At 41.3% G+C, this 72,089-nt stretch overlaps 1 long non-coding RNA gene and 1 pseudogene across 1 annotated transcript; one reads left to right on the top strand and one right to left on the bottom strand.

Annotated features, from left to right (window-relative positions):
• Positions 1-18,876: 18,876 nt before the first annotated feature.
• LOC128587508 (uridine phosphorylase 2-like) lies at positions 18,877-53,668 on the bottom strand (annotated as a pseudogene).
• LOC128587510 (uncharacterized) lies at positions 49,346-61,952 on the top strand. Its single transcript, XR_008380605.1, has 3 exons — positions 49,346-50,173; positions 52,709-52,746; positions 61,888-61,952. It is a non-coding gene; the product is annotated as an uncharacterized LOC128587510 (long non-coding RNA).
• The last annotated feature ends 10,137 nt before the right edge of the window (positions 61,953-72,089 follow it).

Below are 72,089 nucleotides of genomic sequence, written 5' to 3'. Positions count from 1 at the left end.
AAGGTAGAGTGACATTTAGTTTGAAGTTTATGTTGTATGAACTTTATATCTTGTCCTAGAGTTAACATTACTTCTTCCAGGATGTTGAGTTTAGCTTCAAGTTTATTATCTATACTAGCCTGAGTCATTAAAGTTAGAGTAATGTTGTTACTTAAAGAGTTAACAAAGTGAGCTGTATGAACTTCTTGAACTAGGGTGGTAGTAGCCACTGCAAAAGTAGTAACTATAGAAATTAAAGCTAAAATACCTAAAATTAATGCTGCTACAAATTTTTTAGGTCGAATTAATTGATTAACAGTATGTAAAACTTGTAAGGCAGAATTATCATACCAAGGATCATCTTGTAAGTCTACAGGTAGAAGTACATAAGAAGGTCTTTTTACAATTAAGACAGAGTTAAATAATTTTTCATTGAACAAATCAGTAGAAGTAAGACAATTAGTCACTTTATAAACAGTACAGGATATATGGTATGAATTGGCTATTGGTGTAATAGTTAAGTATTTATTAGGAGCTAAAAGCAAAGCATATGGATATCCAACATAAACTCTTACTGATATTGTTGCAGGATTAGACATACCAGGTTTTGTTTCTAAAATTAAGTTGGATGCAGTAACAAGTCTAAACAGATTAGAATGTAATTGAGTATTATTCTTTTCTTGGGCAAGCCATATAGGTTTAACAAGGCCAGGAGTAAACCATCGTTGAGTAGGTTGAGGGGGACCAGACCACGGAATGGCACTGTCAGTTTCACGAGTTAAATCATGTTTAGTACAGGAAGTACGGGAATAATCCCAAATAATTATTTGTGAGTTATAAGGAATATGTTTACTGATTGCATTTGGAAATCCACAGGAAAGTTAAGTAGGTGTGTTAGTCAAGGAGGATTTCCAAAGTTGGTTTTTATTCTTATATTTTTTATTACAATCAGGAATGGGTAAATGGTTTTGAGATAAACAAGTTTCATTATAATTAAGAGGACCAATAGTTTATAATTTATACTTCTAAATATCACGTTTGTGAGGCTGATTAGAATTAGGAGCATTAGTAAAGAATGTTCTATAACTGGTAGGTAAGCAAAAGGGAGGCGTTTTGCCTTTCAGGGTAAAACAGATAGGTAAAGAATCAGCTTTTCTAGTAAAATTAATCAAAGCCGTAGCATGATGTTTAGATTTTGAGTCAGTCAAACCTTTCAGACGGAGGGAGTCATTAGAAAGAATTTTTATGGGGTTTGGATTTAACCAACCAACTGGATGGAGTAGTGGAGGGTTAGGAACATAAGACCAATATGCAGTACTCTCCACTACAGGAGTGGATATAAGTGATAGGAATGTAACAAAGTACATTGTAGGAGTTAAAGGGTTGTTTTGTGATAAGATAAGGTGTTTAGCTTGTTTCACCAGGGTGCGGATCTGTGTCCATGTGATCTTGGAAGGTCTCGGCGAGACCTTTGCTGTCGTCTTCATTCGTGATGATAGGGTCTTCATCCGTCGCAGGCGTTGTCGTCTGCGTCTGGTCTTCCGGGGGAGCCGGTTTGATGAGTCGATCTGGGATTCAGATGGGGGATTCGGCATCCTGTGGAAACACACAAGCATAGCCTCGTCCTGAGGTTAGTAATATATCAGGGCCTTTCCATTGGCCCGATAGTAAGTCTTTCCAGAGTATTTTTGGAAGGGCGGCAGCTGACTTCGGCTGCCAATGGGATAAGGCAGGGGTTAGATTATTAGAGTTCACATTGAGATGGTTTAAGATAAATAAAGCATGTGTTAAAATATGATGAGGAGAAAAATATTTATGAGCCTTTTGTAGGCGTTTAATCTGTAATTTTAATATTTGATTAGTTCTTTCTACAATCCCCTGACCTTGAGGATTATAAGGAATCCCCGTAGAATGAGAAATTTTCCACTGTAAACAAAATTGTTTAAATGCTCGAGAGGTATAAGCTGGAGCATTGTCTGTTTTTAATTGAAGAGGGACACCTAGCTGCTGAAAGCAGTAAAACAGGTGTTGTACAATATTCTTATAAGCTTCACCAGTTCTGGCTGAGGCACAGACATAATGAGAGAAAGTATCAACAGTAACATGTACATATTGTAATTTTCCAAAACTGGGTACATGTGTGACATCCATTTGCCACAATACATTGGGGCGAAGACTCCGAGGATTAACACCATATTTAAAGGATGATGAGTAACAGGACAGGCTTTGCATTTTAAAACTATTTGTCTTGCCTGTTCTCTAGTAATTTGGAACATTTTTTTTAATGCATTAGCATTTTGGTGATGTAAAGCATGGCTCTCTTCAGCCGCAGTCACTGATGCCACCACGGTTCGTGTTAATAAATCTGCAGTGGCATTTTTTTGGGCCAAAGGGCCAGGTAAGTTAGTGTGTCCTCTTATGTGACCAATATAAAATTGATCATTTCTTTGTTGAATTAAAGTTTGTAGTTTCTTTAATAAAGGTAAAATAGTTGAGGTTCTTGTTAAAAGAGCAGTTTCAAGGGCTGGAAAAAGGGAAGCAATATACTTAGAGTCTGTGTACAAGTTAAACCTTTGTTTAAAATTATTAAAAGCTGAAATTAAAGCCCACAATTCCGTCTGTTGAGCAGAGGCTTGTGTTATTTCCTTAACAAGAGGAGACAGACCTGGACTGAAAACCACAGTTTTTCCTGTAGAGGAACCATCTGTGAATAAAGTTATTGCATCAGATAGCGGCTGTCTGGAACACATAAGAGGAAATACAAATGGAACTGTTTTTGTAAATTCAATTAAAGGATGTTTGGGATAATGATATAAAATTTGACCTGTATAGCCTTGTAAGGCTAATATCTAATCATCATTATTTTGAAATAGTTGTTCTACTTGAGTTTTATTATAAGCAGTTATAATGATATGAGGATCTTTACCAAATAATTCTCGTGATCTTTTTTTTTCTTTGTCTATTAGTAATGATACCAGGTATGGATAATCGGCAACAATTTTTGCTTGAACATGTGGTAAATGAATCCATTCTAAAATACCGTCCTGCCACAAGCAGGCTGTAGGAGTATATTCAGTAGAGAAAATAAGTAGAGACCATGGGTTTTGATAATTAATTTGTTTAACCCTGGCCTGGGTTAAAGCCTGTTTAACAACTTTTAAAGCCTGTAAAGCCTCTTGAGTTAAATGTCTTGGGGAACGCGGATTTGAGTCCCCCTGCAAGATAGCAAACAAAGGGCTAAGAGTTCCTGTAGTAATTTTTAAGAAAGGTCGAATCCAATTTATTTCTCCTAGTAATTTTTGATAATCATTGAGAGTTTGTAACTTATCTCTGCGAATTTGTACTTTTTGTGGTGTGATGTAGTCAGAATGAATCCACTGCCCCAGGTAACTAAGTGGCTTATCTCTTTGAATTTTTTTAGGGGCAATGACTAAACCGAACTTAGTTAATTGCTCTATAGCCTTTTCTAAAATAAACTGCACCTGTGACAGCTGAGGATGAGCTAGTAAAATATCATCCATATAGTGAATAATGTAAGCACTAGGAAATTGTTCCCGTAGTGCTGCCAATGCAGCTGCCATAAATTTCTGACATAAGGTAGGGCTGTTTTTCATGCCCTGTGGTAAAGTTTTCCATTGATATCGTTTAAATGGTTCCCGTAAATTTAGAGAAGGAACACTGAAAGCAAAGCGAGGGCAATCATCAGGATGTAAATTAATAGTAAAAAAGCAATCTTGTAGGTCAATAATTATAAGTGACCATTGTTTAGGTATTGTTATAGGAGATGGGAGCCCAGGTTGAAGGGCGCCCATGTCTTCCATAATGGCATTTACTGCTTTTAAATCCTGTAGAAGTCTCCATTTGCCAGATTTTTTTTTAATGACAAACACAGGAGTATTCCATGGACTAGTGGATTCTTCTAAATGTCCTTTATCTAATTGTTCTTGTACTAAAATCTGTAATGCCTGTAACTTTTCTGTCGTCAGGGGCCACTGACTAACCCACACAGGAGTATCTGTTAACCATTTTATTTTACAGGCATAGTTTTCTGCAGTGGCCCCTATGAAAAACACTGATCATTTAATTGATCACCTGTAACTAGTTTCATGTCCATAACATGTAAAAGGTCTCGTCCCCATAAAGTATAGGGTAGAGAAGGTAATACATAAGGTTGAATGTAAATTTTCTTGTCTTTATATTCACATAATAAAAAGGATGTGCTACGCATAACACCAGAAACTGAACCCAAACCAACTAAGGAAGATCCGGTCCGATGAACCGGCCAAGACTTTGGCCAGTCAGAAGCTGCAATGCAGGTTACATCAGCTCCTGTGTCCATTAATCCTTTAATAGGCCTGCCTTCAACTTTTATCTTTAACATTGGCCGATCATACAAGTCATGAATAAGAGCTACACAGTCTTGATCAGTAGACCTAAACTGACCTTCTCCCCTTGCATCATGTAGATGATAAGTAGGAAGTGGTATATATGGTAGTAATAACAACTGAGCAATTCTCTGTCCTTTATGAATTTGTGTAGTTTCTACTAGAGACTTCATCATGACTTTAATTGTGTTCTCAGTATCTGAATCAATTACTCCTGGAATAACTTCAAAATGTTTGGTGTAATTAGAACTACGGCCTAATATAACACCAACTGTGCCCGGTAATAACTTTCCTTTAACACCGGTAGGAATAAGAGTAACACCATCATACTTAGATACAATTACATCTTCAGAGCTGGCAAGATTTAAGCCTGCACTGCCAGGAGTTCCTCGTGGGAGATCATGAATTGTCCATTCAGGTGGTAAACAATTTGTTGTAGATGTAGGTTTTAAAACAGGTTGTACCGTAGTAGGCACTGCTACTTCTCCCTTGGGATCGGGGCTGGGAGAATGCCCCTTATCTAGTTTTTTGGTTTGTTGCCTTCATTGAAATTAGCGCCCTTGTCTGACAAGGGGGTTCCATCCTTATGAAACTTAGATTTACACTCATTTCTCCAGTGTCTGCCCTTCTTACAGCGAGGGCATGGTCCCGGGGGAAGCCCACGGGTTTTGTTGCTATTATTAGCATTAGTAGACTTTTTACAATCCTTTTGTATGTGACCCGGTTTCCCGCAATTATAGCAGGTGGGTATTTTATGTGGCGGGTTACAACTAAAACATGTATTACTGGGGTCTCTATCAAAAGCATTTTTAACATATGAACTGAACTTCTGACCCCGCATTGCTGCAGCAAACGCCATTCCCTGTACGATTGCTGGTGAGGCATCCATGCATGCTTTAATATAATCTTGTAATGTACCTGTTTTCCTGAGTGGACGTATTAAGTCCTGACACAGCGTATTTGCATTTTCCCAAGCCAGCTGCTTGAGTAATAATGCTGTGCCCTCAGATGGTGGGAGCATTCTATTAATAGCTTCTTCCAGGCGAGAAATAAAGTCAGGATACGATTCCTCCATACCCTGTTTTATGCCTGCTAAAGTGGTGCCCTTGGTTCCTGGAGGAGGCAGTTTGCGCCAAGCAGAAACTGCATTATGGCTGACTAATTCTAAAAATTGTCGGGGTAATTTAATTTGATTTTCTGTAGTGGCAAACTCATCCGTTCCTAAAAGCATGGATAGCGTGGGCTGTGCCTTTTTACCCACATGTTGGTTAATGCTTTCTCTGCATCTATCCTCATACTCTGTTCTCCATAAAATATAATCACCTGGAGAAAGTGTGGCCTTGGCTGTTTTTTGCCAGTCGTACGGAGTGAGCCACAAGCTGCCAATTGATTCTACAATTTGTAAAGTATAGGGGGCAGAGGCTCCCGATGTACGAACAGCCTGCTGTAATTCTTTAAGTGTCTTTAACGACAGAGGTTCCCAGGTTGGCGGTGCCCGTTCTTCAGTAGGAAAGCGTACTGGGAAAGCGAAAGTAAAATCTCCCTGTTGACGGGCTTCTCGCACCGCCGCCTGAAAGCCTGCAGGCGGCGGGGGGGGGGCAAGGAGGCACACGAGGAAGCGGAGCCCGTAAAGCCGGTCTGGGCGTAGTCATGGGGATACGGACTGCCGGATAGGCTCGGCGATGATTAATAAAATCATCCCGTCCGTTCCTTTCATTTGCTCTAGTAAATTCATCCACCACATCCCACTCGTCACTGTCAGAAGAATTATCAACTGGCGGGAGTGGTGGAAGAGTGTCCTTAAGTGGTGGTGCTGAGGGAATTACGCCCTCAGCATTCAATGCCGGCTCAGGATCTTTAAGAGCCTCTGGGGAAACTTCATAATAAATAGGTGCCACCTTAGTTTCAGGGCTTTCAGCCTCCGAATCAGTTTCTCTTATGAATGCTTCTAAAAAAGTGTTGTCAGCTAAAAGTTCTCTAACCTGTAACCATAAAGGAAAAGCCTGTGGGGGCAGAACCTGCTCCCCATGCTCCTGCATGTAACTTCGCATTTCGCGCCCCACTCTCTTCCAGTCAGAGAGAGAGAGAGAGCCTTCCTCCAGAAACCAAGGACTAACCAGCTTTATGAAATGCATGAGCTCCTCCAACCGCTTGAGAGACACATGAAAACCATTTTTCTCTAACAGACGCTGTATCATGACACTGAGCATGTGTTCCTCTTTTACCAATGCATGCCCCATGTCTGCCTGCGGATTACTCACACTTAACCGGTCAGCCTTTACCGGCGGGACTGCAGCTCCCTGGTGAGAGTCGCCTTCAATCTGAAAAGAGAGAAAGAAAGAAAAAGAAAGATCACCTGTCCTTCAAGTCCCTGTTCGAGGGCGCCAGCTGTCGCGGACCGCCAGTCGTTGGGCCTCAGTCTGAGGGTGTTCAGGACGAACGTTACAGGTTGATTGAAAGGTCGACGCAGGATGAATTGACAGACTACTACACACCACGGGTGATGAAGAAAGTAGCTGCACTTTATTGATTTTTAAGTCTGGTATTTATACATTTTCTTTCCAGGGTTAAAACAATGTAATCATTATTTTGCTTATGCTTGTAAATTATCTTTGTGTCTCCAATTATCTTTGTGTCTCCATATGTGGTTTATCATGCATTATATGTTTTCAAGGTTTTGCTCTTTGGAGGGAGGTGGTTTATTTTTTCAAGGTTTTTGTTCTAGGGAAGTGGTTTCATTAGTAACACCTGGTTGCTTCCCCTTATCTAGGAATGTCAAGGCTTGTAACTTCTCTTAGTTCTGTAATTGTTCTCAGTTTCTTATGATCTCTTTTAAAAACAGCTGAACATATTCTTTTATGTATAATGCTTGACTACTTCTATATATTTTTACTCTAATTAGTAACTATATTTTGATTCATAGTTAATTGTTTATTAAACATTAAACTACTCTTTTGATTTGTGTTACATATGAAAATTAGTGAAGTAAGATGTTTTTCTAAGTAAAGTTTTATTGCAGATGGTGATAATGCATGTTGTGTTAGAGAAAAGTTTTTCTGTGAGAGGCACCGTGGATGGTGGGTGTGCATATCGTGATGGAACATTTTGTTTGCCGTTTTCTGCATTCTCTCAATACATTGTCTCAATTCACTGACATTCATGGTGGGAGCGTGCTCCCTTGGAGACATTAAGTCTCCTTTGGTTATATGAGATTATGGACAAGTAAGTCATTGTGTTTATCCTCAGTTCCTTAAAACAATCAGGCATTTAAACTTGACAAACAGGTTTTAGACAGGTTTTAGGCTTTTATGCCGCACCTCATGAGTTCCTACGTTCACTAAAAGGCATGCTAGGCAACTTATGCGCTGCTGTTGCAAGCCAGGGGGACTGGGGGTAACGCTCCGGGGAGCACAGACCGCCTAACCACGTACTTTACAACGCGGACAGAGCCATCCCACCACGGCCAGATGCCGGGGGTGCGGCAAGGGTGATTTTCAGGCGTATGGCAACCCGAACAGATTTAGAAAAAAAAAAGTTTTTAGCGTTTCTCATTTTGCTAAAATAACAGACTCAAACAAACATATTACCAACTGAAACATTAATATCTTAATCCAAAGCATCTGAATGTGGGAGTTTCCACTGCTTTCAGGTATACCAAAAGGAACAATGGGTGTTATGTATGTGGGTGCTGGAAGAACCCCTGCACTCTGTAATACTGTGCTCTAAAAGTAACAGAAATCAAACAAGCAAGCAAACAAGAAAGGTAGCTTGCTAGGATTAGAGGCAGATCATAGTAAACAGGCAGCTTTGTAATCGGCATACCGACGTTCACAGTGATTATTACCTAGGGAGAGAACCTGGACCACTGGTCTGTGTGGATACAAAATGCACAGACACAGAGAGGAAATGCTGTAAGGCCTCGCTGAGAGCCGGGAATGGGTGCTGAGAAAATGCCTTTGAAGTGGACCTCTGAGGCAGTGGGGCTGTTTTTATGGTGAGCTCGGGCCACAGCTGCCTGTCTCAGGGTACTTCCTTATCTACAGCAGGGTTACAGGCCAGGGTTTCCTCCTTGGTGCCCTTTGTAAGAAGTTGGATTCCTCTTTCCACCTACCCATCCTTTTACAGAACATGAGCCATTTCCCGTGTTATGCATTTTGGAGGGAGCCCCCATTCATCTTCCCCACTGGGCTCCCAGGCTATGGCTTGCTGACCCCTGATCTAGAATAGCACCCGTTTCTGGGGTCTGCCTCTGTGTTTTTGGCCTTTTCGTTATGTATCCTATTTCTTAATTCTTCCCACTAACTTTTTAAGTCAGATCTGAGTGTTTGGGGGGGGGTGACAGAGGGATTTTCGTAATAGCTAGCTCACTATCCTATTAGAAATTAAGTACGGTATATCTTTTTCTATCTATTTTATTATTCCAGATTATATGAGGATACAAATGTTTAGGTTACATTGTTTTCAATTCTAAGGTGAAGTTCACATTGTAGTTGAGCCCTTTTCTATCTCTGTTTTTCGAGAGTCTCATTATGTCACCCTCAGTAGAGTGCTGTAGCATCATAGCTCACAGCATCCTCAAACTCTTGGGCTTAAGTGATTCTCTTGCCTCAGCCTCCCAAGTAGCTGGGACTACAGGTGCCCACCACAGCTCCTGGCTATTTTGTTGTTGTTGTTATTGTTGTCATTGTTGTTTAGCAGGCCCGGGCTGGGTTCAAACTCACCAGCCCCAGTGCATATGGCTGGTGCCCTAACCACTGAGCCACAGACACTGAGCCACCTTTTCTATCTCTTTAATAACAACTTTCTATGTCATTATGTTTTAGAAGTTCTCCCATAATAGAATCTAGCTGTAGAGAGTCTTTTAAACGACTGGCCTCAGTTTACATTTACTGCGATTGCCGGTACATTTAAACTTAACTTCTGTTAACTTAAGTTCTGGTTCCTGCTTACCAGGGCAAGTCTGTTCTTTTCCTTTTTCCTCTTTCTTCCTTCTATTACATCAATCAAGATCTCCCGTATTTTCTTTCTCCTCCTTCTATTTGGCAATTCAGCATTCCATTTTGATTCTTTTGATGGTAGACTTCAATGCACACAAATAATAAAGTCTAACGTCATTCTAAACCTCTATACCCCTTCTGAGTGATGGTGGGCCTCAGGACCTTTGAATCTGGTTACACTTCTGTTCTCCATTATAATAGTATCTCATACTTGTTTTAATCCCCCAGATTGATTTCTTAGGTATTGTTTACCAATTCCTTTGCTCACCATTGATTCTCACATGAGTCCTTTTCCACACACCCCTTCACCTCCGCTCCTGGCCAAAGTACATCCTTCAGTTAGTTTTTCTTTCAGCAGTAATCTAAGTATAGGAAATGCTCTAATTGTTAAAATTTTTTAAGTTTTGTCCTCACAATCGATATTGTACCTGTTCATAGAATTCTAAGTTGACAAATTTTTCCTCAGAATTCTGCAGATATTATCTCTTAGATAATCTAGAATCTTCTAGAGTCCATGGTTACTGTTCAGATGTGTATTATCTATCTAATTGTCCCTTCGTAGGGAATATCTCTTTCCTTTTTTGCTCAATTTTAACCTTTTAATATTTTCTCTTAGTTTTCTTTTCTTGTCTTTCTTTTCCTTTTTCCTTTCTTTCTTTCTTTTTTTTTTTGAAATAGAGTCTCACTCAGTCACCCTGTGTAGGGTGCTGTGGCATCATCGTACTGAACAGCAACCTCTAATGCTTGGACTTAAGTGATCCTCCTGCTTCAGCCTCCTGGGTTATTGGGACTGTAGGCGTGTGCCCGGCAGACAGAGTCTCGCTCCTGCTCAGGCTGGTCTCAAACTCCTGAGCTGAAGCAACCCGCCTGCCTCAGCTTCCCAGAGTGCTAGGATTTCTCTTAGTTTTCTTAAATAGCCTTACACATATTACAATGTTTCTATTTGTGATATCTCTTTATTTGTGCTGTGTTGAATATGGATATTTTGAACTGGTCTTTTACCAGTTCTGGAAATTTCTTAGCCATCACACTTTGAATATTACCTCTTTATTGTTTTCTCTATTCTTTCCTCCTGGAACTTCTTTTAGAAATACAGTGGACCTTCTCATTCTGTTCTCTTTATTTCTTATATTTGCTTTTATGTTTGCCATCTCTTTCCATGAAGCATTCTCAGATATTTTTCAGTCCCAGGCACTATTAGACACTACTTCTTTCTTCAGCTGTGCCTAAATCTGCTATTTAATTCACCTGCTGAGTTTTCTTTATAATTATAATTTTTTCATTTTTGTAATTTTCCTTTTGGGTATAAAATTAGGATCTTGGTTTGGTATAGTGCTTAAGACTCTGTTCTCTGGATAGAGAATGCCCTGGTGGAAATGTCAGCTCTGTCACTTATCACATCTGTGACTGAAGGCGAGTTACTTGACCTTTCTATGCTCCAGTTTCATCACCTATAAGATAGAAAAATAATAATACCTCATCATACAATAATAATATTGTAGTGTTGCTGTGAGGGTTGAATGAACATGAGCAAAATATTTAGAAGGGGGCCTAGCACAGGCCAGCGCTGTACTATTATTATTATCCTCCACATCAGTATTCACAGCAGCCTTGTTTTTCCTCACTTCTTGTTCTTGTGCTTTAATTACTTCCATTATTGCTTTAATGGCCTTAAAGTTTTTCTTTGGCAGTCATTGTGTAAATCTCATTCTAGTAACCTATGTTCTTGGGTCTAATTCTCCTGTATCTTGTGTCTGCTAACTTTGCCTCACACAAAAAGTTTTCTTTGCTTACTGAATGGTTTCCTATCCCGAGCTCTTCTTCAGCGAGGCTGGTTATTTTGTGAGAATCCCCTGCCACCTGTTCCCCTACACTATTTTGCCAGAAGTCCCAGGGCATCTCTGACCCATAGCCAAACATTCTGTATATATTTAGAAATGGTGTGTGTGGGGGGCTGTACTGAACTATGTTGTAAATTCATACTCCAAGCCTGACTTGGGCATGGAGCTTGGATTTCATGGGGGAATTGTTTGTTTTTTTCCACTGATAGTCAGGCAGAGAAAACCAGGTTCACTAAACTCTCCTGTGTGAGTGGGCAGGTGTTTCTATTGGGTCTTAGTTCCAACACCCACCTCACCCAACATGAAGCCTGTGTCTACGTGAGGTTTAAACCTGAGCATCTAGGTTTGATATCAGCGATCAGGTCAAGTCAAAACTCTGGCATTAAATTTCCTCTTTTTTTTTTCTAGCATGTTTTGATTCTTTTCCCAAAATATTTCTTTTTCTTTTTCTTTTTTTATTGTTAAATCATAGCTGTGTACATTAGTGCAATCAAGGGGTACAATGTGCTGGTTTCATATACAATCTGAAATATTCTCATCGAACTGTTCAACGTAGCCTTCATGGCATTTTCTTAGTCACTGTATGTAGACATTTGTATTCTGCATTTAGTAGGTTTCGCCTGTACCCATTCTAAGATTCACTGTAGGTGTGGCCCCACTCATTACCCTCCCTCCACCATAACCTCCACACCCCTTTCCCCTTCCTTGGCCCTTTCCCCATAGTCTTGTGCTCTTCCCAAAATATTTCATGCAGCTTTTATAGATGTTTACAGTCTTTGGGGTATGACAGCTCCCCATCTTGCAGAGCCCTCAGTGCACATTTCCTTCTTGTAACATCTGTCTGCGCCTGTCTTCCTTCCTCCCCTCCCTGCACGCTCACCATTTCCTTTCACTTGTTTCTAATTATCTTCCTTGACCTCATTCCAGTTTCTTTCCTCCTCTGGGCCCACATTTTGACCCTACAGAGTCCCATAGGTACTGTGATGATCGGAAAGGTAAATCCCCTTTACCTTTGCTCTTCTGTTATTAGAGACACCAAAGGATTTGTACCAAGGGTAATGCTGAAACAGAAAAATTTCATTTTCGCCCACAGACTTTGATCCTGTAGAAATATTCCCTGGCGTCTTCCGTTTTCTTTCCAGTATTTTAAATTTAATCATTCTTTCTGATAGCTATTGATGTGTTAGTTATATCTTCTCCCTGCATTCATGAGTCTGATGAAATGTGCTTTGAAAAATAACTTTGGCCAGCTTCACCACCCGTGCGAGAGTGCCTGCAATGGCTGGTACAAAGATCCAGACTCCTGTGCAGATGAGTCTGTACTGGACATGAGACCATCAGGCTGCACGCTCTCCCCACTGGTGGCCATTACCAGGCCAACTCCGTGGCTCCAATTCCTCACTCACCAAGCAAACTTTCCACAGTCATTTGCCTCCTCCTGTCGATCAGAGAAGCCCATGTAGAAATGCCTTCCCGTAGGCATGAGCGCAGGTCATTAGGAAAGTTTTGAGAAACACAAAAACCAAGAATCCCACATGGAGGGATTTTATTTGTATAAATAAAGCCTTCCCTACAACACTGGTAAGCCAAGCAAGTTCAAATTGCACAGATGAATCAGAAAGGATGCTGTCTGCTGTGTCTCCTGGGAGTGAAATATGGACCATACCATAGCCGGAGAACTTTTGTAGTGACTCATCTATCAGGCCACATGGCATGAACTTTCTCTCCAAACATTAGTGAACTAGAATTTGATATTAGAAAAACCACAAAACAGATCGCTTTGAACCTTAAATTTTTTACTGTAGAAAAATATACATAGCATTTGCCTTTTTAATCCTTTTTTTGCAGGTACAATTCAGTAGTATTAAGCCTATTCATATTATTGTACAATCATCACCACCACTCATCTCCAGAAGTTTCTCACCATCCCAAACGGAAACTCTGTACTCATTAAACAATCACTTCCCCTTCCTCTTTCTCTGAGCCCCAAGTAACCCCTATTCCACTCTGTCCGTGGGTTGGACTACCCAGGATACTACGCGTTTAGGACAATCATCTGGTATTGGTCTTTTGTGACTGTTTTTTTTTTTTTTTTTTCACTTAGCATAATATCCTCAAGCTTTATCCATGTTGTAACATGTATCAGAATTTCCTTGAGACTCTCCTTTTTAATGAACTGTATTTTTTATATATATGTAGATCTCCTTTGGGGGAAGGCTACATTGTTACTAGCTACAAAGCTGTAGACCATTTCATCTGCACAGACCCTGAGATTCTTCCTGGCATCTCCTGCTCATCAGCCCTTTCAGTGTCACTCTTTCCCACAGCTACTGCTGTGGCTCTGACATGGCTCTCCTGGGCCCTTTAACGAAAGAAAGACTTTGGAAGACCATCATCTTTCACATGAAAAGGCAATTTTTATTCTGAAATATGTAAGCTGCTTGACTTTTTAGGTGAAATTTTGAAACCACTGACCTTCACAAAAGGGAGCTCTGACCAATCTAACAAATCATGTCTTCGGAGGCTTTGTCTTATCTTGACTCCCTCTCTGCCCCTTCACCACCTTGGACATTGTAGCAGGTAGCCCGTCAGTGTCAGGCTCCTCTTGTTACTGGTCCCTATCTCAAAAGCACCAGTGCTCTTGTGCTTTCAGCAACTTCCCATTGCCTAGCCACTAACGTCCAATCTCCTTAGCCTGACTTCTAGAGCCCCACATAATAGACCTTCAAATTCTTTTTCAGATTCAGCCAACTAGGATTTTCACTATTCTAGTCAAATGTCCTATGTTTTTCTCCTTTCCTTTATGTCATGCTTTTTCTTTTGATGATAACACCTTCCTTAGAGTCTCTATCAAAATTATGGCCCTTAATAAAGCTCATCTCAAACATCTACTTAATGCAAGAAACTCTTTCAAATTCTCTCAGCTCCGTGCCATCCTTACCCTTGATGACCTTGCAAAACGCTTTTGTTTACCTCTCTTCTGTAGCCTAAGAGATTATCTTTTGAAGTACAGTCATTCACATGTGTGTGATACTGCCTGAAACTTATTAGGCTCTTTGTTGCCTGAAGGGGGGACTGTGTCGCTCTCTCACAATACCTAGTACTACTTGTGAGTTATGAAAAGTAGGTTCTTTATAGGTATTTGTTCTGTCATTTGTCTACTTGGAGCCTTCCCAGGTCCCCGTGGAAGATGGAAGAGGACCATGATCCTCTCACTGAGGGGAGAGGATCCTGATGTGAGGGAAGCAGACCGTGGTGGCAGTGGGCACTCCCTGCTGCTCATTCATCCAGAGCAAGTGGGACCCAAGTGACGTCTTATTTTGCCTCATCTTTGGTTTTTGTTTGTTGGTTGTAATATTGGGAGGAAATATAAGTGCAAACTTAACCTTAAACTCAAATGAAAAACAAAGTGACTTGGAAACGAAAAGAAGAAATTTTAAAAATTTAGAAAAATAGACCCAATCCTAAATTACTACCTTTTGGTATGGTAATTCTAGACCAATCCTCTATAAAACATATATTGTTTTTAGGTTGTTTGCCTAGTGAACTTCTAAACTGCTAAAGTACAAGGTTATGCTTGTAAAAAAATATTTAAATCAGATACAAGGTTGCTGAGGAAAAAACACGGTTTATGGTGGGCTGTTGTTCTTGCATGAACATTGCAATGCTCAGTTTCAGAAAAACAAATATTAAATCAATTCTAGATTGAATGACACGTTTTTTGGAGGTGCGGAAAAGCAAATCAGAAGTGGGGAAAATCATTGAAGAGTGAATAGTGAAGCAGATTGGAAGCTATAGGTTTTTCCAGTCATTCATTTTAGGAGATATTGGACTACAGAGGCACTGACTATTATTTTCAGAGTCTTGAAAGATGGAGGAAATCCTAGCGGACTGAGGAAAGAGAAAAATACATAGCTCATTTATTTTTAAAAGGGACAAAGGGAGACCTTCTCAATTAAATATTGGTTTACTTTGTTTCAACCCTGAGGTGAAGATTGTAGATCAAATCCTCAAAAAAATCCAACTTAGGGTGTAGACATCTAGAGGCACCCAGAATCCTGGAGTGGAACAGTGTGGCTTTATAAAACTCAGTCTGTGTCAGACAATTTTAATTTCCTTCCATGGCAGGATGACAGGACTTGTAGCTGGGAGGCAAGCAATAGAGGCCATTAATCTGTCTTTTACTCAACTCTTCAATTTTATCCTACATGTGAGGCCAGTCAGCCTGCTAGGAAAATGAGTCAAGGTTTCTCAAGCTGCACACCCTGGAGAGTTTGTGAGAATCTTTAAATACAAGAACACATTCTTTAATAGAAGATTATCTTTTTAAAAGTATTCTACCAGTTAAAAAAGAAAAAAGAACTAACTTCTGTTTTGCTTCAAAAAAATTATAAAGATCTTATATACTAACTTCAGTTTCTTAAGTCAGTGTTTTTCAACATGATTTTGGTCCCCAGATGTATTCTGGAGGCTATATTACTAGGTCCCAGCAGGAACCAGATGGCAAATTAAACAGGGAACTGACAAAACTTACTGAAGGGGCTGCTTACAAGCTGGTGGGCAGGATTTCGGGAACAAGGGGTAGCACAGCTGGGAACAGCTGCTACCAGCCCTGATTCTAGGGGACTGGAGAGGGGAGCAATTGCCAGTGCCTTGGGAGAACAGCAATATGGCAAGGGCCACCAGCAGCAACTGTGGCCTCCGGTAGTGGGCATAGCTGCCCTGCCACGACCCAGCCTGAGGACCATATGCAAACCCATGAAATTACATGCAGATTAGGGAAGTATCTGGATGACTGTGTCTTTTCCTGAAGAAGTTCATAGATTTTATTAAAGTTTCCCAAAACGAATCCCAAATGTCCAAAGCTGTATATTTCAAAGAAGGAAATAAAATTCAAACTGACTTTGTTACATTCCTAAAGTCGATACAACTGCAGGATACAAAGCATTAAGTAACATCCTTTAACTGGATAAAAATAAGCCAGGAAAATTTACTTAGTGTATTTTGGACCACAAATTAAGTTTTACTAAGCAATTATTACACTTCAACTGTTAACTGTGCTAATATTTGGGAGTCATGGGTCTTAATGAGCTTGCATGGCAAATTATACTGACTAATCACCTCCTAATTCACCTTGTATATTTCTCCAAAGGTTGTTCAAGTGGTAACACTTGGATAAAATTAGCCTCAGAGATAGTAAGTCACATATCTGCTTTTATTTATTTATTTTTGTGGTTTCGTTCATTTTTGTTTGAAGGGTTTTTATGAGGCTTTGATTTTTTGCTTGTTTTGTGCATATATATAATTTTATACACACAAATATATGTGTGTACAGGTGTATGTGTGTATATCCATATACACACATAGTAAAATTGAAGGGAATTATATATTATTAAATGTAAATTATATATCATATTACATGTAAGTTATTAATACATTATACATAAATTATAAAAATGTATAATATATAATGATATATATAGATGTATGTATATATGTATAAATTGGATATAACAATATAAATTTGGGAGCGGCGCCTGTGGTTCAAAGGGGTAGGGTACCGGGCCCATATGCCAGAGGTGGTGGGTTCAAACCCAGCCCTGGCCAAAAACTACAAAAAAAAACAAAAAACAACAAAACAATATAAATTTGATATATATGTATATATATGTATAAAAATCTATTCGGTCTTACTATGTGCCAGGTACTGTGCAAATTGCTAAAATATTAGATGATTAAGATACTGTTCCTAAAATTAAGGAATGAGAGTCATGTAAAAGAAGTTGCTCTTTCTATATGCTCCAGTGGAGACATCATCTAAAAATATTTAGAAGTTCAATCAGAAGATCACCTGGGAATTCACAGACCATCTAATCTTCTAAACCCGTGGCTGTCAACACAGCCTACACATTAGCAAGGAACAGTTTTAGAAGAGAGCTTCTCAGTACCACCCCCAGAGAGTCTGGCTGGTTTGAAGTGGAACCCCAAACAGTGTTTTTGAAAGGCTTCCCTGGGGATCTCAGCGTGCACCAGTGTGGATTACCCCAGGGCGTGTGGGGTCCTGGAGTGAGTTCCCTTATACCTCCCTACCTCTCCCAGCCATCCTCACTTCTGCCCCCTGCACCGTGCCACACTCAGGACCCACACTTACCTCTACATGCTGTGGTCTCTCAGAATCAAGCCTAGTTGTTCTCCTGTGCACAATTTTATCTTAAAAACATTACATTCTTTTCTTTTTATGACAGCTCAGAGCCAGGGAGAGCCCCTGTCTGAGGCACAGACTCTATGGGGTGAGTCTTATAATAGTATTTGTTCAGGCTTCATGCAATTGATACTCCTTCCTTTTTCATTTCTTTCCCACTTAGTTCTAAGTTACACTATCCTGATGTGCTTTTATTTATCTGTGTAAGCTGTCTCTGATTCTTTGGGGGAAAGAGGGGATATGTATTTATAATGAATGAATGAACAAAGGAAAAAACACACAAAAATGCACACCAACAAACACACAGAGAAATAACCTGACGACAGTTTTTGTGAGCCTGTTTCTTTTTTTTTCTTTCTTTTTTTTTGCAGTTTTTGGCCGGGTTCGGGGTCCGAACCCACCACCTCTGGCATATGGGGCCGGCGCCCTATCCCTTTGAGCCACAGGCGCCACCCGTCTGTCTGTTTCTTAAAGGGTGTCTAAGGAAGGCAGATTGAATGAGTAGAGGAACAGGCAGGAGATGAGCAGCCACTGTCCAGCCAGAGAGCACACGCGGCTGAGTGGTCGGGAACGTCGAGGACAAAACACCGCAGGGTAAGGGTGAAGCACTAAGCATTATTTAGATAATGACCCAAATCAGACCTACTTGCGAGCTGTGATGAGTACTTTGAAGAGGCGGTGGTGGGAGCAGGGTGGGGGTGGGGGAGGCGCTGTGGAAAGCCACGGGCAGGGCTGGAAGAATCTGGGTTCAGGATCAGGAAGCGAGCTTTGAGTTGCGATTGAAACTGTGGCCATGAGCTATGGGGGGGCCCCTTTAGGGATGGCGGGCAGCAGAAGGCCCTGACGTGGGAAGGGATATTGGCAGTAAGAGTGCCCATTGTCCTGTATGATACTTCTGTGTACATCAGGAAGAGGAGCCTCTCAGTGGGTATGGCCCAGAGCCGGAGAACACAGCCAGCTGTCCCCTCAGCTGAGCGCTCTCATTGGATGGATCTGTAGACAGACCTTTATAGAGGGTGGCACCTTTGTAAATGTGTGCCCCAGGAACCCAGGGAGATGTGCCGAGAGGCAGAGACCAGGGTAAGAAGGGACACAGGTGAGCTGGACTCACCCATGGTGAAAAGCAAGGGCTCCTAGGCTCTGCTGAGGGTTGTTCTCTTCCTTCTAAGACCAATGCAAATGCTTTAAAGCAGGAGAATAACCCAATCAAGCTTCAAGAGTGGAGTCAAAGCCATCAGGGCTAACGCTACCACAGAGATCTGAAGAAGAGAAGATGGTGGCCTAGGTGAGGATGGGTGCAGAGAAGATGGAAGGGTACTGGGGACACTCTCCTGCGAATCAACTAATAGAACTTAGTGACTGATCAGATGTGGGAATGAAGGAGAATCCTCAGGGGGGAGTCCCAGGATTCTGGTACCATTTGTTGAGACAGGAAGTAGTAGTGAGAAAACACAGACACAAACATACACATATGGGGGTGTGCACACGAGCACAAGCACAGTCCCAGGAAGAGCTGAGAGGACGACCAACTGTTACTGCTCCATCCTCTCTCTCTCGTGGCCTCCCCTTCTCCTGGTAAAAGGGAAAATAAAGATTTTCCATGAGGACACAGATAAAAGTTGACACTGAAGGCTTATGTACTCTGAAGCTATTTCCACTTGGTCTAAAAAAATATGAAACAAAGTAAAAACTCTACCAGAAAATGACTGTGATGCTATTGTACCTCACTTTTAGCTCTGATTTTTCTTCATATTTGATAGGAAACCTTAAAAATTGCACTGCAGGTATCTCTATTGCCAGAGGAAGTTCACAGAATGATATACCTCTTAGGGAACTGTTTGTGATAATAAACACCTACTGAAAAGAGAAAACTGTTCACACACAGGAGCAGGCCGATTCAGACTGAGTCAGCCTCGGGTGTGTTGACTGCCAGCGAGGATCCTGTCCCAGGCCTCCATTCTGCCGTCTGCAACAATGGTTCCAGGGTCTATAATCTGTATCATGCTGAAATTTAACTTTATTTGAGCCACAACCATATAAATATATGTACACAACATTACATGCTATGCAAGTTTGTAAGGCATAACCCACCCATCCCTCACCCACTCTTTCCAACTCCTACATATGTCAAGTTGATAACCTCCAAGGCAGAATCAATGCAGAGAGAGGATGGTGCAGATGGCGTGTGCCCCACGCCTCCCAGAGGGGCAGACAGGTGGGGGTGCCGCAGGTCTGCATAGGACCTGCCTCAAAGTCACACAAAAAGACTAACTCTGACTAACAACTCTGAATGTCATTGTTACTAATTCTTCAGCCCATTTGGTTAACATTGAAATGAAGTAAAATTTCAGTGCCTTTAAAATACATTCCTTTAAAAGAGAAAGAAATTGCTAGAAGGCAATTTGGTCACTTGTGACTTCTGAAGAAAAATAAAGACCTTTCTTTGAATCACTGAAGGTTTTCATCTGAAAAATAACATGTAATCCAGGGTTGTTATATTCTGTGATAAAATCACAAATATAGGCATAGGTAGACCTCTAGACCTATTCTGTGGTGTGCTGAAATTGTGCAGTTTTTAAAAAGTATTCTCATATTTCCCTAAGGGCAACTTTCCCATATAGATCTACATTACACTGACACTTATGTCTGTAAATATTTTGAATGTACATAATCAATTTTTGACACTTGTCCAATACCTAGAACTGCCTGACAACTTTCTAACATGAATTTCTGGATTGGTTTCAGAAACAGAGTGGTAACTGGATCTACAAATGGCTGATCTGTTTTGATGTGAGCTTAATTAATGCTGCATATGAAACTCCAAATGTCACAATCCAGGAGTTTTAAAATTTTAATTATTAGACTGATTTAGTTATCTTACTCTAAAATGAAATTTGAATTTAATTTAATGTGATTATTAAATTCTTTTATAATAACTGTTTTTTTTTAATTGAGACTGTCTCACTCTGTCACTCCAGGTAGAGTGCCATGGCATCATAGCTCATAGCAAACTCTTGGGCTCAAGAGATCCTTTTGCCTCAGTTTTTCTATTTTTAGTAGAGACAGGATCTCACTCTTACTCATGCTGGTCTCAAACTCCTGAGCTCAAGTAATATGCCCCCCTTGGCCTCTCAGAGTAATAAATTTTCTTTTTTAAGAGGAAAGGATTTAATAAAATCTCTCCATTATGATTTTAACATGTGAATGAGAACTATATGTAAATACCACAAATGTTATGATGTTCACATTACAACTTGAGCTATAAACTTGCAGGGGAGGGTTGGGAGACCTTCTTATGACGTCTGGTCATGAAGTTCAAGCCGCTGTTTGATGAACTTGGAGATTAGGAGCTGAGGCCATTGCTGGTATTCTAACATAATGTCATGGGGCAAGTTGATCTGGTCACAGTCGAGTCTGTCAAGAAGTGTCACACAGACCATAGCAGCTGGAAGGGCAAAGAACACGATTGGTGAAAAGAATGGGTTTATTTTTTCCGTAGAAACACTAGCCAAACCCATAGCACAAATACTCTTGCTTTCCCTATAATACAGATGACCTGATGACCCTCTGCTCTTCTATGTGATTCATATTTCTGTGGAACCCCACCAATTGCTTCATTTAAATAAGTTACTTGAAATTATTATGAATGCTCTTCCTGCCCCTTTCCTCCATAATTAGCTAAATTAGAGCTCAGGAAAGCATTATATTCAAGGTTGAACAAGGAGAGATCTTCGCCATGTGAGATGCACAACCTCCAGCCTTCTTTCCTATTTCCAGTTCTTTGAGAAGGCTTTTCTTACATGAGGATATAACTGGAGAACTAGCCATTATTCCTCAGGGCAATGTTTGAAACTTTGCCTGCTACTGACTGCCCTTGCTAAAGAGTAAAGTAAATAGAGAAGAGATATGGAACGCTGACCTCAGGAAGCCAATAAAGGGGAGTACTGACCCTCATGAAATTCAAAGAGAAAAATATGAAACGAAATGCTTAAACATAAGTATCACCTCAGTATAAGAGCAACTGTATTAGCATTTAATTTCTAAAGAATCTGAATTCTAGGCAGCACCTGTGGCTCAAAGGAGTGGGGCACCGGCCCCATATGCCAGAGGTGGAGGGTTCAAACCCAACCCTGGCCAAAAACTGCAAAAAAAAAAATCTGAATAAATTCTTATGCTAGTTAACAAATCAGGAGAAAAACAATAAAAAATCCTTGTTTTAAAAAATGAAACTCCCATTTTGAAAAGTTACCATGAAAAGAATGTCCTTGGTGTCATCAGAAAGAGCCAAAGAGGAAAAACTGAGTTTCACATGAATTCTTTATTGTCAGTTTTGCACAAAATCTGTGATTTCAGGGAATGTGGTAATCTGCATTGAAATCAGTGCCAACTGCTCTGAATTATTAAGCATTTAATAATCTCCATCTCATGTGCATCATTTAAAAAAGGATTTCAGTGCATAGGGGGTAGCTGTGTCTATATTAACGAGCTTTGAGAGCACAGAGTTATGGTTGGGCTTGAGTATAATACTTATTTCTTTGACTTCTCTACTACTTCAGACTTCTTTGTAAGATCAAGATTTGGGAAGGAGAAGTGTACTGTAATTATAATAGCACATTCTATCTTTTTATTTTATTTTTAATTGACAAATGAAAATTGTATACATTTATGGAGTACATTGCAGTGTTTAAATATATGTATAGATTGTGAAATGATGAAATCAAGCTAACTAATATATCTATCATCTCATGCTTGTCATTTTTTGTGGTGAGAACAATTAAAATCTACTCTTTTAGAGATTTTAAAATATATCACTATAATCATATTTTTCATATACACTAGTCATTTTACACATATATTTTACACTATAGTATAGTAAAATATTTAACTATAGTCACCATGTTATACAATAGATCTCTAACCCTATTCCTCTGAAACTTTGTACCATCTGCCCATCCCCCCTCCCATCCCACCACCCTCTGATAACCACCATTCCACTCTCTAATTCTAGGAGTTTTACTTTTTTAGATTATAAATTCCAGTGAGATCATGCATTATTTGTCATCTGTGCCTGGCTTATTTCCCTTAGCAAAATGTCCTCTAGGTAGGTTCATCCCTGTTGTTTCAAATGATCAGATTTCCTTTTTAAAGGCAGAATATTATTCCTCTATGTATCTATACCACATTTTTTAAAAGCTCCATTATACGTTGATTCTATATCTTGGCTATTGTGAATAATGCTGCATTAACACGGGAGTGCAGATATTGTGTCAACACAACTGATTTCAGTTTCTTTGGATATATACAAGGTCTGACAATTAAGTCCATGAACTCATCCTAGAAAAAGGGCTACACACCTCACTGCTGAATTTCACTATGGTCACCAGACGGCCAAGGGGAGGACTTTGAAGTGACTGCAGTGATATTCAGCAATAGGTATGCAGCACTTTTTCTAGCGTGAGTTCATGAACTTAATTGTCAGGCCGCATACTCAGAGACAGGATTGCTAAATCACGTGTACTTCTTTTTTTTTTTTAATCACGTGTACTTCTATCTTCAGTTTTTTGAGTAACCTCCCTACTGTTTTCCATAGTGGATGTACTAATTTACTTTCCTACCGACAGCATGTAAAGATTCCTTTTCTCCACATCCTCAACACCACTTGTTATCTTTCGTCTTTTTTGGTAATAGCCACGTTCACAGGTGTGAAGTGATGTCTCCTCTTGGATTAGTCTGCCTTTCCCTGATGATTAGTGATATCAAGTATATTTTCACATATCTGTTGGCCCTCTGTGTGTCTTCTTTTGGAATATGCTTATTCAGGCCCATTTTTTTAATTGTTTTTTTTTTTCTTAAATTAAAAAAATTTAAATTTAAATTTAAATTAAATTCCTTATGTATTTTAGTTACTAACCTTGTATTAGATGTATGGTTCTCCAATATAGTCTCTATGTATTTCTCCAAATATTTCTGCAATCTGCAAATATTTTTTGTTTGGTTATTTATTGTTACACACTGAGCGTTTATGATATCATTTAATGCCGACAGCTGTGCCAGGTGCAAGGGATTATTTTTTGTCCCTTCTGACAGATGATGAAATGAGGGTGTAGAGAGGTCAACCAAGGGACCGAGTGTGACGCAGCCAGTAGACAGCCAATCAAGCCCCAGCTTCCGAAACGACTGAGGTGAGTTCTCTACCCTCTAGCCACTCCTCCCCTGAGCTGGCACACAGTGAGCCGTGAGGCAAACCTGTCCTGACCCATCGGTCAAACCGGCCCCCTTGTTCAGTGACGTGAAAAGCAGTGAAAATATTCAACGTGAGCTGAGTCAAATATTTCTTCACCTAAGACCCTATTTATTCAAAACTCACTTGGCTGTAGAGCAACTTGGCTGAGCAGGTAAACAAGAAAATGGAAGAGCCAGGAACTTCCCCCAGCTTTTCAAGTTAATGATCGGCATGTCTGTGAAGCCTGACATGGGCTGGCAGTAGGAAGAAAAAGTTGAAAGTTCTCTAATCCTTCACTTGGCAGAAGGATAAAAGGAAATCAGTGCTCTGTACTTTTCACGGAGCGGGAGCAGACTTTACTAAACGCGTTCTCTGGATATCAAGGAGAATGCCAAAGATGGAATGCCAGGTTGTAGCCATTTCACTGGTGTTTTCTTGACCCTGGAGAGTCTACTAACAAGCAGCATAGAATAATCTTGCCACCTAAAATTACTATTTCCATGAGCAATTAGAAGGGACTAATTACCCATAACAATTTGCTGAAATTAAGCCTGACAGCTTTGCTGCCATAATCCTCACATTAGGCAGGGAGGGTGACTCCTGGGGAGAAAGGGACATTTAGTGACCTGGCCGTCACCAAGGAGGTTGTCAGCTAACTGACCTGAGGCTGGAACGTGGTGGGGACACACAGATCTGAACACAGTGCTTAATGTCCCTTGAGCTGCATGAGTGAGTCTCAACCATTTGGGATCATTTACGGCCCCTTTGAGAATCTGTTGGAAGTCATAATAGGTACCTTTTTTGTGTGTGTGTGGTTTTTGGCCGGGGCTGGGTTTGAACCCGCCACCTCCAGCATATGGGACCAGCGCCCTACTCCTTGAGCCACAGGCACCGCCCAATAGGTACCTTTTTGTACACAAAATATTCATGCATGATGTCAGGGGGAGGGGCCCACCAAACTCACTGAGTAATCCTTAGGAATCCATGGACCCCTATGCAGCACCACTTTAGCCCCACCTCTGATTCCAGAGCAACTTTTCCCATGAAAAGCGCTCAAAAGACAGCAGGGCCGCACAAATGCCCAAGGGCACAGCAGAAGCCAAACAGGGCCGGCCTGGGGAAAATGGCAAAGCTGCAAAGGTGAGCTGCAGAGTGACCGGCCTGGCCTTTCTCTCTGCTCCTCTTCCACCTTCTCCTGCTCTTCTTCTGCCCTCCAGTGCCCCTCACGTGTTCGAGTTTATTAAGCAAATGCTACCTCTATGCCCTATATTCCTGGACTATCAAGCCTGGGAATTGTTTTTAATCAACGACTCAGAGCCTTTGCACTTCCCATATCTTTGCTGAGACCTTTATCTCAGGTTGCTGACTCCTTATTAAAAACCAAGTATGGAAAAATCTATATTCAAAGGGGCTGGTCAAGGCTAAGGGACATATAAACTATTTGTTCTTCTAGATTGTTTTTTCTCAAAATGTGCTCCACTGGCCACCTGCATCAGAATCAGAGATGGTTAAAATTCGGATTCTTAGGCTCTACCCTTGACATACGAAGTCAGAATTGGGGGTGGGAGTTGGGAGAGGGCAGTCAACCTGGATTTTTAAAAATCCTCCCAGTTCAGTTGTTTGTACGTTAATATTTGAAAACTATTGCTTTGAAGACTTTACACTGTAACTCTGAATCAAGTCAAGTTAGCACAGTGGTGTACACCCATAGACCCTACTTCTTTAGGTGCCCACGGAAATGCTGAATTAGACAGAACCAATTCATTGTAACTAGAAAGAATTGTCCCACACCTTTTATGAAAGTGTTATTAAAGACACCGTCCATTATAGTGCAGCAATAATTTCACTGAAGTTTAACATTTGGATAAAGTTTTTGTGACAAATCTCAAACCTCCTATTATTGGGTAATGAGGGCTGCAGCTCAGCCTCCAGGACACCTGAGTATTTAGGGGTCCTGTTGTTGCTCCTTATAGCCCTATTTACCCCCTTGAATAAATGCCCCTTATTCTTTCTACCTTTGTTTAAATGCCATTATTATGCATTCCTCTTTCATTGAAAGCTGCCCAAAGGCTTTTTCAAATAGAGGAGAGTACAAGTCATCTGTGCGTGGATAAATACCGTTACTTTTTTCCACCTTAGGGAATAGTGGAGACCATGGCGGGCAGGAGATCTCAGAGCTAGTCTCTGTCTGCTTCTGTCTGCATTTCCTCAGGCAGGTTAATTACACTCTCTAGACTTCATTTCATTCTCTGAGAAGGGAGCAGGTTAGATCTCGAGGCATCTCCCAAGTCCACATCCTCAGCTCATGTGCCTCACATCAACTTGTCATTTCCCGGACCCGGTGTGTCTCTGGGAGGTCTGTCTGCACCCTCAGAGACTTGAGCTGCTGGTGGCTACCACCCCCGAGTCAGAGAGACACAGGGTGGGCAGAGTAGAGCCTGAGTGCTGGGGTCCTAGTGAGGCAAAGGAGGGTCACAGGTGATGCCAGCCACACAAAAGGACCTGAAATGATTCTCTGATCTGTGTGTTAGCAATGGGGAGGGAAGAGTGGGATAGTGGGCAGGAGAGTAGAATTAACATGCAGCAACCAAAACTACAGACATTGACCTTGATTAAAAATATGCAAAAGCTTACAAAGCAAAAGGAAACAAATTATGTTTTGGTCTTGCCTTTGTAAAAATAGTAAGTGAATTAATATGCTAACCATTTATATCCAATCTTCCAGATACAATGACTGATTTTCTTGGAAAAATAATGGTTACACATTCTACTCAATGAGTATCTGCTCAATGTTTTAGTTGAGTCCAACACTAACCCAGTTGGCATATGCTCAGCCCGTAGGGTTTGCTTGCTGAGCTCATGGAGCTACCTGCTCACAACATTTAAAATAGAAAACCTCTCACCTAATAGCACAGTGTAAGGGTCTATGGTACACCTCTTGGGTGAAGGGCTCAACTACAGCTTGGACTTTACCTAACAAGTGCAAACAATGTAAACTAATTATCTGTACCCTCGTGTTAATCTGAAATAAAAAATAAATCAATAGCGTGTCAGCAGGGCATGGTGGTTCCTATCTGTGACCCCAGCACTTTGGGAGGCTGAGGCAGGAGCATTGCTTGAGGCCAGGAGTTGGAGACCAGCCTGGGCAATAACTCCAGACTCTGTCTCTACAAAAAATTGTAAAAGTACACCCAATAGCCCAGCATGCTGGCATGTGTCTGTAGTCTCATCTACTTGGGAAGCTGAGACAGAAGGATCCTTTGAACCTAGGAGTTCAAGGCTGCAGTGAGCTATGATTGCTCCACTGCACTCCAGCCTAGGTGACGGAGTGAGCACTTGTCTAAAAATAAATGAATAAAATTAGAAAAAATAAAATAAAATAGAAAATCCTGCATTGATTCTTACCCATGTGCACGTTTTGGTTCTCCCATGCAGAGACTACCAACCTTACATCTCCATGAGAAGGCTGCTGGCAAGAAGCAGCACAGCCTGAAAAGGGGCCTGAGTCAGACAGAGCTGGGTCCAGATTCCTGCTCAGCTACTATGAGAAGTGGGAAATGTATCTAAATCTCTGAGCTACCATTTGGTTTTCTCTTGTGTGTGTGAAAGGAACCACAACTGGTTGCCTTGTAGCTTTGCATAAAATCCTGATTTATCTCCATTTTAGGGTTAAGAAATACTCCAGCCCCAAACTGAATATAACCTTTAATCCTTGTTGTAATACCTTTCTGACTTTATCAGTAATTACCGTGCAGTTCCCACAGTTCAACATCCCTTGTGGCTGGGAAGCACAAAAGAACATAAAATGGAATTAAAGTCAAGATTCTGCTCCCTCTTACTGAACTGCACTAAAGTAATATAAAGACTGAATATTTCCCTGAAGTTACCAGTATCTGTCTAAGGAAATAACCCTGAATTCCTCCTTTACTCTAAAGAAAAGCCACTGTGAGGGCTGCAAACAATGAAAGACAAGAGAAGGGGATTTAAGCAGAACCTAATCTTACTTAGACAAATATTAGGCTTCATATCCTGCCACGCACATGTGTCAAAAGGCAGCACCATCTTTAAAACACGAATACAAATTGAACATACTTATCGCAAGTTCACAGTGCAAAAGGATTATCATCTTTAATCTGAATGTTAGGGGTTTAATTAAAGTAGGTTTTGCCTTGAGAGAGGGACAGATATGGGCAACTTATGAAATGATAAATGAATGCATTTTTTTTTTCAGCATCACAGAGTGCTTCCATTGTACAGGTTTATGTGATTCTAAAGATTCAGCTTTTTGATGTGAAATAATGTGGTGAGTTCCACTATTTCTCTGCGACTGAATCTTTGTTAAAGCAATGTTAGGTTCCCAATACTCTCTTCCAGAATGATGGGATCAGCATAGCAACAGTGATTTACGGGTTGGTGGCTTTATTCTGGGCAGTTTATCCACCTATCACATATCAAGAGACCAAGGGGTTGCAAACACAGCAGAAGAATTATTTGTACAGACCTGACAGCACAGGGAGACTTGACATTAAGGCTCTGCCTCCTTCTGTTGGGACAGTTAGGAGGCACTCTTACGTCTCTTAGGCAATACTGAGCCACTAATGAGCTGGGGAGTGAAGGATCCAGCTTGCTATGGACGTTTGCCATGGCCAGAAAGAATCTGTTGGTAGTAGCCATTCTGTTCATTCAATCTCTCATTCTTCATTCACTCAGCAGATATTCACTGAAAGCCCATATGAAAGACATTGCTATATCCAATGGATTTAGTAATGGCAAATAAGGTCCCCATTTTTATGATACTTATAATCTAATGGGATGAAATAATAATGCCTTCATGCATTAATAGGCACAAAATAGCTGGGTGCAGTGGCCGTGCCTGTAATCCTAGCACTTTGGGAGGCCAAGGTGGGTGGATTACCTGAGCTCAGGAGGTTGAGACCAGTCTGAGCAAGAGCAAGACCCCCATCTCTAAAAATAGCCAGGTGTTGGGGCAGGCGCCTGTAAGTCCCAGCTACTCAGGAGACTGAGACGAGAAGATCACATTAGCCCAGGAGTTTGAAGTTGCTGTGAGCTATCATGCCACAGCACTCTACCAAGGGCAACAAAGTGAGACTATGTCTCAAAAAATGTACAAAATAGTATATAAGTTAGTCAAAATATAGTCAACAGTGGTAATGTGATGCAGACGAGTGCAGTAGGATGGCACAGTTTTGAACGAGTGAGTTTGCAAGCCTTCTCTGCAGAGGTGACATTTATGATGAGATTTGATACTAATTGCAAAGACAGTGAGTAGTGGGAATTCACGTGGACCCAAGACCCGTTTGTGCCAGTAGACCCAGAAAGATCTGTTTCTGCAGTGGTCCAAACTCAATAAGTGATTCTTCTGAGCTAGGACAATGAGTCTCTAGAACACCTTTGTTTATATAAAAAGTTGTTATTTATATTTAATACAATGAAGCCATCGGCCATCCCCTTAGTAGGAGTTCGGATTGGTTATCCAATCATCTGCTAGTATGGAAGGCACAGAAAAGATCTCAGAAGGCTGCCTGGAGAGTCAGGCAGGATGGGTTGTGTGTTACTAATAGTGACAGGGGGTGGGGGATAGGCCTGTGGGGTCCCAGCTCTTGCTGCCAGGTGAAATCTCTTTTCCATGTTGTTTATCACTACTCCATCCTCTCTAACTTCCTCTGCTTCAACAGCTGCTTTGAATGCACTCTCAGCCCTTCCCCCAAAGCAAGCTTTTCTGGCTCACACAGAGTAGGTTATAAACATGGCTTAAAATCAAAAGGTGGCAGGTGCCAGCTTCCAAGCTTCAGTCCTGTAGGGGTAGGACATTATGAAGTGGTAATGAAAGAAGGGAACGTGATAGCATCCCATGCCTGAGGGCTTTGTCTATGTACTTGGTGGCTAGGGATCTACCTTTTAAAACAGTGGTCTCTGGGGGAGATAAAGAACCCCTGTCACCAGGAATATATCCGGATAGAAACACTTCCAAGAATTACAGAATCAGAGTTACAGAAGCCTCCTTTCGTGTGACTATTGAAGCCTAGGAGGGATCTACTTGATGAAAAGGCTGCAGCAGTGGTCTGGAAGAGAGCTATTTGCAGGTTGAAATCAGCTACCAGCAGGTTCCCGGCAGCAGAAAGAAGAAAATGCAGCAGGCGGCGGGAACTACAGAAAGGTAGAGAGGAAAGCGTCCAGGAGGGACACCTGCAGGTGGCAGAGAGAGCAAGCTCACAAAAATCTGTAGCAAAGACAAAAAAGCTCATAGCAGAATAATGTCTCAAAGGTTTCTGTAACATCCTAAAGAGAGAAAGACTGGGGCTGAGGGCCCATGAGCCTAGAACTCTCCCTGGCTGCCAATGGTGCCTCTTAAGAAAGAACTGATGGTCATCACCAGGGCAGGGTGCCCGTCACTTAGCATTTTATGGTTAACTAAATTGATCGCCAAATTCTGGTTCATATTTACATATTAGGTGGAGACAGGACTCAGGTGATCACTTGTTATATAATAAAGAAATGTGAGGAGGTATTTCCTGGAGCAGAAATATCTGCGTCCACGTGTCCCTGCAGGCTGTGTGCTGACCTGGCTGCTGCTCAGGCAAGGTCAAGCTTGCCCACTCTCATTAATGTAGAGAGAGAGAAGCAGCTGCTATTGTTTCCGTGGAAGGGAGTAGAATGATGACCTTGTAAAGAATGCCAAGGTGCATTTGCTCTTCATCGTTCATATTGTACGAGGATTCACATGGATGTGGATTCTGACAGACGCGAGTCGTCAAGAATAGCAGTTCTACAATTTATCGCTTTTTATGAACTATAACTTTTTTCTACAATGTTTTCTTCAAATGTTGCCACATACTTTTGTTGATAATGTGTAGATTAAAATTGATGGACCATAAAGACAAACATTGGAATTAAAACTCCACTGTGATAAAATAAAGCTTTATCGTCCTGTAATTCTTCACTACCGCTTAGTTTTCTCCTCCGGGTGCCAGGACACTGGGGCCCTGCCACCTTCACTGGCCACTCTTCTTGCTCCCTCCCAGCTCCCTTCACTTCCCACATTTCACTGTGGCGTCCCCCCATCTGGGTCTACCCTCTTTCTTTGTCATCTCACCCACTGCTTGATTTTAAACACCAGCTATATCTAAACATTTATCATTTTACTTCTCTCATTCAAACATCTCACCTAAACTCCAGATTCCTAAATTTACCTGCTTTCTTAGCCTCCGTTTGGATGCCTACTCTCCCAAATTTTGGCTTAAATTTTCTCTATCCCAGTTATGATAACCTTATCCTGTCAGCTGTGTTTAGGCCATAAACCTGGGAGTCATATTTAACCACTGCCTTTCTCCCCAAATTCACAGAAATTCTCAACAATGGTCAGGCTTTGTCTACAGAGTGTGCCCAGAGTGTGACTACTTATCACCATCTGCACTGCTACTCCTGTGTGTCATCTCTAGCTGCTGCATCCTTCACTAGGGCCTCGCCACTTCTGCCCTGGACACCACTAGGCTCCTCCCAACTCAGAAGCCTCCCTGATTCTCTTAAAATGCAGGCAGATCCAGTCCTCTCTAGCCCAAGGCCTCCAGTAGCTTCCTCCGGGTGCCAGGACTTTTCATCAAGTGCATGACCTGTGAAAGTCACAGGTCTCACAGTGACCCCACAGTCTGCACATCTTCTCCTACCATTGTCCACCCTGCTGTCACCCTCTCCAGCGGCACCAGCACACTGCATGCTCTTGCTGTGTGGCCTCAGGTTTGCATTTGTCAGAATGCTCTTCCCCCCACATTCCTCGTGGCACTTCCTCATTCCAACCTTCCCTGACCGTGCTAATTAAAATTATGGCTGATGGACCATTTAGGAATATTTTGGTTCCATCCTGTCTCAATAAATTTAATTGTAAATAGAAAATAACAGCCACTACCAGAATAAAGAAAACTGAGCTTGCTGCTAAGTCCTGGCCACATCAGCAACTAGGTGGTATCCTTGGGCAACTTGCCTTTGACCCTCGAGACTAGGTTTCCTCATTGGCATAATGGGAATAATGTCCTGTCAACTCACAAAAGATAACGCATATTATAAACAATTATAAAGCATGCATTCAACTCAAAGTAATACAGAGCTGAACTTGTACTTCTGAGGAGTGAAAACGCCTTCATGAAAGAGAATTTGACCCTGCACACTCCGGACAAACTTACCTTTCAGACCACAAAGTCCACACATGGCTGCAAACACTGTCGACTCCATTTCAATATTCCTGACGCCAGCTCTATATGCTCTCTTCAAGTAATCTAACTTTTTTTCTCTGGAAAGGAGCACAATGCTCCATCTAAACGACCTTGGCCTGAAGGAGAATGGAAAACGTTTAGTGAGTTGATATCCTACCACAGGAGCAGTGGCATTACAAGGAGGCCTGGGTCAGCTGAAATGCCAACACTAGGCTGTCTCTAAGTCTTGAGCTGCTCCCGGGATAGGAGAAACGGTCCCGTCTGAATCTTTCTGTCAGAGGCTGCGGAGCAAGGCTAAGGGGTGTCCCTGGCTGAGTGCTCCAGCTCGGGGGCCATTAGCCAACTGAGAGGCCGCAGCAGCCAGCACTGTGCCCAGGAACCTCATGACCTGGTGGTCGCTGAGAGAACTGCCCTTTGAGGAGAATCTCAGGTTGCTCCAGTGACTCAGGGTGGCCCAGGGACAGGTGCAGGGAGGAACAGGAGAGGCTTCCAGGCTCAGTGATGCTCCTGAACCACTTGAGGATCGGATGGTGGTTTGGTCACTGCAGCTCTCCACATGACTGTGGTGACAGTGGCAGCCACACACAGACAGCAGGGTGGTGTCCACCTCCCCCCTTGCCTTTCCTCGGGCTGCGGGCCACCCTTAGTGATCACGTCTCCTTTCCTGGCTGCCCCCGGTTCATTTATCACTAAACTTCACTTGTATCGACAAGTGGGGACAGAAGGATGGAAGAAAACCCTAACCCCATTACTTCCCCCGGACTCTGTGTGCACCCAGAAACCGACCTCTTCCCCCGCCGGCCACTCCTGAGAGGGCCGGGGTTGGAGCCGGTGAGCTGGTAACACCCTGTCACTCTTCACTGTTCACACAAGGCTCTTGGGGGCTCTCTCCTGTCTTTTTCTCCTTTTCCTTCATTTCCTTCACACTACTCCCACCCTGGCAGTCTATTTCCCCTTGATCCTTAGAGCTGCCTGCCGATACTGCTAACAGTGTAAATTGAAGCTGCTTTGAACGCAGATGTCCCGGAAGCCAAGCAGGTCACGTCAAGGGGAGGCTGCCTGGTCTGACAGGAGCAGACCCACGGTAGCTTCAGCAAATGGAGACCTCATTATTTCAAAAAGTCAGAAATCTGGATTTTCATATGAAATATCCAGAAATTATAAATGTGGGCAAAATAATTTGCATTTGAAAAAGTACTGTGCAGGCCAAAGAAAACGCTAACTCCAACAGGCTGCCATTTGCAAGCTCCGCTTGAGCACAGGGTGGGCGACTCTCTAGGTGAAGGGCCTGGGGGCCGGCCTGGGATTGAGGGGCTCAACCCTGTCAGAGCCAATACCCCTCCTACTTTATAACAAATATATAGTGAAACCATGTTTACTATCCTGAACAATAATTTACAGATGATGTAACCTACCTCTGTACATAATTTTTAAAAATTCAATAGTATAAATTAAGTTTTATCCAAAGGGAAAATAAAATTTATAATGAAATAATATAGATTTTGAGATGAACAAAATTACACTGCAAGATTTCCAGAAGGCTCCTCAAGGCATGATACCAACCCTGTGCAGATTTCTTCTTCTGGAAGGAGCAGGGTCTGTTCTTGAAGATTTGTATAAGAGCTCCTACTTAAAAGTCACCTTCAATTTGTCTCTGAACTGTTTGGGGACCCTTTACTCAGGGCTGAGAGATAAATGCGCCACTCTGAAACTATCTCGTCCCTGTGGGATCTGTTTCCCCAAACATTTCTTATTTCCTAGTTCCCATTGTTTCCTGGGGATCAAGTCCCTTGTCAGGTCCAGGTGAGTGGTGGAAACAGAATCAGCATATTTCCCTTAGAGGCATAAACAGAGATAAAATTCCACAAATATCACTAATTGCATTTTAGCATTCAATTTGTTCCTGGAGGTTAAACCTACTTTCAGTATAAATTCATTCTGGGTGTCTTTCCGCTGCTTATTATGTCCTTATGTTCTTATGATTTAGTAAGTTAAAAAGGCTATTTCAGTTCCTTTTTAAATCCACAATTATTAGTTTTCTAAAGTGGAGTTTTTAATATAAATTATGGGCTTGAATAACAAAGAGTTGCTGGCAATTTTCTGTTGCCTTCAGAGTTTATAAATTATTCTCACCTTCATAAAAATCATAGGTACACATTGTATGTCCAATGAGGGTTGGGAAGTTGGAGATTTCTTTGCTACAGTTGAATAGTTCTTCAGCCAGATCCTTGTCAAGTTCAGTACTACAGGTGACAATGTTATCCAAGATCACCTGTTCAAACCAGGGCTTGAAGAAGGAGTCTACAGCTGTATCTGTTATTACTACAGTCCCAGGCACAATCCCTGCAATGTGGGAATAAATAAGCAATTATAGAAGAATACGATTTAGAGTTTACTTTTGATACATAGTGTGCAATCTATTCTGACAACATTAATTAACCCTGGCTGCTAATGATTCCCCCTATCTTCAACTTTAAAATTATTTTCTTTCCCAAATACCATTAAGTAACATTCAGAACAGGCATTTACATTTGTTGTCTTTCCAGATTCACATTTACAATGTGATGGGGTTTAAATTTCAAGACAAACATGATTCTTGGGCATGCAAATTAGTATCAGCCTTCAGGCTCAAATTTGAATAAATTAGGTCAGGAATAAACTAAATGAGACTGCCAGCAAGTAGCTTTCATGAAGTGATGTGACTTCTTAATATTTAATCTTCTCCACAACTCCTTGATTACTATAATTTCTTTGCATCTCTATCCTCTTTTTCTTCTGATTCCTGTCACATTTGTTCCCTCCCCTCCCTGACTCCATGCAAATTAGGCCTCTTGGCTGACCCTCCATTGCTATGAAGTTTGGCTTCTCAAGGGAGTCGGGCTTACTCAAGAAACCATTTTCTGCCAGCTGTCATCCTCCCTGCCTGGGATGCCCTCTCATCCTCCCCCACACCTTTTCATCAGATTAACACCAACTCATTCTTCAAGTGTCAGCATAAGTCACCTCCTGCAGAAGGTCCAAATCCATGGAGGGAAACAAACAAGTCCAAAAGTGAAAAGGCAACACAGATAGGTTACATTAAATTTCCCCAGGCCCAGCTCTGACCCAGCTTTTAACTCAGTCTGCTTTCTATGTGGAGGATGAATAAGAAGATACGAGAAGATAGGGCCCTACACTTTCTCTGTCCTAACATTTGTCACATCTTTTAAAATTACCACATTTGTTTACCTATCATTCTGACAGAACATAAGCTCCATAAAGGCAAGAACAACGTCTGTCTGCTGCCGTCCCCTAGTGTAGTGCTGCACCTGCCACGTTCATTACAGGTACGCAATAAAAATTTGGGGAATAAGTGAATGATTCTATAGAGATGCCATGGAACATAGGTCTGTAAACTATAGTCCATAAGCCAAATCCCATTTGCCTTTGTAAATAAAGTTTTATTGGAACACAGCCACCCACACATCCATTTACATACTGTTAATAGCTGTGTCCAAGCTACAGGGGCAGAGTTGAGAAGTTGCAATGGAAAACACAAGATCTGCAAAGCCTAAAATATTTTCTATCTGGCCCTTTATAGAAAAGATTTGCCAATCTCTTTTATAGAGCTAAGTTTATCCTTCTGGGTGGTATAAATTTTGATACTGATCAGAGTAGAATTAATTACAAAACACTGTAGAAGATCCAGCTAGCAATCCAAAGTGGCTTCTGATGATAGAGCTTTAATGGGTCAAAATACTTTTTAAATAAGCCAAATAAGGTATGCATCAAAAATGATGTTATTCACATACTATCCTAATATTTAGATCTGTTAGAGCACTGATGTCATGGTTCAAGACTCTCAAAGACCAACATAACTATTTATCGGAGTACTTTATCACTGTCAAAGTGCGCTGGCTCATGTAAGAAGTGATAATGTTAGCAAAGTAATTAAGTTCTACATCTTTCATCTCAAATGCAATGCTGCTTAAAACAACACAAACATGGGCGGCGCCTGTGGCTCAAGGAGTAGGGCACCGGTCCCATATGCCGGAGGTGGCGTGTTCAAACCCAGCCCCGGCCAAAAATCACAAAAAAAAAAAAAAAAAAACAACACAAACATGTACATGTTATGGATAAGCTAAGAGTTCTTAAAGAGAACAAAACTTCAAGATGAAAGTGTCCACACCAGTGCAGTGGTCTCATTTACCACCATTCATATAGGCTTTCATTGTGATATTGGTGGTAGCCATGCGCTGCACCATCATGTTGCCATGAAACCATCAGACCATGACCATGAGCTGATGGTCAGCAGAGTGCCTTGCCCATGCTGGACACTTACCAATGTCAAGAGGCAACCTCATCAGCCAGATGCACAAAGCATAGATGTGGTCTATGGAGCTAGATCCTTGTATTCCACAATCCAAGGATCATGAGCAACCTTAAAAAACAATGTTATCTAATTCATCCCCATATGCATTGGTCCCTGCTATTGTTTATTTGAATGTTGTATAAACTACAGTGTACACGATGCCTTATCTAACACTAATTGCTTCTGTCTCTGGATAAATGTCCTTCTTTGTCCCATGTGTGAAGACCTTGGTTGGACTTCATTCCTGCTCCATAACTGCAGAAAGGCTTTTTGAACGTGTCTGTTCTAGGGGCGCTGCTTGGCTCAGCCATCTGTGGATCTGTGATACTGAACAGCCTACTTCTTTAGTTTTTCAGGATTTCTGAGGTCCCTTCTTGCTCCAAAAATGTGTAATTCTAAGATCATTTCTCTTAAAATATCAGCCCTTTATATAATGTCCATTCAGTTCACACTGTCAACCAAATTTTCCATTTACAATGCCCAATCTGTATTTGCATTTGATATGGTAAAATCGTACCCTAACAAGATCTGCTCCTTAAGAAAAGACTGAAGAAGGAGAGTTTTCCTAAAAACGTCACTTCAGCACATTCTGAAAGCAAAAACAAGGCCTCTTTACAGCTGCCTGTCCAGCCAAGGAAGAAGGGAGGTGAGGAGGCTCTGGGAAAATCTTGGGAAGTATCCCTTAACCTTCCCTAAAAGGCTAGCCTGGTCTCTTTCTGATGTACTGATACGAGACAGCCAAGAAAAGGGTGTAGTAACTGATGTGAGTTAAAAGCAATGTTTTTCTAAGACCTATGCAGTCTGCTTACACAGCTGATAAAACTGGCAAATCTTCATGATTTTTTTTTTTACTTGAACACACATTTCTGTCACTAACAGAATTCCTAAGTATTAAAATTTACCCTTACCCTCAAAACATATTTCCTTGCAATTCTTCTACTTTTCCTCTTTTAAACACCTAAGACCATCTGGCAGTAGGCAGTGGGGTTTCTCCCTCTAGGTTTCCATGAAGAAAAAAATAAGAAAAATGTAATATGAATAGATTTCCTCAAGACTAGCCTCTGGGTTTCTTTTTAGGCCAACTGGGTTTCTGCTGAGCTCTGAGCATGCTGTTGTATTTTGGCAGCTACCTGAACACAAGGAAGTTATCAAGTCATCTCACCTATTCCCCACCAAAGGTGCCGATTCTGATAATAGTGACATCACAGCATTGTCCGTGGTGGAGTAATTTGATGAGTTCGTGAAGCATAATAGAAATGGAGGGGATGCCCATACCGTGCTGTTGGGAAAGAGAGAGTCAACATCCATCTTGCAAACTGATACATGAATGGGACATATTTTCTGCCTTCATTACAAGTTAACAGCCCTCAGATAAATTTACAGAGTTATTAAGACTTCGCCAATGCTGGGAAAGACGTACGTCATCCCCAACTGAGGCCGTCGTGACAGGCTGATGGATGTGTCCATCTGTGCACATCAGCGGGAGGCATCTCCCCACCAGTATGGTTGACTTCACCCTCAGGGTCCTGAGCAGAAGACGCGGACAGAGTGGCGCAGGCCTGTTAGGGCAGTGCCGTCCTTTACCTACGCGTCAGGCTCTTTACAATGAACCTTTGTAAAAGGGCTTTTTGCAAGGTTGACTTGATTTCAGGAAATGTAATTTTGGCTGCCATGTCACCAGTCCTTTCCCACTGTACTTAATTTTGTTTGCTGATAATTCTGTGAGCACTCAGAAAGATGCCAGGGTAGAAATATGGGTGAAATTCTCCTGACAATTAGAAGCCCATCGACCTTAAGCCTGGCTTTCTGCAGCATTTAGAACTGTACAGTCAGTCTCATCAGATGGGGGGTCAAAACAGGCTGGAGAGTTTAGTGACTTGGTTATGCTGCTCTCAGAATTCTCCAGAAAGGTCCTCCAGACTAGTTTGTAGAAAGTGAGACTAAATTCAAAATCAGTGGCGACTTTGTTCCTGATGTAACAGCAGAGACCATTAAGTGTCCCTCAATGGGCTCTACTCTTGGACACAAAGACTCTGGAACACCGCTGGAGCTGTGACCATATTTTCACCTTCACTTGCTGCTTCTCACCATCAATATTAATCTACGGAAACGTTGAACCTCTGGCTTCCCCATTGACTATGCCCTGGCTACTAAGTGCTTTGTAAGCCTCCTGGGGCCAGGATCAAACCTATGTTGATTTGTATGTTCAAGATTTACAGGGTTGAGGTTTAAGTATCATTTTCCTCAAGCACAAATTAAGAGGATGAGTTACTATTTAATCTATTAGATTCCTTAAAAGTCAGATATATGATAAGTTTATGATTATCACTTCGTATGAGATATGGTGATAAAATGACAAATGGACTTGTGCTCTCACCCTTTCTCTCTTTCTCTCACATGCACACACACACACACACACATATACACACGCACGCGCACACACACACATCTCTCAGCAACTACTGGAGGGGGAGAATTTTCGCAGAAAGGGTCCCAACTGGGGCGGCGCCTGTGGCTCAGTGAGCAGGGCGCCGGCCCCATATACCGAGGGTGGCGGGTTCAAACCCGGCCCCGGCCAAACTGCAACAAAAAAATAGCCGGGCATTGTGGCGGGTGCCTGTAGTTCCAGCTACTCAGGAGGCTGAGGCAGGAGAATCGCCTAAGCCCAGGAGTTGGAGGTTGCTGTGAGCTGTGTGACGCCATGGCACTCTACCGAGGGCAATAAAGTGAAACTCTGTCTCTACAAAAAAAAAAAAAAAAAAAAGAAAGGGTCCCAACTGGGAATCCCACACCTCCTTAATAAGGCCTATTTCTACCTGGCTGACCTTGGCATGATACAGATTTCGGGTCTTTCCCCCAACAGGACAGTGGGATCAGTCTAGGGCCTTTTTCATATCTTATTCTGACGTTTTACTCCTTATTTATAGTAATTTTACATTTTTCTAAACCTTATCTTTTTGTCCTTACCCACTTACTATGCAAAAAGGGGAAAAAGCTGTAATCTGAATGTCCAGCAAATGTTAGTAGGAAAGGATTTGCTGAGATTGGGAGATATTCAGCTCACTTCCAACACAGTTATTCTATAATTACTTATTGAATAAAAACATGAATAAATGAATGAATTCTCCCATTTGTGCAGGCTTCAAGCACTGTTGGCCCAGAGAGGAGATCAGTTTAGATTTTCCCTTCTTTGCCCCAGGCTTTCAGCCGTGATCATTCACACTCCATCACCAGGTACTGCAGGGTGATAGATGGATGGTGCCTGCTCCCTGGTGTAGGAGCTACTTACAACTCTGCTCCTGGATACTCTGTCTGTCCCCTGGCATGACTGCCTGCACCCCTTATGAGGGCTGTAGCGTCCAGCCCTGGACTGGACTCAGAACTAATAATGCATCAGAATACAGTCCCATGCAGAGGAGTGAGCATAGGAATTTTCACTAGGTAGCCATGTGTGACATATACCTTCATAAGTGCACCCCACGCTCAGCCCAAGGGGAAACGGCCTACGCATTCCCCAAAACTACAAATCACGCTGCTCTCATTTTAGGACACTGTGTGTGTCCAGAGCTGTTAACATATTTTAAATTCAGGAAAGCAATTCACAAGAGCTCCATGGAAATACATTAGCAGCTTTTCAGCAAGCTTAAGAAAATTGGCCTCTGTGTACTAAAAGCTCAATGTTCCCAAAGCTGGATAAGGGATAGAAGAGAGAAAACCGTGGGGCAGTTTTTAGTTTGTTAATCCATTACCAACTAAAGAGAAAGGGGTGAGCTTTGAAGATTTTCCCCTTAACTTGAATAGCTAAGTGGTAACTAATAAACCAAAGCCTTGGTGCCTGCTATGTTCTGCCCTGAGGACTTTTCCCAATAATGAATGTCGTACCTGGACACTTTGTTTAATTATGTAAGAATGCAAAGCAGGAAGGGTAAAGAGCTCCTCTATTCAGAAGCTTTTACTTTTCTCCCTAGCCCCTGACGACCAGATGAAATGCAGCGCTGAGTACTTACACTGATGGAGAGGACGGGCCCGGTTTTGTACATCCAATATCTGTCTGTCCCAGCACAGACATCTTTTATGTCTTCTCCACTTCCCTCCAACTCGAGCTCCTTGTGCATAAACAGTGCAAAGGCTTTCATTCTGTTGGGGCTCCCACCAACGCAGACAAACTGTTAATAAAAATAAGAACCTGCCATAGTAATTAGGCTAAGAATCAAGGGTCAGCTATGAACGCTAATGTTTTCATTTTATTTTTTAGTTCATTTACTTAAGAGTGTGTGTAGATGTCATGGGTTATGTTTATGAATTAATTTGTATCATTCATTTGTAAATAAGGTAACCAGGCACAAAGTTTTATGTACCAAATTAGTAAAGAAAAGCACAAAATCAAAGTGAGTGTTGATATTGTTTGAGGACGTATTTCCTGTTGTTTTTTTTTTTTTTTTTGGTCAAGACAGAGTCTTGCTCTGTCACCCCCAGGTACAGTATAATGACATCATCATAGTTCACTGCAAACTGCAAATCCAAGCGACCCTCCTGTCTCAGCCTCCCAAGTAGCTGGGACTACAGGCAAACACTATGATGTCTTGCTAATTTTTCTAGTTTTAGTAGAGATGGGTCTTGCTCCTCTTCAGGTGGATCTCGAACTCCTGAGCTCAAGCAATCCTCCTGCCTTGGCTCTTGGTGCGTTTTGTTTGTGGTGAACACCAACCAGCATCTTAATTGATATAGACAGCCTAGTGTTGGGCATGACATGATTTATGCTTAGGATGTACAAAGTTAGACAGTTAAACTTAGAAACTTATCTTCGAAAATGTGCTACATACCTCATTGCTGAATATCATGCAGTCACCTTCTAAGTCCTCCCTTTGGGAAGCTGTGCAACACTGCTAGCCCCTTGTCCAGCCTTCAAAGCACTTTTTATAGGACGAGTTCATGAACTTAATTGTCTAACTTTGAACGCTAATGTGTTCATTTTATTTTTAGTTAATTTACTTAAGAGTGTGTGTAGATGTCATGGGTTGTGTTTATGAATTAATTTGTATCATTCATCTGTAAATAAGGTAACCAGGCACAAAGTTGAGGTGATGACACCTCTGCTGGCCATTCCACAAAAACAGTTCCAAAATTGCTTTGAAAGATGGAATCAGTGCTGGCATCAGTAGATAGCTTCCCCAAGGTAACACTTCCAAGGTCATTATAGCTTTGAACTCTAATATTTTCACAGGTATTCAGCAATGATGTATGCACTACTCTTCCTAGGATGAGTTCAAAAACATAATTGTCTGACCTCATAAGTACCAAGATCGTGGAACCTAAGTAATATGAAAGGAAAAGGAGAACTACCAGCTTTAGACATCCATGATTCTACAGACCCAATCATTAAGTTTTTATTGTAAAATACACCATGTTAACTTAAAGATTTAAAGGAATCATTTAGAAACTTTCCAATTTCTCATCCAGATAAAATTCTTATGGAAGAACCCTTCTTTTTTTTTTTTGAGACAAAATTTCATTATGTCACCCTCAGTAGAGTGCTGTGGTGTCATAGCTCACAGCAACCTCAAACTCTTGGGTTTAAGCAATTCTTTTGCCTCAGCCTCCCAAGTAGCTGGGACTACAGGTGCCTTCCACAATGCCTGGCTATTTTTTTGTTGCAGTTGTCATTGTTTAGCACGCCCAGGCTGGGCTCAAACTCACCAGCCTGGGTGTATGTGGCCGGTGCCCTATCCACTGAGCTATGAGCACTGCCTGAAGAAACCTTCTTACTTTACATTTGGAATCTCACTGCAGTATTTCATCAACTCCAGTGCTTGTGTTTTTATTTTATTCACATTTTAACATCTTTGAAATTAGGATAGGCATTGCAGTTAAAGATGTCAAATCTAATAAAAGGTGGTCATAAAATTGTCTGGTAGTTGCATGTGCAACAGCTTGTTAGGACTACATGAGTCACAGGGAGCAGGGATGGGAGAGGTGGGGACCAGAGAGAGGAGCAGAGTGGTACCAGAGGTCAGCATGGACAGGAGGCAGCCATGGACACTCAAGCCCAGGACAAAGCACAGCCCACAGAAGGCACCAAGTCCTCCGGGACTCTGAGTGCACACGGCATGAAGAGGCCTCAAAATGGAGGCCTGCCCTTGAGGTTAGGTAAACCTGGTTTTGAACCCCAACCTCATTGACAATTCAGTAACTTGCTTATTGTCAAGGATGTAATCTATGTGCTTCAGACCATCTCCAAATTAGGAAAATCACAGCACCTTTTAGAGGGTTTCATAAGGTGAAAATGGGATCACATATGGCAAAGGACTCTACACAAATTCAGGCACTTTTGCTGTGCAAAAGTAGTAACTATTATTTCTCATGCCACATAGCAATTTCCTGGCCCTATTTTGGAGCTTTGTTTTGGAGCTTGGTTAATTGGGTCTCTATTGCAGAATGTAGTACAAATAAAGCTGGTTCAAGTCCTCTAGTGAGGAAAGGGCAGTGGGTGGTATCTGGCTGATGTGGGCAGCATCGGGCAGAGGATCAGGGTGACTGGCGAGGTACCCACAGGGATAAAGAACATCTGTCTAAGGAAATACTAGTTGAGGTAGCAGAGTAGTCACAACCATTCACAAATGATTCACCATAACTGTTGGGTGGTCCATTACATGGGGCATTCTGTTTCCATTTAACAATAACTCCTGTATTGCACTCATTCTCAATTATGGGATGTCATTTATCCAGGCCCTCTGCTTCTCTTCTACCCTTATTATTGTCTTTTCTCTGCTTTCTTATGAGTTTCTCCAGTGGGGACTTGTGTTAGTAATGAACTGTAATGGAAGTCAGTCATGAAGGTTGGGTAGCAAAGAGGGTAACACCATGGTTTCATTATTATTATTTATGGAATTTTTTTCTTTGTTAGTATGGATGGTTAAGACTTGTCTAAAGATCTAAGTATAAGAACTTTTTAAAAAAAATACAGTGGTTTGAAAATAACTTCATTGTATGGTGCCAGCGAATGTAAATTACAACTATTCAGATTGACCATAAAACGAAAACAGACATGAGAATAGTATGTGGTTTGAATTCTTCTTTGAGCTATAGATGTTACTGTAATCAACAGGACTTTCTGAATATTTCTGGAGACATAAAGATTTTATGCATGAACAGAAGCAGCTTCATTCTTGAAGACTTATTTTAAATCAGATTTACTTACTAAACATCACTTCTAGACACAATTTTTAGTCCGGCTGCTATAATAAGTAATAAATCATGGCTGAAGGCCACCAACCAACATTGACCTTAAGGGACACTGTGATTTATGTCACAAACAAAATGACCTTTTAGCAAAATGGTTTTAGCAAAGTTAGAAATCCATTGAGAAGGAGTCAGAGACATTATAAAAACATGTTAGGGACTTGGTTTAATGATTGCCAGATCAAATGCAATTCCAAATATCCCTACTATATTAAAAGACTTACATTTGCCATGTTATAGTATTTTATTACTATTGCATTTTATGTATTTTCTATGTTAACAAAAACTATAAACATCTTCAAAATGTACTATATTACGCACAATCTTATAATGATTTTTTTCATGTTACTTGAAATTTCTAGAGAGAGATTGGAGGGTACCTGTAATCCTAGCACTCTGGGAGGCTAAGGCAAGTGGATTGCTTGATCTCAGAAATTAGAGACTAGCCAGAGCAAGAGTGAGACCTCTCCCTTACAGGGTATAGAAAAATTAGCCAGGCGTTGTGGTGGGCACCTGTGGTCCTAGCTACTCAGGAGGCTGAGGCAAGACGGTTGCTTGAGCCCAGGAGTTTAAAGTTGCTGTGAGCTATGATGCCATAGCACTTTATACAGGGCAACACTGTGAGACTCTGTCTAAATAAATAAATAAATGCAAAATAGAAGGCATATTTGGGTGTTGGGTTTGAATAGGTAACTTGTAAAGATCCTCCACTATATTTTTAATTATCTGATTCTGTTCAGTGAGTAGGACAGAGATTGATTAGCCATTTATTTAAACTGTTTTCCTTTCTTTCTGGATATACAGCTAAACTTAACTTCTCAGTCTCCTTTCCAATTAGACGAGGCCATATGCCTGAGTTCCAGCTACATAGAATGTGAGCAGTAGTGCTGAGTACCACTTCCAGTCCAAGCCCATGGAAATCACCCATCCTATAAGAAAGATCTTTTGATCATCCTACATATCACCTACTTTCTTCTGCTAGATAAGAAACTTAGCAAGTCACTCCTTGAAGGTGACAGAGCAACAAAGTGGAAGGAGCCTGGGTCCTGGCATAACCAGTTGGAGGAAAGCCATCCATCAACCAAGAACATCCACTTTGTACTTAATGTGAGAAGTAAACTTACATCGTGTTAAGCCACTAAGATTTTGCAGTAGCAGCTAGGAAACTCTTCAAAAAAATAGTAAGGATATTTAGAAAATAAGAGTGATTGTTGGAGTCAAACGGTTAAACTTTACACACCCTGAGTTCTCATTTCCTTTGAAGATAATGCTACCGATAATGATTATCATCTTCGGGAAGCAGGACTGCATTTTCAGGTACTGATGGATTATGCCTCTCTTCTTAGCCAGAATTGCTACCCTGGGATTTAAAAGAGTCAAGAAACTGAACATTCAAAGAATAGTCTCATTCAAAGATAAGAGTGTGGCCGGAGGAAGGCAAGTTTCTAAGAAAAGCATATATGAAAATAAATCAGACTTTACCTGCTGCCTCTTAACAATTCTGTTTCGGGTTAAATGCCCAGTTCAGATCATTTAGAACTACAGTGCATGCTCCTCAAACCCCCTCACCCCCCACCCCCACCCCCCACCTTACACATGCTTTTGCTTCCTTTCCAGCAAAATGGCTTTACCAGTCGAGTTGCCGTCTGGTGGGACAAGACAGGTTCTAAACAGGGCAGTCTTTTTATCCAAAAGAGAATCTACTGAATTTTCCACAACCAGATGGGTAATAAGTTTATAGGGTTGGATTGTGAGAGAGTGTGAGAGTAAGCACTGATGGAAATCCAGTCAGATGGAGAGGTGAAGGCCTGTGATTGTAAAAGAGATGAGACGTGTGTGTGTGTGTGTGTGTGTGTGTGTGTGTGTGTGAGAGAGAGAGAGAGAGAGAGAGATATCAGTGAGTCCTTTCATTTTCATCTCCAAAATGAAGCTGTCCATCCCAGAGATTTCCCAGAAACTAACACTTGGAGTATCAAAATGTAGTGTTGTTTTTTTTTTTTTTTTTGCTTTTGTTTTTTGAACTGAGGAAGAGCCATTACATTTTTCACCAGACAAACCTAAGGTTGAACTCAGCTACTACTTACCAGCTCCGTTGTGCTTATTACAGACAAACAGAGATATATTTTATTCATGTTATAACACTGCATGGATGTTTGAGCCTCATTCCCTCAAGTATAAAATAGAGACAATCACTAACTCCCTCAGTTGCTGTGGGGACTGAGTCTGAATACCTTCTGCATGTACCATGCAGTTTGGTAAATGGTAGAGGAGAGACCAGACAACAGACCACTTTCTGTCTCAAATACATATCCTAAGTCTGTCTAACTTATTAACTGTTTGTGTGCCTTAGTTTATTAATTGTGATGAGTCTTTTAATTAATCAGAGACGACCCCAGATAAGGGTCCTGGGAAAGTCACCGTGAGATGTGAATGTCCAGTCTCACAGTTGGCTTCAGCCCAGATCTGGTTAATGAATATTAAAGGTGGCCTTGATCTGTGACACTTGGAACATGACTATCCAAAACAGCAGTAGGAAGACAGGTCGCGGTCGCGTAAGTAAGTTGTTGTACCTCCTGGCTTTTAAGGAAATAGTTTCAGACAAACTTCGTCAATGTTGACAATGTCAATTAAAAATATTCTGATTTCAAAAGGAAAAAAGAAGATGAAGCTAAAGTTTGGGAGAAGGCCACACAAAGGCAAGGAGCAGCAGGTGGGAGTGACTGAGGAAGGGGGATCCTCCCATTGACAGAAAATCCCCCCACAAGCTCATGCCTGACTGCCCAGGGGGAAGGGAGGCAGAGGGGGTGACTTAGTACCTCCTGATAATGAATACATGGATTTATTTCTTCTCTTTCCTTCTCTCCTTCCTTCCCTTCTTGCACCCTTTTCCTCCCTCTTCCTCCCCTACTCTGTTGTCCTTCCTCTTTTTAACCTCCTCCCCCTCCTCTCTCTTCACCCACTGGTCCGTGAAAGAGCTAGGATCAAATGATCATGGACTGTTCTGAGTTACTGGGACTCAGAAGGTCCCACTAGTGCAGTGGGCAAGAACCCTGGAATCTGGACTTGGAAGAACTTGTTCTGTTTTACCACTTTATGGTGTGATTTTAACCTTTTTTGGCCTCTCTGAAGGCCATTTCTATATTTTTCACAGGAAGTTAACATCTCCTAAATCCTCCTGAAAGAGCTAATGTGAAGACTTAGCAAGATAGCAAATCTTTTCATTCTTATAAATATTAAAGAAATGAAAAAAGTCCTGTGACTTTTTTCATGTGACTGGTAGAACTATAGACATTATAGGCCTATAGATATAGGCCTTTTAGAAAATAAACATTCTTAAAAATTGATTTCAATGCAAAAAAATCTTTTTTTTTTTTTTTTTTTTTTTTTGTAGAGACAGAGTCTCACTTTATGGCCCTCGGTAGAGTGCCGTGGCCTCACACAGCTCACAGCAACCTCCAACTCCTGGGCTTAAGCGATTCTCTTGCCTCAGCCTTCTGAGTAGCTGGGACTACAGGCATCCGCCACAAGGCCCAGCTATTTTTTGGTTGCAGTTTGGCTGCGGCTGGGTTTGAACCCGCCACCCTCAGTATATGGGGCCGGCGCCTTACCGACTGAGCCACAGGCGCCGCCCCCAAAAATCTTTAGGTACAAAAATATTTCACCAAGTCTTGTTTATAATGAAAACTCACTTAAAAGTCAAGAATCGTCTGTTAACCAGTTCGGTGAAAATATTTCAGACTGTATATGGAACCAGCACATTGTACCTCATAATTGCATTATTGTACTCAGCTATGATTTAATAAAAATAAATAAATAAATACATAAAAAAGAAAAAAGTCAAGAATTGTCTATGTAATGTGTGGCACAGCCACTTAATATCCATAAATTATAGGTTTCAAAGAAAATGTGAATGACATAAAGATAAGTGAAAAAATACAGAATGAATTACAACTATTTCTAAATCTTTAATTAAAAACATTGGAAGAAAAACATTGGTTGATGGTGTCTATTTAGGAGATAGGACTATCTGGTATTTTTTTAAAAATTGTGTTCTTTTTTTATATTTTCCCAATTTTAAATAATGAACAGAAACTGTTTTTATAATGAATATATACATAAGATTAAATAAATGATACAGATGTACAATTTTCCTGGCAATATTCCATAAATTGTCTCATGAAATATTTCTTTGAGCAACAAAAATCTTAATGATATGAAATATCAGCTAATGGTTATTTTCAAGAAATAGAATAATATTGTATTGTTAATTTTGTTGATTTTATGATTTAATAAAATAAGAATTACTCAACTCAGCTATAAAAGTAGTTAAGTGGACAAAATCTGATATAATGAATTCTGAATACCTTGCAGTATTGTCAATAAAATTGTATTTATTGCCTGGACCAGAATAGCTAAATCATTATGGTTGCATTAGACTGAGTTTGGGAACCTTTCTGTCTTTGTGGGGTAGAAAGGATTGTTTATGAGGCAATCTCTAAATCTCTAAATCATTTCAGAGAACGAGTGTGGCTTCAGTCTCTGCTGGGATCTCTGACATTTCTCTAGCCCAGTCATTCTCAACCTTCTGCCGCGATGTATTTTCATTGTTACAAACGGGTCGCGACCCACGGGTTGACAACCTCTGCTCTAGTCAAACTTTGTAAAATTTATTTTGAGAAAGTAAGAAAAAAAATTAGTAGAGAAAACTCAATCATTTTTCCTAAAATTAGACATATTTTTACCTTTACATCTCCAAACATTGCTGGTAGGTTGTGTGTTTTAGTTCCTAAATCCAGGTGATAAAGAATGTCTTCATCCAGAGAATCCAGGTGAGGATTGTTAACATAAACAAAACCTTTTCTGGAAAAACAAACAAACAAAAACACCTTAAGAGTATATAAAGGAATCTGGGGGGAAAGCCCACAAAAGAGAAAGGGTATCCGTCAATACCTATGAATATTGCTGGCTCAAATACTGGACACAAACCTTCCTGCAAGGTTAAAAGATCAGTTGAGAAGCAATGAGGTCTCGTAATGACAATAATGATGGCTAACATATGCTGTATGCTTCCTAGATGTCACACACAGCACTAAGCATGAGAACTGCATGATGGGTTGGGCAGGGTAGCTCAGTCCTGCAATCCTGCCACTCTGGGAGGCCGAGGAAGGAGGATCACTTGAGCTCAGGAGTTGGAGACCAGCCTGAGAAAGAGTGAGACCCCCGTTTCCATTAAAAGTCGAAAAATTAACCTTGTGTTGTGGCAGGGGCATGTAGTCTAAGCTACTTGGGAGGCTGAGGCAGGAGGAGTGCTTGAGCCCAGCCAGGAGTTTGACACTGCAGTGAGCTATTATGACCACGCCACTGCTCTCTAGCTGGGATGACAGAGTGAGACTCAAAAGAAAAATGAGAACTGCAGAGTGGCATGAAAATTGCATGTGATGAATACACTAACTCACTTAATCCCATAAACACTCTTGTTAGCTGGTAATATTAATAATTGTTTGTGCACATGAAGAAGCCAAGGCTTACAGAAGTTGAGAGACTGGTGGGAGATTTTACAATCAGTCATTTCAGATTACAAAGCAGTCATTTCAGTGCCGCCCGGCTGACCCTGATGGGCAGCTTCTTTCTCTGTTTTACGTGAGAAGTTGATGCAGCAGGGTGATGGCTGGAAGCAGAGAGATGAACAGGAACTGAGAGAGACTGAAGGTGGATACAATAGGGGCGAAGAAAGAACGAATAGCACGTGGTTCTGGAGAAACAGGATTTAGTGATGATGGAGAGGAGGATGCTCAAGGAAAAGATTGAAGAGGTGAGGCAAAAGAATGCCAAGAAAGGGAGCAATGAAGCAAAAGACCTGAGGTTAGTAAACACGTGAAACCAGAGACTACAAAACTATTGTATGAAAGTAGATAAAACTTAAACACAGATGCTAAGACACTTGGCTGTAGGAACTCTGCTTGTCCAGTGACATTCTCCCACCAGACGCAGGGAGAGAGTGTAGGAGAGTACTAAGGAGCCCAGGGAAAGACAAACTGGCCACAGAGAAAGGACCCTGCAGAAGGCCTCAGAACCTTCTCCAGTGTCAGCCCATCACTCCATACCCAGTGGGGTTCAGTAGCTGCCCGTTCACTCCCACTATCCCTGTTGTGACGTCCCAGCCACAGCCTGGCCCACGCCGTCCAATCAGGCAATGTCTCCACTGCAGGAGACCTGAATCCAGCACGGGCAGGCACCAGGGCTCCCAAGGCCATCCCGGGTGCCCCGCCGAGCGGCCATTCCTCACTGCTATCTCTACCGTCTCTGCTCACTTCTTTGCCTCCTTCCCCGCTTTCCATGGGGATCTGTGTATGTCTGTGTTGAATGTATGTGTGTATGTAATCCGAGTCTGGCCACGTCTTTCAGCTCCCGAGACCAGTGCTTCTCAAAGGTCAGCACACATAAGAATCCCCTGGTCGCTTCATGGGCTCCTTTTCCAGAAATTCTGATACTGCAGGTGGGGCATGTGTGTCAGAATCGGCACTTCTAACAAGTTCATTGGTGCTGATGTTGCTGGCATGCGGACCGCACCTTGAGTAGAACTGCCATCAAGCGTCCACCAGCCATGCTGAGTATGCCACCACCTTTCCATCCCAGAGGCTGCTGCCCAGGCCCCGGCCTCATCAAAGCAGTGCTAGCTAGACCACCAAGCCTTCCTCTCTCTCAGTAAAACCACAAAAGGCAAGACGGTGAGTTCCCTGCTGCTGTAGGAATGATCTTAATTCATATTTATGAAGCACATCATCCACAGCAGTTGGTTATTGTGGTCATTATTACGCATCACTTTAATCACAGTAATAACAAATTATCTACCTCACACCACAGAGAGTTAAGACACATTTGCCAAGAGCTGTCCGGAACTTTGCCCTTTGTTCCTTTCATTTTCCTCCATATACATTTCTCTCCACAAGCCTCAAAACATCTTTACAAGCCTGGTATCTTTCTTTCTCCACGGACTCACAGCCGGCTTGTTCATTAAAAGCACCAGAGAACTTTGCTTAAAACTCACCTGTGAGCAGGTGCCCACTAATTTAGGCTCTTTGAAAGTATTTTGTAAATCTTTCCAGATGATCTGATGACTGGCCAAATTTGAGAACCCCTGCTTCAGGCCTTTGCTGAGGGCCTTTCTGTTTCACTCTGTTTTACACCCAGTTTCAAAAGTAAAACATTCCTTTATTCCCTTTCCCTTCCATTTCTCACCTATCAAAATCCTCCTCATTCTTCAGAGTCCGTTTCGATTATCGCCTCCCTCCCCCACAAAGACTTTTTCAAGCATCTTTTCTCCTTGGTCAGTATTAACGTTTGTCCTCACTGTACTCCTAAAGCATTTGTTTCATGCTGGCAGATAGCATTTTACACTGTAATGTAATTAATTTTCCTTCTCCTGAGAAAGATTCTGAATTCCCTGATGCAAGCTACCTTACACATTCTTCTTTAATTCCCAAGTCTTAACAATCAAAGTAAATTTAACTGTTCATACAGTGGAACAGTTTAATTTCCTCTTCAAAAATATTTACAGTAAGATTTTTTTTTTTTTTTTTTGTAGTTTTTGGCCGGGGCTGGGTTTGAACCCGCCACCTCTGGCATATGGGGCCGGTGCCCTACCCTTTTGAGACACAGGCCCTGCCCATTACAGTAAGATTTTTAATTAGTTAATAGTTTACACCCGGTTTCAAAAATAAAGTATTCCGTGGTGTTAGCACGTTTTACCAGTTCAGAACAAGCCTCCAAATCTCTAAGCAACAAGACACCTCCTTTCTTCTCCTGTGAAAGGCAAGAGGACACTTATCCATGGTCACTTGTTAGACACTAAGTGTGGGCAACACTGGCAAACTTATTAGAAATGCAAAATCGGGCAGCGCCTGTGGCTCAGTCGGTAAGGTGCCAGCCCCATATACCGAGGGTGGCGAGTTCAAACCCGGCCCCGGCCAAACTGCAACCAAAAAATAGCCGGGCGTTGTGGCGGGTGCCTGTAGTCCCAGCTACTCGGGAGGCTGAGGCAAGAGAATCACTTAAGCCCAGGAGTTGGAGGTTGCTGTGAGCTGTGTGAGGCCACGGCACTCTACCGAGGGCCATAAAGTGAGACTCTGTCTCTACCAAAAAAAAAAGAAAAAAAAAAAAAAAGACAAGCAAAATCTTAGGTTCCACTTTAATCCTGCTGAATCAAAGTCTGTGTTTTAACTGTGTGATTCACATGCACACTGAAGTTTGAGAAACACGGTCACCCACGCCCCCCACCCAATACTATTGCACTTTGTTTCACTCTGCCAAGACTACTTTTCATGATCTGTGATTTTTCTTTCCTCCCAACTCAATCTATGAATCATGACTCCATAAAAGAATCTCATTCATCTACCCTGGAGATTCTAAACTCTCGCTACCTGTCAGAATTGCCAGAGGACTTTAACAAGTACTAGCCCTAGAAATTCTGATTGAGTTAGTCAGGGAGGCCTGGGCCTTGGTGTTTTTAAAATCACTGATCTATTCCAACTTTTCCATCTTTAAGAAGAAATTCTCAAACTAGCATAACCATTAATTATATTCTCTTGTATTAGTTATAATACACCTATTAATTTATTAGGAGATACTCTTTAGTTTTTCTTGATGGTCTGTTCCCATGTCTAATGATTTCATAGAAAATTGATGAGCATGTCTATAGACGATTTTTGTCCCATTAAGCTCAAGAAGCACTTCTAAGGTGATCATTCTGTCAGTGACCCAAGAGTAAGCTTGTCTCCAACTTCCACCTAGTATGAATATGGCTATTGCAATACAGTGGAACCCCCACAATTCACCACCTCCTTACATTAATCACCTCCTTAAGTTAACTGAATTTTCATAGACCGGATATGCACCACATATACATTTCAGTACAGCAGCCTAGTTCCTTATGTTGACCACCTCTGTACGTGGACCAGCTCATTACAGTCCCTTGGCTGGTCAACTTACAGAGGTTCTACAGTACTTTGATCTTTCCAAAATATACAATTTTTACTAAACAGACTTGCACGTACTGTTTTCTCCTCAAACTTTTTTTTGCATTTCCTTTCCTTCTCCTAACACATGGAATAAAGTCTTTTAGAAAATCATGACCAATTATCTAGCATGGCCAATATTAAATATTGATAACCAAAGAAAAGTGCTGGCTGAGAAGAAGTCTTTCCATTTACCATTATCTTCGTCATAAGTTTTTTCTTTTCTCTCTCCCCTTGGTTTCCCTGCAGAAGTGAACATGCCAGGAGGCTACCTCTGTCTGAGATGGGTAAGTGGAATGTTTCTGAAATGCTAACTTGATGGAGACTCAACAAATCAGAGGGAACTCACAAAAATTCCTTATGCCTCATGAAGATTAATGCTCTATTGTGCACTATTAACCTGGCACAAAAATTGGAGCTAGGTAGCTCTGGCAGATTAATGTTGACCTCTGAGATGAATAACATCCCGATATTTTAGAAGTAAATTCCATATAAAGTCCATCACAAAGTATATGAAATCACACCATAATATGCTGCAACACAGTTAAATTTCCCTTAGGCACTGAGAAGCCCCTGTAATTATTTCTCCAATAGAGCCCATGATTCTGGAATTAAAGACTGAAAAGCACAGTGACTCTTAGGCTGAACTTTGCATTTGTTTACTCCTGAAACAAATTTGTAACTCCTGTTAGTTTTTGCGTTACCTTTTGTGACTTCTTTTGCCACACTTTGTTGGATGAGTCAATTCCCTGTACCCCCAAACCAAGGAATAAAAATATCCTTAGGAAGAAAATTTGCATTTTTCTTACTTTGTTTTGTATTATGAGCTGTATTCCAACTAGATAATATCTAAGTTAAATACGTTTGCAAAACTGTAGAAGTCTAAAAGGCCCATCATCTAATTATTTAATATAAAATCCAAAGAACATCTGTCTGATCAAAACAATAAAGTCAAAATTACTCACCCCACATATGCCTTTCTGTCAGCTCTCATGCATCTTTTGGAAGCAGGTAGGACCGAGGCCATACTTTGCACTATGTGGACAGTCACTCTTACGCTTATGTCAGGGAACAGAAATGTTGTGTTTTGCTCTTAAATTATAGATCTTATCATAATAGCTCAGCTCTAAGAATGAAAACCTCCCTTAAAATTTATGTTTTCTTCCTAAATTGCTAATGGAACTTTTCCTTTAGGATTTTGAACTACTGTCAACTCAAAATTTCCCTCCCTGACGCAGCCTTTTATACTACAGCCCAACTCTCAGAGCAGCCCTTCCCTAAGAAGATAGGCTCTCTCAGAAGGAGTGGCATCCTCTCTCTTTAACCAGGTTGGTTAGCTTGTTAACTGTTGACCAGAACACCTTCCCCTTATATCTCGCCTTAATCCCAATTTGGGTCTGATGTTGTAAACAGACTTATTTGCTTTGAGACAACTGTATATGGAAGGTCTTCTTTTGGTTTCCACAACACCAGGAACTTCCAACGTCCAGTGCACAGGAGAACTTTCAGTTCTCAAACATTTCATTTTCCCATCCCCATCCCGCCCCTCACCAACTTATTTTCATTCTTTGAGATCACAAGTTAGAAAAACACCCAAAGTCAGGACCTCAGAATGCCCCTTTAGCTGAACTTTGCCCATTCAAGTTCACACAAAGGACTGATAATTAAACAAAATTTGTCTACTGGGGCCGCTTCCTTTACTAAAACCCTAGACTGCCTGCAAAATACACTGGACAAGGTGTCAATCCACGTAGAATAATGAAATATAGCCTGATATTTTCAGAAAAGAAGTCTCTGCTGGGAAGTCCATGGATTTACTACTACTGCTAATGCTTCTCACTTTTCACTTTTGGGACAGACATTTTTGGAGACAAGGTTATCATAGCTCACTGCAGCCTTGAACTCCTGGGCTCAAGGGATCCTCCTACTGCAGCCTCCCAAGTAGCTGGGACTGTGCCACTGTGCCAGGCTGAGAGGGAAAATCTAGAAGGCTTTTAGAGGAACTTCACCCTGTTTTTTTTCCCTTCCGCTCCCATGGCAACTAGATGAAGTTCTATGCTGATGAAAGCTTCGAGAACATTAGTCTCCTGGCTTTTAAACAAATTAGAAGAAAAAATGTTTATAAATGCCAAACTGCAGCAGATATGAGGCACCTTTTTTTAACTTGGAATTCTCTTTAAAAATGTACATAGTGGCTGAGAATCAAATACTCATGTCTTTTTTTTTTTATTGTTGGGGATTCATTGAGGGTACAATAAGCCAGGTTACACTGATTGCATTTGTTAGGTAAAGTCCCTCTTGCAATCATGTCTTGCCCCCAGAAGGTGTGGCACACACCAAGGCCCCACCCCTCTCCCTCCATCCCTCTTTCTGCTTTTCCTTCCCCCCCCAATGACCTTAATTGTCATTAATTGTCCTCATATCAAAATTGAGTACATAGGATTCATGCTTCTCCATTCTTGTGATGCTTTACTAAGAATAATGTCTTCCACGTCCATCCAGGTTAATACGAAGGATGTAAAGTCTCCATTTTTTTGAATGGCTGAATAGTATTCCATGGTATACAGGGGTCTACAAGTTAGAAGATGCTCCTTTTCCTCGTGATAGTCACTCTAGGCAAACTCTTTGAATTTTGTGCTGGCCTTCCATGGTCCATCTTGGCCAGCCAGCAAAGTTTACAGAATGGGAAGGAGAAAGGATAGGGAACTGTGTGTTGAGAAGTCAGTGTAGCCTGTATCTTGCAATTGCCACCACCAACTATGCATTTATAACTTTGCCTAAGATACCCTCAAATCCCCTAGGACACTTATCTCAGGAAAGGTAATGACAACTACAAGGCAAAATAATCTTGAATACACGTGTTGCCCTTGTATGTTGGGGCAGTTGTTCCTGTTGTTGGTTTATAATATTACATAGGTGTCTCATGATCCGCCTCAGGCTGCTGTACCTGCTGCTCTTTCCCAGCAACCATGGGCACTTTCGAGACTGGATATGCCCACATACTACCACAGGGACCTGCAGACCTTTATTTGGTATTCTGATCCATATCTCTCAATTTTTTTTTTTAGGGTAAAATGGAGAAGACCACTTAATTTCAATCTGACATTTATCTCTACCTCTAACAGGTGAAAGCATTAGCTAATTAGCTAAATGTTAGATAATTAATTTCCCCAGTGAATTAATTGGTCTAGTTAACATGTCTGTTCCCAGTGCAGGTCCCATCAGCCAATGATCTCAATCCCTCACAATGCCAGCTATTGCCAGCTGAGATTTATGGACTCTGCATAAGGACTCCTTCAGACATTAAGGCCAGTGATCGTCATTTGGGTGAAGTTCAGAATGCTATTGCAGAATCTACAAAAGTAGACTACTAATTAATGTCTTCTGGGCAGTCTCAAATTATCCTCCTCAGTTCTCACTTTTCACAAGACTCAGTCTTGCTCTTATGGTACATTGTTATGCAACATTTTTTTTTTTTTTAATTTACTGTATTGCAAAGGGGCTAGTCACCTGAATGGGAATGGGAAAAAAGTTTTGTTTTTAAAAAGCATGCATGCACTTAGTTTTGTTTTTGAAAAGCATGCATGCAGAAGTGCACAAGGAAACTCAGACCCAGCCACTGGGCATTATGAAAACAAAGGCTGTGAGTCCAGCAGGGCCGGGTGAGTCAGCACAGCCTGGTGATCCAGAGGGCTGGCATCAGACCCAGCAAATCCATGCTCCACAGCCAGCCTGAGACAAAGCACTTCTCACTGTCTCTTTCCATAGCGCAAGCATTTCCATATTCTCCCTCCCATGATAACCTTCTATCTGGCTTAATTTTGTCCCTGAAACTCAGGAGGAAGAAATCGGAGTCCTGACGTGCAAATGAACAGTATTAACATCTCTCTCCTGTTGGCGTGCTCTCTGCTGAGTCAGTGAGCCCGGACTTAGAACAGTACCCACCCTGTGAAACAGGTCTCCTCTCACTCTGAGGAGGGGCATAGCTGAAATGTGGTGTAAGGTGTACAGAACCTTGCTGTAAGGGCCAGGACATCCACCACACACCAGGCATTATGATAAACCCTGGGAATGCACAGAGGATGAGAAGGATGGCACTGGCTCTAAAGGAATTTACATTAGAGTGGGGAAGAGAGATGAAGGGCAAAGAATCTGACAGGCACAGTGACAATTGTTCTGTTTTTCAGATAGTCTCACTCTGTTCCCTAGGCTAGGTGTGGTGGTGGCATCATAGCTCACAGCAACTTCAAACTTCTGGGCACAAGCGATCCTCTTGCCTCTGCCTCCTGAGGAGCTGGGACTATCAGCAACTGCCATAATGCCAGGCTAATTTTTTCTCTCTATATATTTTTTTGTTGTTAGAGACAGGGTCTCACTCTTACTTAGGTTGTTAGTCTTGACCTCCTGAGCTCAAGCAATCTACCCTCTTTGGCCTCCTAGAGTGCTAGGATTATAGGCATGAGCCACTGTGCCCAGCCAAGACAGACACTATGAAAACCCAGAGGATAGCCACCAAATGAGACAGGGACACAAGAAGCTTCCTGGGAGGGCGTGACACCTGGGTGGGGTCTGGAGGAAAGAGTTAGCCCTGAAAAATATTGCTGAGCCTGGGAATGGGGTGAATGTGAGAGGGAACAGGGTACAAAATGCAGAGACAGGATGGAAAGAGTGTCACCTTTAAGGAACTATCAGCAGCACTATGTGAGTGTTATGCCCAGGGATTTGCATCAGAACATCTCAGATGGGGCCTTGCTGGCTTTCAGGTTTTTGAGATTTCTGGTATTTAAAAAAACAAGGGTACACTAATTATAATATACTTTTTTTTTTTTTTTTTTGAGACAGAGCCTTAAGCTGTCGCCCTGGGTAGAGTGCCATGGCGTCACAGCTCACAGCAACCTCCAACTCCTGGGCTTAAGCGATTCTTTTGCCTCAGCCTCCCAAGTAGCTGGGACTACAGGTGTCCACCACAACGCCTGGCTATTTTTTGGTTGCAGTTGTCATTATTGTTTGGCAGGCCCAGGCTGGATTTGAACCCGCCAGCTCTGGTATATGTGGCTTGTGCCTTAGCTGCTTGAGCTATAGGCGCTGAGCCTAAATATAATATACTTTAAATGTAAGGGGGACCATGGGGAAAAAAATAAAAAAAGTTTATGTTTGAAGAATTGGCATTTTAACCCTTTTTGTAATGCAATGCAATTGTGCTATTCACAAGATATTGCTGGATTTATTTAAAAAATCCTAAATTCATCACACACTGTAAGTTTAATGGGATCACAAATTTAAAAAGTTTAATAGGACCACAAGTTTTAATGTTCTTCTTTTAACTCTATCAGTGATTTTATGCATATAAAGTTTAATCTTAGGCCAAATGGACACCTGGGCCCACCAGGAAAAGCCTTCTTCCCTGAGGCCTGGCCCAGTTGATATTTCTCTTCCTCATGGACCAGCCCTGGGACTATAGCCTGGACTCTTAGGACCCCTCACCTCTGTGAGTGCCCAGCAAAGGTTATATCAGATCACCAGAGACTTCTGAGGAAGGGAGAAGACACACATTCCCACACTTCTCATATGCAACTTCCATATATTGAAACACACGTATTAAGTGTATCTTTAGTATTCTCTTTCTCATGCTGAGTAAGTAAGGCTTATTGAGTTTTTTGATCTTTCTTGAAGTGTTTATTTTCCAATTTTTGCCCCAGAAACAAGGCCCCTCACTCATATCCCAGCCTCAGAACCTGGGGAGCAGGGTGACCGTGCACAGCAAACTCCTCACATCTAATCCTTTCTTTGCCTCTTTCTTCGGTAGGCCTGGTAGGGTAGAGACCCAATAACAAAGGGCCCTACTTTCTACTTCCTGCCTCACCAGATTCGCCTGCCTCCCTCATTTCACCCACAGCACTAGCAACAGCTTGAAAGGGCTCCCAAAATGCCTTAAGCTATCTGTTCTGATGCCAAGCGGTTCATTTCTTCACTTATTAATTCAACAAATATTAACTGAGCACACACTATGCTCCAGGAAGTCCAGGGAGTGCTAAAAATAAAGGAGTTATTAAGACCGTTCTCGCTGCTCTTAATTTCTTCCACTAACATTCCACGAATGGAGAAGACACAAGTTCCCACACCTCTCCAACTAAACTTCCGTATGTTGAAACGCACGTAGTAAGTCTATCTTCAGCATTCTCTTTTCATGCTGAATAATTTAGACTTATTGAGACTTTTGATCTTTCTTCAAGTGTTTATTTTCCAATTCATGGATTGTAGCTGCCTCAAATCCTTCATGGAGGAGGGGAAACACACAATTCTTTCTGTAATGGTGTAGATGTGTTGCTGTTAAACATTATTCCACATAGATGTAAAGAAAATGTAGTTTATTTTCTATTAGCCAGCCAACCTGTCTCACTCTGCCCACCATCCTGGGGCAGAGTGCAGTGAATCTCAACTTGCCGATTAACAGCATCTCTGTGTCTTGGTTTCAATAGTCTCATTTCAATGACTCATTTTCTTTCAGGTGTAGGCTCAGTCTATCTAACTGCCTCCTTGGGTCCACTGCTGTCGTCTGGGATGATACACACAAAATGTGGTGGCTAGGGAAGTGCAGTGAGGAAAAGGAAGGCTCCCAGACCCATGTGTTCGGTTCCTTGTACCACTCTTTGGCTCTACTGTGAGGCAGCAGGGTAGGTTTTGTTCACTATGTTTTTGTGAGGCATTGGTGGCTACTTAGGTACAGTCTATGGATCTCCAAACGCGCCCCAAAGGTACAGTAGCCAGTTGAGCCCCAGGGGAGCGTTATGCTGACCCCCCTGACATGAGCTGGCTGTTGCCTGAGCTGAGCATGGAGCTTCCCTAGATACTTGCAAGCTCCTGTGCAGGCCTCTGGCTCCCATGTGCCCCGGCTGACCTCTGGAAGCCTCTCCTTTGAATTTCACCCCCAAGGGTAGAGGGTAACCCTAGACCATGGCCTGCTACATGCCCCACTTCTTCTTCCCTTTCACTCTCATAACTGGAAGGTGATATCTGCTTGGTGCTTTCTCTCCCTGCCTTATATGAACTTCCCTTTGATCCCATCCTGAATTCTCTCTGGTTTCTAACAATCTTCACGTTCAATTTCACCAGACCTAGGTTTAACATGTTAACGGGCACATAAGAATATTTAAAATGCTTGTTTTTCCTCATGTTGCCTCACTAGAGACTCAGAATTACTCTTCAAAGATTCCTCATTGTCTCCTCCAGCATCTTCCCCAGCAGGTAGATGAGAATGTGGACTTTGGAAAAGGCTATGTCCACAGAAGGAAAAAAGAGATTAGTGATATGTTTCAATAGCACTATATCCATTATAAACAATCATCATAAACAATCAAGAATTTCATGCCTTGGACACCGTAGCTGTACAGTGTTCTGTGTAATTATTGGCCCTCTGCCATTCTGTCAAAATGCAGGAGTCTCATAGGCCGGGCCATGCTGTGGGGCAGCAGGTAAACCTTTGCCAGAGACAAATTCTCTTGAGGGTTAAGTTAGTGGCAGCTGACCCCTGCTGAGATCCTGGGGACCATGACAGTGTCCCCCAATCCTGGCAGTGGCTTGCAGCCTCCAGTTTTCAGTGCCAGGGGATGACAGAGTCACTGTGGTTACGTTATAAAAGTTTTAGTCATTGTGTATGAGATTTAGAAACACAAAACAATGACATTTTCCCATGAGGTACTGACATCTGGAATCTTGATATGCTAAAACGTGCCTTAGAAAAACAATTCTTCTTGATTTACAAAATTACATTTATTTTTCTTCAGAATTATGCTGCATCGTATTTAAAGTATATATAACAATACATTTTTCTTTGAATAATAATTTAAAATAATAAATACAAGAACAAGTTTCAAGGTGTGTGAACATTTATTTATAAGGCTTTTGGGCAGGGGCAGAGGAGGGAGCACTTGTCTATTGTGAATCGTTGGAGCATGGGTCAGTTTCCAGGTAAATGGAGAGTCCCCAGGAGAGGCGTCACACTTTCCCCTCAGCGAGTATTAAGCACCTACCATGTGCTTACATTTGTTAATGCTTGAATTTGAGTAATGACATAAAAGAATGCTCTTTGTCTTCAAGCTCATCCTTCTGGCAACATCCAAAAGGAAAGAACTTAATTTACCCCTGCCCTGGCTTCTCTGGTGGCCTTTCCTATAGCAGTTCACCTCCCACAATGTGACCAAAGTTTCCACCTACTGCTCCCTAACAGCTGACCATAACTCCACACCGGTGCCTCAAAGAGTCGACAGACAGCCCTCGGAAGCCAGCTAAGGTCATTAGTGGCTTAGGTGGCTTGGGTAACAGAGGGCTTAAGACTGAAAATGTTTGACTCCTGAATATACCTGACTTCAATTTTTAGAATTATTTTGTTCTTAATGCTGTTTGAAAAAAGGAAATGTAAGGCACAGTAACTCAAGGAAAGCTCTTTTATTGTAAATAAAGCGAAACATTTTAAATCAACAACAGTAGGGGAAAAATTAAAGTTTTTCTCTAAGTTCAAAATAACCACCTTCAACTTGGAACAGAGATATGAAGGACAAAATAACAACAACAACAACAACAATAATAATAATAGAAAGGATGACAAGAAGAATGCCAGTAACAACAGGGATGAATTCAGGATTACTCCAGGCCACGCTTCAGATGGAGCAGGGCCCACGATGTCCATGCGAATCTCTTTTAATCCCCACAATGTCTCTGTGAGCTGGATATTTTTACCTCCCTAATTTTCCGGTGAGGAAACTGAAGCCCCGAGAGGTTAAATGAAGTGCCTGAGATTCTATAGGGAATAAACTGAGATTGGCATTCAGGTCCAGGGCTGCCTAGTAGGAATCCACGGAAGCTCTCTACTTCCCCATTGCTGGTAAATGTTGGAGTCTGTTGAAGACGAGCAGAGTCCAGGGAGAAGGGTGCCAGCAAGAGGGGGAATGTGAGCTGGGTCTGGAAGGTGGAGTGGGATTGGGACATTAGGAGCATCTCTCTGTATATTTCACCCTGTGAGTCACAAGAGTTGTTGATTTAACTCATTTAAAGCAAAGGGAGGCTTAGATAAGCCATAGTGGCTGTGTGTTCTGGGAATGCTGTTGAACAAAATGGCTCTGGTACCAAAATGATGGTCCGGTCCTAAAGCAGATTTTAAAATCATCACATTGCCGGATTTTAAACTGACCTTTAAAATGTGCCTCAAATACACTTCACTCTGCATCTGACTCACCTCAGAGGACCATGATTTTACCAGAGGACTGGGCCCCGTTCAATACCCTGCCTGCAGCAGGTTCTGTCTGCGCCTGAGCCATCCGGGCATGGGAGCTAAAAGGCACAGGGCTCAGAGGCACTGGTCTGTTGGTCTCCTTGGCCAGTTCCTAGGTGACTTCAGGCCTTGGAGATTAAAGCCTGTGTTTATTTTTCAGCACGAGCAGGATATGCCCGGCGGGAACGTGAACTACACCGGGAAATCAGCCTCTACAGCACAAGAATCCTTGTGAGTTTTACAAACCCCACCCTGCAAGGAGAGAGGGGGGGTTCCTGGGAACTCACGGAGGATTGGGCCCTAACCTCTAAGAAAACCCCCTGGGTATTACTGGTGCTGCCCAAGAGCGCTCAGATGGGGAAATAATGCTAATATATTGCAGAGGGGGACAATTCCAGGCTCTGAAACTCATGAAATTTCAAAGCTGACTGCTTCTAATCTGGGTTTAGCTACGTGGACGGGTACAACCTGTTTTACTGTACTCAACACTACCAAGGGCAACACATCAGTTAAACATTAATTTTGTCTAAAGAAATAGAAAACCTTGGGTATATATTCCTGGTCACGTTTACACTTCTATTAATGCTTCACCTTAGGAATGTCATGACTCTTCAAAATTGTTACTCTTTTGAACCCTTTACCTTGACTTTCTATTTTATTTGCTGTTTTTGTGGTGATTGTTGGCGTTTCTGTCTCTGAGTACATTGTGTTAGTTACACAATTTTAAACTTTAATTATAAAACATTTCAAACATTAAAGAAATGTACGGGTATAATCGATGCCTGTCTAGTTACCACACAATTGTTAACATTTTGCCATATTTGACAAATTTTTTTTTTTGTTAACAAGAAACATTAAACTCTGCCTACCTTCCTGGCACTAGATTACCTTTACTTTCTTCCTGAAGGTGACCACTGTCCTGAAGTTGGGAAGTTGGTAGGTATTCCAGTGTTTCCTTAATGGGGTACGTTTAAAGCTTTTACTTACAAGCATGTACTTAAAACTACATGAGCAGAAATAGCTACATGCGGGCGGCGCCTGGGGCTCAGTGAGTAGGGCGCCAGCCCCATATGCCGAGGGTGGCGGGTTCAAACCCAGCCCCGGCCAAACTGCAACCAAAAAATAGCCGGGTGTTGTGGCGGGCGCCTGTAGTCCCAGCTGCTCGGGAGGCTGAGGCAGGAGAATCGCGTAAGCCCAAGAGTTAGAGGTTGCTGTGAGCTGTGTGACGCCACGGCACTCTACCCGAGGGCAGTACAGTGAGACTCTGTCTCTACAAAAAAAAAAATAATAATAATAATAAAAAAAAGAAATAGCTACATGCAACATTGTTATATAAGATATATTACATAATATATTCTTTTACGACTGGCTTTTTTAATGTCTCTTTCATTTTTTCCCTGTAAACACTCTGATACGTGCCTCCTTATGTGCGCACGTGAGAGTTGCTCTACTATGTGGTAATATGTTTGTATATATTCAGTTTTGCTAGATATTATTACACTGCCCTACAAAATGTTTTGCCAAGTTACTCTTGTGCCAACAGTGTATTTTATACCCCGTTCTCCCATATTCTTACCAACAAATCTGGTGTTACAAGCCATATGACTTTTCCGCCAATGCGACATCTATAAAACGACTCTTGGCTTTGTTTTGTGGTTCCCTGATGACAGGGCAGTTGCATATGTTTGGTGATCATTCTGGGTTCTTCTCCTGTGAATTGCCTGCTCATATTCTGTGCCTGTTTTTCTTTTGAGATTTTCATTTTTATCTTACTGATTTGAAAGAATTTTTTTTTCTTTTTTTTTTTTTTTTATTGTTGGGGATTCATTGAGGGTACAATAAGCCAGTTACACTGATTGCAATTGTTAGGTAAAGTCCCTCTTGCAATCATGTCTTGCCCCCATAAAGTGTGACACACACTAAGGCCCCACCCTCCTCCCTCCATCCCTCTTTCTGCTTCCCCCCCCATAAACTTAATTGTCATTAATTGTCCTCACATCAAGATTGAGTACATAGGATTCACGCTTCTCCATTTTTGTGATGCTTTACTAAGAATAATGTCTTCCACTTCCATCCAGGTTAATACGAAGGATGTAAAGTCTCCATTTCTTTTAATAGCTGAATAGTATTCCATGGTATACATATACCACAGCTTGTTAATCCATTCCTGGGTTGGTGGGCATTTAGGCTGTTTCCACATTTTGGCAATGGTAAATTGAGCTGCCATAAACAGTCTAGTACAAGTGTCCTTATGATAAAAGGATTTTTTTCCTTCTGGGTAGATGCCCAGTAATGGGATTGCAGGATCGAATGGGGGTCTAGCTTGAGTGCTTTGAGGTTTCTCCATACTTCCTTCCAGAAAGGTTGTACTAGTTTGCAGTCCCACCAGCAGTGTAAAAGTGTTCCCTTCTCTCCACATCCACGCCAGCATCTGCAGTTTTGAGATTTTGTGATGTGGGCCATTCTCACTGGGGTTAGATGATATCTCAGGGTTGTTTTGATTTGCATTTCTCTAATATATAGAGATGATGAACATTTTTTCATATGTTTGTTAGCCATTCGTCTGTCATCTTTAGAGGAAGTTCTATTCATGTCTCTTGCCCATTGATATAAGGGATTGTTGGCTTTTTTCATGTGGATTAATTTGAGTTCTTTATAGATCCTGGTTATCAAGCTTTTGTCTGATTGAAAATATGCAAATATCCTTTCCCATTGTGTGGGTTGTCTCTTTGCTTTGGTTATTGTGTCCTTAGCTGTACAGAAGCTTTTCAGTTTAATGAAGTCCCATTTGTTTATTTTTGATGTTGTTGCAATTGCCATGGCAGTCTTCTTCATGAAGTCTTCCCCCAGGCCAATATCTTCCAGTGTTTTTCCTATGCTTTCTTTGAGGATTTTTATTGTTTCATGCCTTAAATTTAAGTCCTTTATCCATCTTGAATCAATTTTTGTGAGTGGGGAAAGGTGTGGGTCCAGTTTCAGTCTTTTACATGTAGACATCCAGTTCTCCCAACACCATTTATTGAATAGGGAGTCTTTCCCCCAAGGTAAGTTCTTGTTTGGTTTATCAAAGATTAGGTGGTTGTAAGATGTTAGTTTCATTTCTTGGTGTTCAATTCGATTCCAAGTGTCTATGTCTCTGTTTTTGTGCCAGTACCATGCTGTCTTGAGCACTATGGCTTTGTAGTACAGACTAAAATCTGGTATGCTGACGCCCCCATTTATTTTTGTTACTAAGAACTGCCTTAGCTCTACGGGTTTTTTTCCAGTTCCATACAAAACGCAGAATCATTTTTTCCAAATCTTGAAAGTACGATGTAGGTACTTTGATAGGAATGGCATTGAATAGGTAGATAGCTTTGGGAAGTATAGACATTTTAACAATGTTGATTCTTCCCATCCATGAGCATGGTATGTTCTTCCATTTGTTAATATCCTCTGCTATTTCCTTTCTGAGGATTTCATAGTTTTCTTTATAGAGGTCCTTCACCTCCTTCGTTAGGTATATTCCTAGGTATTTCATTTTCTTTGAAACTATGGTGAAGGGAGTTGTGTCCTTAATTAGCTTCTCATCTTGACTGTTACTGGTGTATACAAAGGCTACTGACTTGTGGACATTGATTTTATATCCTGAAACATTACTGTATTTTTTGATGACTTCTAGGAGTCTTGTGGTTGAGTCTTTGGGGTTCTCTAAGTATAAGATCATGTCGTCAGCAAAGAGGGAGAGTTTGACCTCCTCTGCTCCCATTTGGATTCCCTTTATTTCCTTGTCTTGCCTAATTGTATTGGCTAGAACTTCTAGCACTATGTTGAATAGTAAAGGTGACAGAGGACAACCTTGTCTGGTTCCAGTTCTAAGAGGAAAAGCTTTCAGTTTTACTCCATTCAGTAAAATGTTGGCTGTGGGTTTGTCATAGATAGCTTCAATCAGTTTTAGAAATGTGCCACCTATGCCTATACTCTTCAGAGTTCTAATTAGAAAAGGATGCTGGATTTTATCAAATGCTTTTTCTGCATCTATTGAGAGGATCATGTGATCTTTATTTTTGCCTCTGTTAATATGGTGGATAACGTTTATAGACTTGCGTGTGTTAAACCAGCCTTGCATCCCTGGGATGAAGCCTACTTGATCATGATGAATGACTTTTTTGATGATAAGCTGTAATCTATTGGCTAGGATTTTGTTGAGAATTTTTGCGTCTATGTTCATGAGTGAGATTGGTCTGAAATTCTCCTTTTTGTTTGGGTCTTTTCCTGGTTTTGGTATCAGGGTGATGTTTGCTTCATAGAATGTGTTGGGGAAGATTCCTTCTTCCTCAGTTTTTTGGAATAATTTCTGCAGTACAGGAATAAGCTCTTCCTTGAAGGTTTGATAGAATTCTGGAGTGAAGCCATCTGGACCAGGGCATTTTTTAGTTGGAAGCTTTTTTATTGTTTCTTTGATCTCAGTGCTTGAAATTGGTCTGTTCAGGAGGTCTATTTCTTCCTGGCTAAGTCTAGGGAGAGGGTGTGATTCCAAATATTGATCCATTTCCTTCACATTGTCAAATTTCTGGGCATAGAGTTTCTGGTAGTATTCAGAGATGATCTCTTGCATCTCTGTGGGATCAGTTGTTATTTCCCCTTTATCGTTTCTGATTGAGGGTATTAGAGATTTTACTTTTCTATTTCTAGTTAGTCTGGCTAATGGTTTATCTATTTTATTTATTTTTTCAAAAAACCAACTCCTTGATTCATTAATTTTCTGAATGATTCTTTTGTTTTCAATTTCATTGATCTCTGATTTGATTTTGGATATTTCTTTTCTTCTACTGAGTTTAGGCTTAGATTGTTCTTCTTTTTCCAATTCCATAAGATCTCTTGTGAGATTGTTGATGTGCTCTCTTTCTGTTTTTCGAATGTAGGCATCTAAAGCGATGAATTTTCCTCTCAAAACTGCTTTTGCAGTATCCCACAGGTTTTAGTAGCTTGTGTCTTCATTGTTGTTATGCTCAAGGAAGTTAATGATTTCCTGTTTTATTTCTTCCTTCACCCATCTGTTATTCAACAGAAGATTGTTTAATTTCCATGCCTTTGGGTGGGCTTGAGCATTTTTGTTAGAGTTGAGTTCCACCTTTAGTGCCTTATGGTCTGAAAAGATACAAGGTAAAATTTCAACTCTTTTGATTCTGTTGATATTTGTTTTGTGTCCCAGGATATGATCAATTTTGGAGAATGTTCCATGGGGTGATGAGAAGAATGTATATTCTTTATCTTTGGGGTGGAGTGTTCTATATGCATCTATCAAGCATAGTTGTTCTAGGGTCTCATTTAAATCTCTTACATCTTTGTTTAATTTCTGTTTAGAGGATCTGTCCAGCTCTGTAAGAGGTGTGTTAAAGTCCCTTGTTATGATGGTATTATCAGATATCATATTGCTCAGACTGAGTAAGGTCTGCTTCAAGAATCTGGGAGCATTTAAATTGGGTGCATAAATATTTAGAATGGAAATGTCTTCTTGTTGTAGTTTTCCCTTGACCAATATAAAGTGACCATCTTTGTCTTTTTTGACTTTAGTTGCTTTAAATCCACATGTATCTGAAAATAAGATTGCAACTCCTCTTTTCTTCTGAATTCCGTTTGCCTGAAAAATTGTCTTCCAACCCTTGACTCGGAGCTTTAATTTGTCTTTTGAGGCCAGGTGTGTTTCTTGCAGACAGCAAATGGATGGCTTGTGTTTTTTAATCCAGTCAGCCAATCTATGTCTCTTCAGTGGGGAATTCAAGCCATTAACATTTATTGAGATAATTGATAAGTGTGGTAGTATTCTATTCGTCTTATTTGGTGAGAGTCCATTGCTTAGTTTTATCTTTTGCATCAGTGTGGAGGTTAGGTTTTGTCCTTTGATTTCTGAGTTCTTACTTTGCTGCTGATCCATTGTGGTGGTCAGTGTACAGAACAGGTTGAAGTATTTCCTATAGAGCTGGTCTTGTTGTGGCGAATTTCCTCAATGTTTGTATATCCGTAAATGATTTGATTTCTCCGTCAATTCTGAAGCTTAGCTTAGCAGGGTACAGAATTCTGGGCTGACAATTGTTCTGTTTAAGTAGGTTAAAGGTAGATGACCATTGTCTTCTTTCTTGGAAAGTTTCATTAGAGAAGTCTGCAGTCACTCTGATGGATTTGCCCCTGTAGGTCAACTGGCGCTTACTCCTGGCAGCTTGCAGAATCTTTTCTTTTGTCTTGACTTTGGACAGGTTCATCACAATGTGTCTTGGAGAAGCTCGGTTAGAGTTGAGGCGACCTGGGGTCCGATATCCCTCTGAAAGCAGTGTGTCAGACTCTTTGGTGATGTTTGGGAAATTTTCTTTTATAATATTCTCTAGTATGGCTTCCATTCCTCTGGGGCATTCTTCTTCCCATTCTGGAATTCCTATAACTCGTATGTTGGAACGCTTCATAAAGTCCCATAATTCTGACAGTGAACGTTCTGCTTTCTCTCTCTTCTTTTCTGCCTCTTTTACTGTCAGAGTTATCTCAAGAACATTGTCTTCTACCTCTGAAATTCTTTCTTCTGCATGGTCTAACCTGTTGCTGATACTTTCCATTGTATCTTTAAGTTCCCTAATTGACTGTTTCAGTTCCTTCAGGTCTGCTATATCCTTTTTATATTCTTCATATCGTTCATCTCTTATTTGATTCTGTTTTTGGATTTCCTTTTGGTTATTTTCCACTTTATTAGCAATTTCCTTCATTGTTTCCATCATTTCTTTCATTGTTTTCAACATGTGTATTCCAAATTCCCTTTCTGTCATTCCTAACATTTCTATACTGGTGGAATCATCTGCAGTAGCTACCTCATGGTCCCTTGGTGGGGTTGTTCTAGACTGGTTCTTCATGTTGCCTGGAGTTTTCTGCTGATTCTTCCTCATGAGTGATTTCTTTTATCTGTTTCCTTGCCCTAATTTTCCTTTCACTTCCTCTTGCTCTTTAAGTTCTTGTGCCTGTGGACTAAGGGTTACAGTACCAGAAGGGTGAGAAGGTTGAAGAGCAAAAATAGGGGATGAAAGAAAGGAGGACCGAGTGATAAGAAAAAAGAAAGATAGAGAAAGGAGAAGGGGTGGGTATAAGGAATAGTGACAAAAAGAAGAGAGGCACAGAAAGAGGGAGACAGGGCAATATAGGGGTACAGTAGGGTACTTTGACACAACCTTAAAAAACCCCACCTTCTGGGGGTGCCCAGTTGTGTGGTTCCCTTGAGGTCAGCAGCTCTTTGCTAACCTGATCAGACACAGTACCCCACCTCCACCAAGTAGAGAGGAAAGACAAAAATGGTATAAATCAAACCAAAAGAAGCAAACAGAAAACTTTACGGGATAAAATTGGGTGAAAAACCAAATTATATCGGTAGAAACACTAGCAAAAATGAAGTTGAAGATATTAAAAAAGGCTGCAATGGGAAATTATAATTAAACTAGGAAAATTGAGAAAGAAAAAGGGATCTGTGTGGAAAAGATTGAAATTAAAAAAACAAAAGAACATCAGCAACATCAAAATAAACAAACAAAAAAAACAACCAAACCAAAAAAAAAAGAAGAAAAAAATACACAACCAAAAACAAAGCAGTTTGTATATGTTATTGAATATTATCTGGGCAACACGTGGTCTTCTGGGGTATGAGATGTTAGTCACAGTTCTGATACGACTGGAGGCTGCTGATTTCTCAAACCCCAGCAGGTAGACACCCTAAATCTCTCTTCAGCCTACTTAAAAGGCACTTTGAACTTGTAAACTTGCTGAGCAGAATCTTTCCCAGCTTTCTCGCTGGAATCGCTGCTGAAGTGGCTATCCACTTACTCAGTGTGCCAAAACCGGTCTCCACTCTGCCCCTGAGGGTTAGGGCTGCAAGGCGGCTCAAACCCCACCCTTAGGCTACTTGGTTGCTGGGTTACCAGCTCCCACCCGTTTCTAGCTCTGCGACCCTGAGAGCGGAGCTTGCCGGGGCAGATTACTGACAATGGATCCGTGTGACCCACCGCCAAACACTATTAGCTCCGTCTGGCTCAACGGCTCAGACTGGGGCCCTAGACAACGGCCAAAGTTCTCCGCACTCCTGCTCAGGCCTTCCCCAAGTCAGTTCAACTCAGTGCCAAGTCCAAGGACATAAAAACAGTTCACAGGTAAGGCCTTTCTGGTTTGCAGTCTCTCTGCTACTGAACTTACAGTTGTGGGCGGGTTTAGATGGATTGAACACACGCGACCACTTGCTGGTTTTCCACTGTTTTAGTCCTCCTCTTGGGGTCCAGAAGTCTCTCGCTGACTCCCTGTATCTTCATAGGAGTGATGATAGGCAGTTCCCACCAGCCAGAGATGCCTGGAGTCCTATCTCCCCAGACTCACGGTGCCCAGATGCAAGGAAGCTGTTACTCGGCTGCCATCTTGCTCCCGATTTGAAAGAATTTTTATATATGATAGATGATAATCCTCTGCTGGTTATGCCTGGATCTACTCCTTTACTTCCAAACTTTCCATACCGTTACGTTTGGGAACTTTATTAGGTAAACAACACATAAGTGGATTGTCAAGAATCTTTTATCTGTGTTTAATACTTCTATCTTATTTTGGTTATAATTTTTATACACACACACTTCTTTTCACTTCTTTCCTACCTGCTGTAGACTGGTCAGGTTCTCTATAGGTACCATTTCCCTCTTTTGCATTGGAAGGCATATTCTATCTCTATTCTTTTAATAGTTACCTTTTCATTTTAATAAGCATATTTGACTTAATGAAATTTAAGTTTAATTATTACCTATATTCTTCTTCTGTATAACACGAGGAACTTTGAACACTTCAACTCTGTTGCTTCACATTTTTCATGGGAAGTAACTCAATCTACCTTTTTTTTTTATTTACTTATTTTTTTCTTCTTCTTCTTCTTCTTTTTTTTTTGTTGTTGTTGTTGTTGGGGATTCACTGAGGGTACAATAAGCCAGGTTACACTGATTGCACTTGTTAGGTAAAGTCCCTCTTACAATCATGTCTTGCCCCAAAAAAGTGTGGCACACACCAAGGCCCTGCCCCCCTCCCTCCTTCTCTCTCTCTGCTTTTCCTTCCCCCCCATAACCTTAATTGTCATTAATTGTCCTCATATCAAAATTGAGTACATAGGATTCATGCTTCTCCATTCTTGTGATGCTTTACTAAGAATAATGTCTTCCACTTTCCTCCAAGGTTAATATGAAGGATGCAAAGTCTCCATTTTTTTTAATGGCTGAATAGTATTCCATGGTATACATATACCACAGCTTGTTAATCCATTCCTGGGTTGGTGGGCATTTAGGCTGTTTCCACATTTTGGGGATTGTAAGTTGAGCTGCAATAAACAGTCTAGTACAAGTGTCCTTATGATGAAAGATTGTTTTCCTTCTGGGTAGATGCCCAGTAATGGGATTGCAGGATCAAATGGGAGGTCTAGCTTGAGTGCTTTGAGGTTTCTCCATACTTCCTTCCAGAAAGGTTGTACTAGTTTGCAGTCCCACCAGCAGTGTAAAAGTGTTCCCTTCTCTCCACATCCACGTCAGCATCTGCAGTTTTGAGATTTTGCGATGTGGGCCATTCTCACTGGGGTTAGATGAGATCTCAGGGTGGTTTTGATTTGCATTCCTCTAATATAAAGGGACGATGAACATTTTTTCATCTGTTTGTTAGCCATTCGTCTGTCTTCTTTACAGAAGGTTCTATTCATGTCTCTTGCCCATTGATATATGGGATTGTTGGCTTTTTTCATGTGGATTAATTTGAGTTCTCTATAGATCCTAGTCATCAAGCTTTTGTCTGAAAATATGCAAATATCCTTTCCCATTGTGTAGGTTGTCTCTTTGCTTTGCTTGTTGTCTCCTTATCTGTACAGAAGCTTTTCAGTTTAATGAAGTCCCATTTGTTTATTTTTGTTGTTGTTGCAATTGCCATGGCAGTCTTTTTCATGAAGTCTTCCCCCAGGCCAATATCTTCCAGTGTTTTTCCTATGCTTTCTTGGAGGATTTTTATTGTTTCATGCCTTAAATTTAAGTCCTTTATCCATCTTGAATCAATTTTTGTGAGGGGGGAAAGGTGTGGGTTCAGTTTCAGTCTTTTACATGTGGATATCCAGTTCTCCCAACACCATTTACTGAATAGGGAATCTTTCCCCCAAGGTATGTTCTTGTTTGGTTTATTGAAGATTAGGTGGTTGTAAGATGTTAGTTTCATTTCTTGGTTTTCTATTCGATTCCATGTGTCTATGTCTCTATTTTTGTGCCAGTACCATGCTGTCTTGACCACTATGGCTTTGCAGTACAGACTAAAATCTGGTATGCTGATGCCCCCAGCTTTATTTTTATT

This window comes from Nycticebus coucang, chromosome 6 (assembly GCF_027406575.1).
Source record: "Nycticebus coucang isolate mNycCou1 chromosome 6, mNycCou1.pri, whole genome shotgun sequence".
In the NCBI taxonomy this organism is placed as follows: Eukaryota; Metazoa; Chordata; class Mammalia; order Primates; family Lorisidae; genus Nycticebus; species Nycticebus coucang.
Note: the sequence above shows the minus strand (reverse complement) of the source record. Positions and strands in the feature narration are given on the sequence as shown.